The 72,089-nt window shown below is 34.6% G+C and overlaps 2 protein-coding genes, 1 long non-coding RNA gene and 1 pseudogene across 3 annotated transcripts; 2 read left to right on the forward strand and 2 right to left on the reverse strand.

Moving 5' to 3' along the window:
- Positions 1–934: 934 nt before the first annotated feature.
- On the reverse strand, positions 935–4,161 carry LOC131930964 (uncharacterized). The gene is made up of 3 exons (XR_009384207.1): positions 3,984–4,161; positions 1,678–1,750; positions 935–1,028 (listed from the first exon to the last, which is right to left on the reverse strand). It is a non-coding gene; the product is annotated as an uncharacterized LOC131930964 (long non-coding RNA).
- Positions 4,162–13,646: 9,485 nt separating this feature from the next.
- LOC131930965 (uncharacterized) lies at positions 13,647–18,164 on the forward strand. The gene is made up of 5 exons (XM_059287633.1): positions 13,647–13,680; positions 13,828–14,051; positions 14,398–14,617; positions 16,036–16,095; positions 18,049–18,164. The coding sequence occupies exons 1-5, from the start codon at positions 13,647–13,649 to the stop codon at positions 18,162–18,164; spliced, it is 654 nt and encodes a 217-aa protein (XP_059143616.1).
- A 200-nt stretch (positions 18,165–18,364) lies between these two features.
- LOC131930966 (uncharacterized) lies at positions 18,365–33,414 on the reverse strand. Its single transcript, XM_059287634.1, has 6 exons — positions 33,385–33,414; positions 33,093–33,200; positions 32,101–32,779; positions 24,778–24,850; positions 24,160–24,277; positions 18,365–18,627 (listed from the first exon to the last, which is right to left on the reverse strand). The coding sequence occupies exons 1-5, from the start codon at positions 33,412–33,414 to the stop codon at positions 24,175–24,177; spliced, it is 993 nt and encodes a 330-aa protein (XP_059143617.1). The 3' UTR covers positions 18,365–18,627; positions 24,160–24,174.
- LOC131930967 (uncharacterized) lies at positions 20,363–20,450 on the forward strand (annotated as a pseudogene).
- Positions 33,415–72,089: the final 38,675 nt, after the last annotated feature.

Raw genomic sequence — 72,089 nt, forward strand, 5'->3', positions numbered from 1 at the left:
AAACTCACCAACCATAACCCATTCCTCACGTCTAAACTCACCACCCATAACCCATACCTCACATCTAAACTCACCACCCATAACCCATACCTTACATCTAAACTCACCACCCCATAACCCATACCTCAAGTCTAAACTCACCACCCATAACCCATACCTTACATCTAAACTCACCACCCATAACCCACACCTCACATCTAAACTCACAACCCATAACCTATACCTCACATCTAAACTAACCACCCATAACCCATACCTCACATCTAAACTCACCACCCATAACACATACCTCACATCTAAACTCACCACCCATAACCCACACCTCACATCTAAACTCACCACCCATAACCCACACCTCACATCTAAACTCACAACCCATAACCTATACCTCACATCTAAACTAACCACCCATAACCCATACCTCACATCTAAACTAACCACCCATAACCCATACCTCACATCTAAACTCACCACCCATAACACATACCTCACATCTAAACTCACCACCCATAACCCACACCACACGTCTAAACTCACCACCCATAACCCATACCTTACATCTAAACTCACCACCCATAACCCACACCTCACATCTAAACTCACAACCCATAACCCATACCTTACATCTAAACTCACCACCCATAACCCATACCTCACATCTAAACTCACCACCCATAACCTATACCTCACATCTAAACTAACCACCCATAACCCATACCTCACATCTAAACTCACCACCCATAACCCACACCACACATCTAAACTCACCACCCATAACCCATACCTCACATCTAAACTCACCACCCATAACCCATACCTCACATCTAAACTCACCACCCATAACCCACACCACACATCTAAACTCACCACCCATAACCCACACCACACATCTAAACTCACCACCCATAACCCATACCTCACATCTAAACTCACCGTCCATAACTGAAGTGCAGTTGCAATTTAAGTCGTCAACATCTTCTTCTTCCCCCAAAGCTTTCTTTTCTCTCCACATCAACATTTCTTGGTGTCTGAAACATCAACATTTCTTGGTGTCTGAAATATCAACATTTCTTGGTGTCTGAAACATCAACATTTCTTGGTGTCTGAAACATCAACATTTCTTGGTGTCTGAAACATCAACATTTCTTGGTGTCTGAAACATCAACATTTCTTGGTGTCTGAAACATCAACATTTCTTAGTGTCTGAAACAACACTCGACCGAGCTAAGACAGTTCTGCATAGATGGAATTATTTCTAACATACATTTGAAATCAGTTATACTTTAGTAAGAGCGTGGCTAGGCGGTAGAGAGCTAGACTGCTAAGTCTCGAGTTCGAATCCGGGTTCAATTCAGTAGAATGTCCCTGAGTTCACCCAGCTCTGATAGGTAGCTAACTTACGCTAGCGAAAACAAAGGCGGCTACGCGTAGTGCTGACCACACTATCCCTTTCACATGCCGAGGTCTCTGAAACAGGTGAACTCTACTTCATCTGACCTACGTGTCTTGGGCACAAACGGGAAAAGATGATACTTTTGCGTATAAGAGAAAGTATAGCAATATGGAGCTAACACACAGTATCAGAGAAAGTATAACAATATGGAGCTAACACACAGTATCAGAGAAAGTATAACAATATGGAGCTAACAAGACTGGCTGTTTACTACATCTTTTTACCTCTGTCGGTCTGCATAACGTCTGTAGTTCCCGTCTTTTCTCTTCTGCCGAAAGAGTTTGTTCCCCATTATGCCTGTGGATGTGGATCAAATTGTGGATGTGGATCAAATTGTGGATGTGGATCAAGTTGTGGATGTGTATCAAATCGTGGGTGTGGATCAAATTGTGGATGTGGATCAAATTGTGGATGTGGATCAAGTTGTGGATGTGTATCAAATCGTGGGTGTGGATCAAATTGTGGATGTGGATCAAATTGTGGATGTGGATCAAATTGTGGATGTGGATCAAACTGTGGATGTGGATCAAGTTGTGGATGTGTATCAAATCGTGGGTGTGGATCAAATTGTGGATGTGGATCAAATTGTGGATGTGGATCAAATTGTGGATGTGGATCAAATTGTGGATGTGGATCAAGTTGTGGATGTGTATCAAATCGTGGGTGTGGATCAAATTGTGGATGTGGATCAAATTGTGGATGTGGATCAAATTGTGGATGTGGATCAAACTGTGGATGTGGATCAAATTGTGGGTGTGAATTAAATTGTAGATGTGGATTAAACTACACGTATCGGAAAATTGGTACAGATAAGTTGGATTTGATTAAACATAATGTAAGCATCGATACTTTTCAGCCTGAATAATAGATGGACAAAGTAAGGCTGATAACAATCCCTGTAGTTTCACATCAAACCCTAATCAAGGTTCAAACAGGATTCATCAAATATCACCAGTTGGTATATAATGTGAAGGACATTTCGTGCTTTTCTGTGAAGGTGTGATGTGGCTCTATCAGGAAGAGTGAAGACTTCTCAAAACTCACGGACACTAAAAAATATACACACAACCACACACACACACAAAAGATGGTTTCAAAATGATGCCCTTTGATGTTGAAAAAAACTATTTTATTTTGAGACCTTCTCTTTCCTGCCAAGATGTTTCATAATAGCTCCACGTTTCACAGTAACTGTTTTATCATGATCCAAAGTTCAGAAAACGCTTTTAAACAATATTTTTTTAAAGTCGTAGACGAACGTATTTGACATACTAAAATCTCTCTTCGATGTTATTCAATGAGCAGGAGTTTACAGTCGGGTTAACATGACTTTACAGTCGGTTTACATGGCTTTACAGTCGGGTTTACATGGCTTTACAGTCGGGTTTACATGGCTTTACAGTCGGGTTTACATGGCTTTACATTCGGGTTTACATGGCTTTACAGTCGGGTTTACATGGCTTTACAGTCTTGTTTACATGGCTTTACAGTCGGGTTTACATGGCTTTACAGTCTGGTTTACATGGCTTTACAGTCTGGTTTACATGGTTTTACACTTGTAATCCCTCTGCTGAGGTCTGGTTGTAAACACTGAGCTATAAAAAGACAGTAACTGAGCCCTAAGTTCTGCCGCGATCTGTGACGCCGCTAAAGTGGGCAAACAAGGTTTAACTGGGCGATAATCTCAGCCCACTTAATCGGATCTTACAGTGGGGAAATATTACACGGGTTGATCGTGGGATAAGTCTCCAGTGGGGCATAACATATCTTAGATAAGTAAATAGTAGGATAAGTCTCCATTGGGGCATAACAGATCTTAGATAAGTAGATAGTAGGATAAGTCACCAGTGAGGCATAACAGATCTTAGATAAGTAGATAGTAGGATAAGTCACCAGTGAGGCATAACAGATCTTAGATAAGTAGATAGTAGGATAAGTCTCCATTGGGGCATAACAGATCTTAGATAAGTAGATAGTAGGATAAGTCTCCAGTGGGGCACAACAGATCTTAGATAAGTCGATAGTAGGATAAGTCTCCATTGGGGCATAACAGATCTTAGATAAGTAGATAGTAGGATAAGTCACCAGTGAGGCATAACAGATCTTAGATAAGTAGATAGTAGGATAAGTCTCCATTGGGGCATAACAGATCTTAGATAAGTAGATAGTAGGATAAGTCTCCATTGGGGCATAACAGATCTTAGATAGGTGGATAGTAGGATAAGTCTTTAGTGTGGTACAACAATAGCTCTTAGATAGTGAGATAGTAGGATACGTTTCTAGTCTGGCAAAGAGAACAGATTATAGATAGGTAGATTGTAGAATATTGGGAACGTATTTAATATTGGTTAGGGCAAGGTTAAATGGTATAATCTGATGGAGAAACACAAAATTCCATCTCGTAAGAGTATCTAAATAAGAATCACCCAAATAGACTCTACTATAGATCAATCAGTACAGAGGAACCCGCTAGACTTTAAAAAAAACAATGAGCAAAGGTTGTAGAAGTGATAAATAAACCTGTACAAACCTTATAAAATGATGTACAACGTACACCAGCTTGCTTGACGAAGCCACGGATCTCTGTGTAGAAAACACACCAGCACAATGGGCCAGATAAGGATTGCACTACACAACTCAAACTCCACTGTCTTATTCACATGTCTCTTAGCCTAAAACACCACATATCTGGCGCAGTACGGCATCGAATGCAGCATATCACATACAGCCCTGTTCCCACTCGTCCGTGAAAGCTGCATGTCCCATTAGCTAGGCACTATAACGCCAGCCAACCGTGACACAAAATACACATTTTAAAACTAAAATGTTCTATAGAAATCAAAACGTTTAAAATCATTCCTTGGCAAACATAGTTTTAAAGCTAAGGCGGCTTATCAGTACCGTACACGAAGTTTTGCTGACGTTTTATTGTACTGGCACAATAAATAACCTGTGTCTGTACATTCTAGACGATTGTTGTCGTTAGATCTAGACTAGCAGACCGGGCGGCGTCGCACGGGTGTCTTGAAACTGTCTTATGGATATGGAGATTTCTTGTATTTAACTTTACGTGTTTCGACCTTTCTTTAAGCAATGAGGATAAACCGGTTGTTACGCTAGTGTAAAACCGGTTGTTACGCTAGTGTAAAATAAAGAAATAATTCATTGACGATAAAAAAATCTATTGGAAAACCAATAAAGGCCACCAAACTATTTGTTCTATCCATTTAAAATAACAACACAATAATTCATCTTGTTCAATAAACCAGCATCATTTAAAACTGATAATGAACAATACACTCAATATTTTTCAATCAAAAAGCGAAAAATAAAGTGCATTTGCAAAAGTTGAAACATTTTAATATAGGTCTCATATTTAAATTTTAAATAACGACACTACTGTACTGTTAAGCGATTAAGTCTTTAGGGGGTGGGGGGTGGGGGGGTGTAAAATAGAAATAGTTGGGCTCTTGACAAGGGAGCACCAATAAGGCTCTTGACAAGGGAGAACCAATAAGGCTCTTGACAAGGGAGCACCAATAAGGCTCTTGACAAGGGAGCACCAATAAGGCTCTTGAGAGTTTGAGGACCAGGTGGAACTATTGGGAAGGTAGGCTTAGCAGCAGAGGCGTAGCGAGGGGGGGGGGGCGGGGGGGGACGCCAAATTGACAGTTTGAGGGGGGTGCAAATGAAAAGTTCGAGGGGGGGGGTGCAAATCGAAAGTTTGAGGGGGGGGGTGCAAATGAAAAGTTCGAGGGGGGGTGCAAATCGAAAGTTTGAGGGGGGGGGGTGCAAATGAAAAGTTCGAGGGGGGGGGGTGCAAATCGAAAGTTTGAGGGGGGGGTGCAAATGAAAAGTTCGAGGGGGGGGGGTGCAAATCGAAAATTTGCTCCCGAGGGGGGCGCCAAATTGAAAGTATGTCCCCGGGCGCCGGGAAGGGTCGCTACGCCTCTGCTTAGCAGGGAGCTAAAAGACAGACGGATTAGGTGCTAGCGAGGGTTTATAAGAAAAACAGGGAGGTGGGGGGGGGGATATGGAGTAGCGTAAAGAGTTTGATACAGAGGAGTAGAGAGTATATTTTATTACAGGAGTAGAGAGTATATTTTATTACACGAGTAGAGAGTATATCCGTTTTAATAAGTTTTGCCTAGGGCGCTAAATAACCTAGTGCCGGCCCTTCACACAACAGCCGTGTTGTCTACAAAATCTTAGAGCTAAAAGTGCGAATCAATTTGCTAATGAGAATTCCCGAAATATTTTAAACTAAACAAACTTTTGATGAAATAGATTTTATGTTCAAGAAATTTGCTTTCAAGAGAGATGTGACCTGTTCATCAACACACTCTTTTGTTCATACACATGTATACAGAAATTTGTAGGTTATGTCGACATTCTTATACATAACACACTTTGATTTAAATTTCAGTGTTCTTTACTTTCAGTATTTCAACTGATAGGAAAATATGGCATTATAAAGAGTTTCAGCATTGACTTTTTGTTAAATCTTTAGTTCGTTAATGTGCAGCTCTAGAAATCTAGCTAGATCTAGAATCTAGATCAATAAGATGGTTTTTAATGTGCTGGTTTTATTTATATTTTTTCACGGCGACGAGAAATTGGAAGATATTTTATGGCCTTTTTAAGTTCTTCCAATAGAAGAAATATGTCGAGTGGGAGGAGGGTGATAATCTATGTTAGTTTTTTGTTTCTTTGGTCCGTTAGTATCTTGTACGGCTACACTCATCCGAGAATCAGATGTCATAAAGCTGAAAGTATATTAACAATATGCATTAACATCTCTATTTTAATTATTTTATCAAAACAATGTTGTTTTTATTGTTTGCATTTAATAATAAATATATTTAAAATTCAATACTGTATACCTATAATATAATAAAAGTATTAAACTTTTAATGTTTCGTAAAGTAATCATTATAGATTTACAACTAAAAAAGTATCTTGATCAATCTAAAATGTTAGTGAATTAGTAAATTACTTAGTGCTTAATTTTGAATATGATTTGTCAATAAAATAAATATGATTGCAAGTAACAAACGTATTTATTTGGGTTTATTATTTTAATAAATATGTTTTTAATGAATGTGTTTATGTTTGCAAATTTAAAAAAAAGCAATCTATCTTATATTTAAGTATGTAAATTTATATTACTATTTATTGTCTTTACACTTACTAATTTTATCATTGGTATATTTAAAAGATCTATTCATCATAACGTGTATTCTATCAATAAAACAAGATTAATTGTGAAACTACTTAAATTAGAAATTGACACATTGGCTTTGTGAACTAATGAGACTACAAGAAAAGTTAAAAGTATATTGACTCTGATTTTTTAAAATATTCACTTTCGAGTAACGACACAAGTAAAATCCGGTATGTGTGGAGAAAGTTTAGTTACATTGTTTCAAATGAAAGTTAAAACCTAGTAAAATATTCAAACAGTAACATTTATTTACATATTTAAATAAGTCTGAAGTTTTCCCTTCATGCATTTATGTTTTAAAACAATATATAATCAAAGTGTGAAGTTATGTTTAAAATGTTAAAAAAAGAATAAAACCACAAAATAACCAGATTGATAAATGAATTTTGTCAGTAAAATTATCTCAAAACCAGAGCACAGAATATCGATACACTAACCTGAGGTATACACTTTCAAAGATTAGTGCTTTTCATTCTTTGAGCACTGCTCTCTCTGGCATTAAAGGAGTTGTCAGAATGACCTGCTACACCCAGACATAGCCACTTCATACAGCAACTAGGTAGAAGGTATTTTTTATATTAGATGGTTGAAACTATGTGTAGAATAATTGAAATAATTAAATAATGAGCTATACATCTCTAGAATTTGCACATGATCTTGCCCTACCCACAGTCGATGCGTTAGTAGTCCTCTCACTGCGCATACGTTTTAAGATTAACAAGAACAACAATAGACAGGCACTTGAGTGCAACCCGCAGGGAAAGCGAAAAATATGAATGCCCAATTGAATAACTAAAGACAGCAGGAATGTCATGTGAAGTTGCAACATCAAAACCAGGCTACGGTACAGAATGGAATGTTATGATTGAGGCCCAAAAAGAGGGTTAAATCAAAGAGTTAACTAAGTCAAATAAAATAAAATATTTAGTTTTCTTTTGCAATACAAGTTCTTATTTACATGTTTGATTTAATACTCTAATTGAAATTGAATAGCTCTATAGAACTAGTCGTTGTTTATTGGTTATATTATATTAAAACAGCAATAAAAATATATAAACGACTTTTAAAAAGACAAAAACTCTATACACCTACCAATACAATGCGGCTAGCATCACAATTAGTGTAATTATGACAGCGACAACAATCAATGTGATTTCTAATGATCCTGAAAGTTGAGTCAGATGCTTAATTCTAAATGTATACCTATATACAAATCACACATATGTATCAAACTATATAAGACTATGTTTATTTATATCTCATCATATGTAACTTAAAAAACACACACACACACACTCTCTCAGACAGATATATATAAATAAATAAATAAATAAATATATATATATATATATATATATATATATATATATATATATATATATATATATATATATATATATATATATATATATATATATATATATATATATATATATATATATATATATGTATGTATGTGTGTGTGAGAGTGTGTGTGTGTGTTTAAGTTACATATGATATATATATATATATATATATATATATATATATATATATATATATATATATATTCTTGTAGGATGGGGTGAGTCTGGAAAACATTGTGACCATGGTCAAATCTTATTAAGTAAGAAGTCTGTATATTTCTTAAAATCGTCTTTGTAGTTTTTGCTACATACAATAGACCTTTTAGCATTGATTGTAAAATTGACTACTGATCTAGACGAAACTTGGAAGTTTCTATTCTACTGCAGTTACTGAGTGGCTCTAAACTTCCACTGAAATGTCTTCAGCATGGATGTCGTTAGACTAATTTACAGTGTAAAATCGGAAGCGTTTAAAGCTTAGTCAAACATCCCTTGCGGTTCTCATATACGTGTACGTGCACGCCAGTTACAAAATCAGACATTCATTCAAAACTATACAAATACGTGTAGACCGTAATAAAATTACTTTTAGAAGTAAATAAAACATACATTGAGATCAAATGTTGAAATTATTTGACATCTATGTCTAATAATATTTTAAATTTCTATATAGTTACAATAATTATAGAAAATAATTTGAACAATTGAAAGTAGAATAATTTCCACTTCTGGTAATAGGAAATCGCTGAAAAGTTGATACATAACTACAAATTTGATATAATACTTAAATTTCAACATTCATCAACCTATCTGTAACGGTCCTCTAGTTATCGTGTTCACAGACACACACACAAACACACACACACACACACACAAATACACGGACAGAATTGCTAAACCCAGTTTTCCAGTTCAATTACGTATAAAACGCCGGAATTTTGATAAATCTCTAATTATTATTTTTGCTGACTAAAATTATTCCCCTATACTAATATGTGATAAATTATTAAGGTATATAGCGATGAAAAATGTCATCTATACTCTATATACGGGAAAGTAAAATTCACGATTGCGAAAATGCACAAAAATAAAATAAAAAATAAGTTTAGTATGATGAAACCTTACTAAAGCTATATACTGACATGAATAAATAATTGCATTATTGTGATGTATAGCATATATTTTCTACTTTTTAGTTCAATCAGGAAACGTGGGTTTTTTAAACTTTTTTTTATTTTCTACTTTTTAGTCTTTGTCTGTTTGTTTGCTTTAAAATCTTGCTATCGATTTTATCTTCTCGCATTCACTTTTATTTTTGGGTAAACGAAGACAACTCGTAAAAAAAACGTGCCTTGAACCCGTGTCGAGTGGGGTTAGCAATCGTGTGCCCAACCACTCGACCATATCTTCTCCCCCATACTAGCCACCAGTTGTTACGTTCTGGTTGTTTGTACACAAACACCGCGTGACAACTACTCAGAAAGCAAAAAGAGGGAGAGTACCGAACCTTGTTTTCATCAAATTACAATTACTGGGTTATGTCCCTTTTTCCCCACTTTTTTTTTAACAATTATATAGCGGTCTAAAATGATCAATAAAATGTTTCCATGGATCAATTTAGTAATAATAACAATTGAATATTCTATTGTCATCGGAAACAAAGCTTCCCTGAAAATTCAGCGCGCTAGCTAACTGGGAAGTGCCCGAAATTTCGATCGCAAGATTTGATTGGAAAGACGCGACAGCAAGTTAAAGAAAACGTGGGAAAATACATTTTCCCTAAGAATACATTCAAGCACACGCACGCACGCACATATACACGCACGCACGCACACACACATACAAACACACACACAAATGTAGCTAAACAAAGACTTTTACAAGGAATTTTCAAAAACTAACCTAAAATATTAAAATTTGATTGACATTAAAAGGAGAAGTTAAGGAGATTGATAAAAAAGAGATTATATTTGTGTCTGTCGTTATGCCATTTGTGGGGAATGTAGATACGGTGTGTGTGGTAGGTAAGATTTGATTTTTGTCTGTTGTCACTGTTGTAAACAACGATCTTGTTTAAGAGTACGAAATTGTTTGTATTGTATCTGAGAAGCTGAATGATGTTGTGTTGTGTGTGGTGATGTAATGTGTATGAAAGGTGAATACGTGGAACGGGTCACTGCGTGTGTGTATGTAGCATGTAGTGAGACGCGAGGCCGGGTGTGTTGAGGTGTATGTTGTACGGAGTGAACGAGGGTACAAGGGAAGCGACTGATCGGGTGACAGTGGCTGTGTTGTGAGCGAGAGAAAGGTGGTGTGTAGGGATGAATGCGAACGGGAGTTGAAGGTTGAGTGTCAAAGCAAGGAGGTGGATTTTGGGACTGGAGGACGGGAGATAGAGAAATAAAGAATACTGTAATAGCCTCATTCGTGTTGTGCTTTCTTTGGGATTCAGCCACCCTCACATTGTGGTTGTGTTTGTGTTGTGTTTGTGTAGTGTTTGTGTTGTGTTGTGGTTGTGTTGTCTTGAGTTTGTGTTGTGTTTGTGAGAATCGTTTGTATCGTTTGAAACAAGAAGTTCATTTATTAATGCCATCTACATGTTAAAGACAAATTAGTCTTGAGACTTTAATTTAAAAGAAAAAAGCTGAAACGATTTGTTAATCATATAAAGAAAAAATTAATTGTTTTGGTCGATGTAAGCTTTTAAATAATATCTTTCTAAAGTCTACCTAACATTTCTATTTTGTAGAATAGGCCAATAGCTGAAACTTGTAGAACGAATACACCGTTTGGTTTGTTAAAAATAATTTTTGTTTATGCTTCATGTTACCACCTTATGCACCATCAGCAAGGCAGAAGCGACAAAACGCTAGACTGGTAACCCTTAAGTCTCGAGTTCGAATCCGGGTCCAAGTCAATAGAACGTCCCTGAGTCCACCCAGCTCTGATTGGTATTCACCTCACGTTGGGGAAAGTAAATGCTGCTGGGCAAAATGCTGACCACACTTCACTTCATTTAGCTAGGTCAATAAACATATGAACTTTGCTTATTCTATCCTATGGATATCTAGGTCTTAAGATGATTGTTTGGTGGTCTTTATCTCTACTAATGCGCCGTCTCTCAGCATCCTAGTTCACGGTCATGTATCGTGTTAATGAAGAGTTGTTAATGTGCTCGGTACTACTGTTTACAATATGTGAGACTTTATTCCATAACAGCTGAGATCTCTAAAGTATTGGACCTACTGTTTACAGTATGTGAGACTTTATCCCATAACAGCTGAGCTCTCTAATGTATTGGGACCTATTGTTTACAATATACAAAGCTAAACGTGCGCGCCAACTTGCTAATGAGAATTCCCGAAATATTTAACACCCAACAAAATTGTAGAATCTAGATTTCAGAACCTTGCGATTTCATTTCGAGAAAGGTTTGAGGCGTTCTTCAACACACTGTTTTTTCTATACACAGCTATACGGAAACAGGTAGTTTATGTTGACATTCTTATACGAACAATTTTATTTAAATTTCTGTGTCCACTACTTTCAGTATAACTAGATTTAAAACTATGGCATTAATATGAGCATCAGCATTGACTAGACATAGATCTAGAAATAGATAAACACATTTATTTCGTTCACATGTAGAAATCTAGATCTATGCTATGGACAAAGTATGTTGTGTCCGTATGAACAAAGTATGTTAAGTTGTGTCCGTATGAACAAAGTATGTTAAGTTGTGTCCATATGAACAAAGTATGTTAAGTTGTGTCCGTATGAACAAAGTATGTTAAGTTGTGTCCATATGAACAAAGTATGTTAAGTTGTGTCCGTATGAACAAAGTATGTTAAGTTGTGTCTGAATAAACAAAGTATGTTAAGTTGATCGGTGTCAGTATGAACAAAGTATGTTAAGTTGTGTCCATATGAACAAAGTATGTTAAGTTGCTCGATCTGTGTCCATAAATACATCAAATCAAAAGATGTCGCTTGAATTTCCGGCTATGTTATTCGTTCAGTGAAGCTACTAGATCTAGGTACGTTAACCCAACCTTTTTGCACTTGTTCATCAGCCTTAAACTTTCGTCCTCATCAAATGACGTCACTCTCACCTAGATAGTGACCGCTCTGTAGTCCCCACCCCCCAACTGTATATATGACGTACTGATGTCAGGCTACAGGAACTAAAAGCTTAATGAAGCATCCAAGTACCAGGAAATGAAGCTGCTGTTGTTGATTTGTTTGATCTTTCTACCTTGTGAGTCTCTTTATTACAGGAATTTTCTTAAGCCCTATTTGATCTTTCTACTTTGTGAGTCGTTTTATTACAGGAATTTTCGTAAGTCTTTTCTTGCTGAAGTATGTGCGATTTCTCCTTGATTAATTACCGTGTCTTTTACATACTAGTCTACACTCCTTTATATGATGAGTACTGTAAATTTATTTACAGATAATACAGTGGTACCTCGAGATACGAGTTTAATTCGTTACGTAACATTGCTCGTATGTCAAATTGTTCGTATATCAAAGCAGTCTTTTCCCTTGAAATTATATGAAGTATCATGAAACCGTTCCAGCATACCCCATTATTGCTATCACAGCTGTTTTTGTTACGTATTTTAAATAAGAAATATGCGTTCATAAATGTAACAGGCTGTATTGTTGTGAATTATGTATGACAGCCGAATACCTGGCCAAAGGTAGTGAATGCGTGAGCGAAATCATTGCATTTCATTCTTTTTTTTTATATCGTTCACTGACTGGAGTGAGTGAATGTAGGCTTTACAAGCTGTGTAAATTAAGGTGGTCAGTGGCCACAATATCAAAGAAGACTGCAGGACGTGATTATGTCCGAGAACCGTGTGAATTTTAATCGTGTCCTCAAATGTATTTTGAACTTTAACACTTGACCACACTTGGTCCTGATATACTTTATGTGTATGCGTATGTGATGGAGATACTCTGTTCATCTATAGATATTCTTCTCATGTAAATAAAGTTATCAAGTTACACAAACTAGAGTCCAGTGTCATGTATTCATGAACAACCGATGTGTTTAAACCAAAGATATATGGGGTGACAATCAATCACAAATTGTGGATACAAAATAAATTAAAAGATAATGCAATTTTCATGACTGGTTTTCTCTTTACTAGCCTTTGGCTTTTTCGCACGCTTTACTCATTTTCATATGTAGGAGTTTAAAAAATCTGAGGTGTGGCGAGTCGGTTAAGCTCATGGTTGCTAAACCGAAAAGTCTCGAGTTCAAACCCTCGGGCAGATGAGGCTCGTTAGTTGGGGGACAGACAACTCCAAAATAAAACAATTTCTGCCTTATAGTTTGTTCTTGGTTGGAAATAAGCTATGTTAGCAAATCCAAAAAAAAAGCAGGCTGAAATCGGAGCTAATGGCCTTAATGGCGCACAACCAGTATACCAGTGAAACTTATACTTAATTAAAATTACGAAATTAAGAAACAAAGAAGAAGAAAAAAATCTGTTACGGTAGTTTGTTTCTTCCTTCTGTTTAGAATATTGCTGAAAAGAGTTAGACTAAGTAACTAAATTGCTGCCTAGCAAGTTGCAAGCTTGTCGGGTGTTATTTGCCATGAACTGTAAAACCCATGAATCTGGTTACTCGTGTCTCTAACTTTCCTCGTAAATCAAAGCAAAAAAATTGCTCGTATGTAAAGATAACACTGTTTTATTTTTCAATATGCTTATTAAACTATCTGTAAGAAGAAACTTCTAAAACAAAAATAAACTTGTCTTGATATACCAGTAGATTATTTTTTATATCAACAGATGGTGAGTGCCAAAAAGGATCATTCGGGGCGCTAATAATTGGCTACGAACGTGACTGTGTCAACACGTACTGCGAGTACACTGGTCGGATGTACGGATACTTTTGGACACCTTTCAAACGTTCACAACCACATGTCAAAATAGAGCATTGTGTATACTTAACTGCTTTTCAGTGCTATCAAAAAGATCTTAAAGTATGTGAAGACGAAGACTTGTGGTATGATGTAAGTTGGCATTAATCTCATAGTTGTAATGACGCTAAATACGAGCTTAGTTTGAGAACGTCCATGACCTTACCCATGACCATGAGCATGACCATGACCATGACCATGACCCTGACCATGACCCTGACCATGACCGTGACTGTAACCCGTGACCCGTGACCCTAACTCTGCCCTTGACCCTGCCTCAGACCCTAACAATCATGTGTATTAATGTTGACCAAAACGTAAACAATAGAGTTTAAAATTATATTGGAATATATTGTTCCGGAAAAAAAACAGACCTTTTTTTTTGGCTGACCTACAAAATTGCGTGCGAAATTAATATTTTTAATGAATGCTATTTCAGTTCTGCAACGTGTGGACTGTATGCCCAAGAGCAGAGCATTGTTTTTCGTCTAGTACAGGCTTTTTAGAAAATCGATGCTCATGTTATAAAGGACCACCATACCGGTTTGCACTTAATCGGATGAGAAGTATGCATTCGAGATGGTTTCGATTAATATTTCTATACGGTAATAATACATTCATCGCACAGAGCAACACCTTTAACCGTCAAATTGAACCAGGTAAGTTATTTCTCAAATAAAGCGGTATTGATCTCTCTTAAAATGTCAAATATATTCTTATTTAACAGTAATGGGGAGGGCACTTTCAGTGTAATCGGGCTATAGGAATGTTTTTTATTTTTAAAAAACAATTATTTCAAAATCAAATTAAATATTATTCTTGTTACAGTGAATTTATATCGAGTCTTAACTACGTGAAAAGTTTGAAGTAAATCGATCCGTATTATTCGTCACAATTTTGCTCGCGCGTTTTATAAATAACTGACGATAGACAGTTGAATCAAGTTAAATAATATATTTTTGAGAAATCGGAAACTGCGTAAACTACTGCTTACAGTCATTGAAAATCACGTAACATTTTACAGAAACCAGTAAATAAAATCCTGTATGTATATATATAATCCCGTCCACCTAAAAAAATCTCTATTTTCTTTTTGCACGATTACAATACTTTCTCTATACTTCGTATATACGAGAAAGTAAAAAGGAGCCGGAAACAGCTCAATAGTTGATGGAAAAGTACAAGTTCGATATTATACTTGTGGTTTTCCCTCAACTTTTCAATATAATACTTATTTATGAAATCCGACAACAGAAGTAAATAAACCGGGAGTTATCTCCCCTAAACTTTCTCGAATATTCTAATATAAATCTACGAGGGATAGCAACTCAGGACATAGACAATATTTGTAATCCATTTTAAATTACTTAAACTTTTTATAATAGAATAGAATCCCGTAAAAAAAAGAATTGCACACCAAGTGAACGCCTAACAAAATGTGCATAAAAGTGCGGGATATTAGTAGTACTTTATAAATTTACATGCGTTTTTTGAGAAATCGGAAATAGCGTAAATTGGTACTTCCGGTCAACGGAAATTACTCAAAATTTGACAGAAGGTAGAGAATTACCTTTTACTTACATGTGAAATTTCATTTATCTATCTGAAATAGTACGCAAGTTATAAGCTTTTGAAAAACTCAAAGTAGTAAAAGTACCATTTCCGGTTAACGGAAATCGCTCAAAAGTTGATCAGGATATACGATTTTGATAAAATACTTATATTTGAAATTTCATCAACCTAGCTGTAATGGTACTCAAGTTATCGTGTTTACACACAGACAGACAGACAGACACACACACACAGACATACGGACAAGATTGCAAAATTATGTTTTTCCGTATCAGTGAGGTGTAAAACGTCGAGATTTGTAAAAATCTCGATTTTTTTTTCACGATTACAAGACTTTCTCTATACTTCGTATATACGAGAAACATCTATTCAATTAATTATTTCGCCCAATTCAACTCAATGTCACATATAGTAAATGCTTTTGTGTAGGTCATCACTTAATACGTTGTTTAGATATTAAATGAATAACAATCAAACAAGCCTTAAAAATTGTTTGTCTTAACAGAAAACTGGAATCCTCTAAGTCCACAGCCGTCAACTGCAGGACACCATCGAATGCAAGCAGGTATTATTTTGTTGATTCTGGAGTATTTACTAAACTTGGTTTAGCTTATGTATGATTTGGTGCGTCAAAACGTGAAGGCGAATTTGAACCGAACGAATAATTGCAAAATATACAAGAAAAGCTATGCTTGTCCCTGTTTGGTTAAAAATACAGCTTTCTATTTAGACCTACCGTATGTTTCTTGACCTCGACACAGTGGCGGAACTAGAAAAAATGGGCCACCCCGCAAAAAAAAATTTTGGGCCCCCCATACATGTATATATATATATATATATATATATATATATATATATATATACACAATATAACAATGCTTTTTTGTTCTCCTAATCGACGCCACTAAAAAAGAACGGTAGGCTACGTCTTTGAAGTTGTCTATATGTCTGGCGGTCTCTCGAGCTATAGTCTGTGCATTTTTCTCAAAGACGTTTGCCGACTATCGTGTTTGTTTGTAACTGTAGAAGAAAGATAACTCGACCTCCACCTAATTTTTTTTTTTTAATTTTTTTAAAATAATTTAGCCAGGATTTTTGGGCCCCCAATCGGTCTGGGCCCCCCCGCATTGCGGGGTCTGGCGGCACTGTAGTTCCGCCCCTGCCTCGACATATATAAAAAGAAAGTGAGATCAGCGCTATGCACAGCCGCCTTAATTTCCCAACACAAGCCATGCACCCATCAGAGCTGGGTAAAAGATCTTACTTGAATCACTTTCAAAGTAACCTCCGGCGTCCGGAAGTGGTTACTGCCTCTTCCTAATTTCTAAAATACCGATAACTTGGGTACAGTTTCAGTTAGCCGTAAGAAACTTTATAAAATTACATAGGTATATGATCGTTTTAATTGTTTGCTGTCAAATTTTGAGTGATTTTCGTTGAACGGAAGTAGTACTTTATGTTATTTGTGATTTCTCAAACAGTCATATTCAACGATTCCTTTATAAAGTACTAATTTAGCGATCTAGTAGACGCATTGCTGTTGTTAATTTGGTGCACAATTAATTAATTCGTCTCGGTTCTATTCCGTTAAAAAGAAAACGTTAGTATAAAAATAATTAATACAAAACAAATTTATATAGTACGATAGAACTGTACGTGCCATCACCTTATAGTGATATAAGAATTGACGAGAGAGTTGAGGGGAGATCACTCCCGCTTTATTCTGCCTAGCTGTAGGTTCTTTCTGGTTCTCAGAAAGATGCGCTACGGAAAAAAGCACACACAGAAAAAAGCGCAAACAGAAATTTGCGTACACAGAAAAATGCCCAAAGAGAAAATGCGCAACCAGAAAAATGCACACACAGAAAAATGCGCAGATTGAAAAATGCGCACAAAAAAAACAACACCCAAATAAAAAATTGAGCACGCAGACAACTAAACAAAGATCACTCACCAATGAGGATTATGGCTATTTGCGTGTGTTGTGTTCGCGCATGTTTGAGTTTGCACGTGCCAAAGTGCATACATATTTTTTATTTAATAAAATGCTGCATCATATTAAAAAAAGAATACCTTTGAGGCTTTTCTCATTGGCGTCCATTCTCTGCCAAACCTAAAATTAAGAACGAAAAAAAAGAAGAAAAGGCATCTATAATAGGTAAATCTTAGGAATTTATTATTCCACTTCCGGTTATCGGAAATCGCTCAAACGTTAGTAGGTATCTACGATATTAATATAATACTTATATATGAAATTTCATCAACCTAGCTAAAACGGTACTCAAGTTATCGTGTTTACACACACACACACATACACACACACAGACATACGAACAAGATTGCAAAATTATGTTTTTTCTGACTCAGTGAGGTGTAAAACTTCGAGATTTTCAAAAATCTCCATTTTTTTTTCTTGCATGATTACAATACTTTCTCTATACTATGTATATATATATCGAAAGTTAAAAGCAACAATCCAATTATATTATCGTCATGTTTGTTGCTCTATTGTTTACAGAATCAACCCTTGTTCAGATGAGCGCTGTGTTTGCTGTCCTACTTTCTATAACCATTTGTTTGCAAAGCTCCGAGGGAAACAGCGGACTTGCAATGTTTGAAAACAATCCAAATTAAAATCATTTTAGCTTGACACAATCTATTATCAAGGTTTTTAAATCAGACTTTCCATCCATTGATGCCGATGATTTGATTTATGATACAACAATAACAATGTCATTTTTATTATAATCATTTTTATTGCAAGCCAATACTAGAAGTTGTACTAATTCAAAAATATGCTTAATTTTTTTCTTTAATGATAGTATCCCCTGAATAATTTTTTTTTAAAAATGAGGTGATGATTTATAATTTTCCTGAAGATTTTGCAATGTTTGTATTAATTGTTTAAAATTTTTTCTTAAGTAGAGCGTTAGAAGTGGATAACTCTCTTGGCTCTTTTTTCTCACATTCTTCAGTATTTCCCAATTGAAGAAATAATGTCTCGCGGGGGGGATAATCGCTGTTAGTTTTTTTTATTAACTTTGGTCCGTTAGTTTCTCCTACGGCTACTCTCATCCAAGAAGTAGATGCAATAAAGCTGTAAATATATTAACAATATGCTTTAACATCGATATTTTAATTATTTTATAAAAAAATTGTTGTTTTCATTGTTTGCATTTAATATCAAATATATTTAAAATCCAATACAGTATAATAACAGTATTTAACTTTTAATGCTTCGTGAAGCAATCATTTTAGATTTAACTAAAAAAGTATAGTGAATAGTTAATATTTTTTCTTCCGCCTCAGACATGTAATTTACAGCGTCAGTTTCCCGTACATGTTCGCTTTAATATTACAGTTTTCATTACGGCTTGTGAGGACTGATACAAATTTACAATAGTAATATTTCTTTCTTACTTGTAGCCTACTTTCATTCATTTAAGATGGTTTACTTATACATAGATCTAATACAAAACGTCTAAATAAAAATAAAAAAAAACTGAAAATGCAAATATGTAATTAAATGATGATTCAAGGGATTTTTTTCCATCGGCGTGGTGGGCTAAGGGGGGAAGGAAATTTGGGGTTTTAACTAGAGCTGAAATAAATTTGGGATTACAGATAATGAAAATGATATAAATTTTAAGCAATCAGGAAAGTTATGTTAATACAATGAGACACATCAAATAAAACATTCTTACCTTTCAAAACCACAGCTAAAAAAGACAGTAACATCAATTGCATATACAGTAACTAGCCGTCCCTATCTGTAGAGGACCACGACTATAGTACCCCAACTTATTCATATTATTTTGCACTCAATTTAACGAACGTAGGCGCCAAAATGAACACGGGAAAGCCCGGGGCGCGAAATAGTACCCTGTCTGGGCGCCGAAGGACGCCCGGATTTGATTCACTTAAAGACTATAGTAACCTTTCTTATCCTATTGTTTTTCGGTAGTAAACCTTTATACAATGTACTGTTAAAAACGTCTGCTTAAAAAAAAGGTACGCACCATGGTGACGTAAAAAAAGGCAAAGTTCAGCATGTTTGGTGGGACCGACAAAAAAGAATTCCTCTTCGTGGGCAAAAAGGGTCAGACATAACGAATGCGCAAAAAAAGACACAAATAATAACCTGCGGGAATTCCCGTTCCCAAATAAAGATGTCTTTTGTTACTTCAACTGTGTTTGATTAAAAATAATAATAAGAAAACAGTACGTTCAGTGTATGGAATAAATAAAAGGCAGTATTTAAAATACCAACAACATTGCACTTGATCAATCTACGCTAATTATATATTTTTTTCCCCGACACCGAAACAAAGTAATAAAAGGTACATTTTTTCCTCCAGATGTATTGTTTTAAATAAAACATCTTTTAAAACATCTTCAATATTATTTTTTTTAAAATATAATTTTAGACGATAAACACTTTAAACGCTTAACATATAAGAATGGGGTCTAATAATTCTAATAAATTCTAATCTAAGTAATCCTCGATTTACAAACATTTTACAAACAAACATACAGAATTGAAATTTTGTTTTTTAACACTGATATGATGTGTCTAGAGCCCGCGCCACCCGCATGGAAGCCTATTACAATTTAGCTATCTAGACTCGTTTAAAACTTCGCTAATGCTGTACTTAATACTAGACAAGTGTCTAGATATGTGTCTGTTCTAGATATAGTATTTGCATCTAGTATCATTTATGTTTAGCAGTATAATGCTTATATCGTGTCCAAGACATATGGGACAGATGAAGCAGAGCAAAGCTGCTTCGGGTTAGCAGTCTAGCTCTCTACCGCTAGACCACACCGTCCCCATCGCTTCTCAGCCTTTTGGCTAAGATAAAAGTGTAGTATCTGTTCTGTATTCTACATAAATCTTAGTCATTTGGTTTGTCAGCCCTTTTTAGGGCTAGCTGCCGGGGTCGGGAGGCGGTCAGATCTACTACTCAACTCATCAAGCAATCAGTTGCAAATCACGCCATCGATCGCAGTGGGGATGCGCCCCACATCCCTCGAAGTGCACCATGCCCTCGACATGGACACCCAGTACTTGTATTGGCTGGCTTCCAAATGTAAGATTGGCTAATTTTCAATTTTCTATTTTTTTCAGCTTGACGACACCCACCTAGGAGAAATCTTAGGTAGGAGGTTCCGTCATAAATACCAGCAAATTAACTCAACATCATGCGTTTACTATGTAGGTTTCTAAATGTATCTTGAATGTCTATGTTATAGTGTTCCCTGGCCCAACTAATTCTGGTGTATAAGGGTGTCGCTTGTTGTATGATTAGGATACCGTATATTTTTTGTGTCTTCCCCAATAATGCTTTTGTTTCCTTGGAATGTTGCTAGCGTTTCTTTATAAAAGCTGCCTATGTCATTTTTGTTTTAGTATGAATTTCGTGCAGCCGTATACCGCAATTTAATTTGTTTTCTATTAAGGTTTTGTGGCTAATGTTTCTAATCGTGTTTTTGAAAATGAACTCTCTCGTGTGCTTGTTTGTTAATAAATGAGTTGGGTATTGTAGAGTTCTTCGCTACGATAATTTTTGGAATGATATATCTGTTTACCAATGTAGCTCTGGCAAGATACGTATAGTGAATTCTTAACCCATATTATCCCAAGGTCTCAAATTTTTATAATTTTTTATATGGTTTAGCTTTTGGGCACTGAATGAAGGAATGACTATAGATTTTTTTTTAAATCAATACTTTTTGGAATATCGATTTTTTAAAAAACGTCCCATAAATGGGACGCTAGCAACGAATGGCCCCATGTACATTTATTGGGAAAAAAATCGTGTATCACGAACTATGGCTAATCTCGCGACAATTAAGCTATATACTGATTTTGTACTGTTAGGTCAATTATTTCATTGTTTAAGACAGCTGCTAAAAATACTGATTATGTTCAATTGGGTTAACCACCATACCATGGTCTAAAATGCAGAAATTATGTTGAAATGTCTAGTTTTCTTTCAATCTAGCATCCATCAAAGTGAATAACACTTGGAAATACGTAAAGCTGTGACTGGTACATATAAATATGTACACATGATTCATCGAAAATGTAATATAATTAAATATAAATAATTGAGTTTTTGGGGGGCGTACTTGTAATTTTCAAGAGGGCTGGGGGGGGGGGGGGGGGGGGCGTCTTAAATTTCCGGGCGAAGGTGGTCACTCATAAAAGTATGTTTTCTATAAAAATTTCATTTTGTTCTGTGGGCAGAGCCCCCCCCCCCCCCCCAGTCCTCCGAAATGATGCCTGAATGAAACTCCGCCCTCAGTGAATTTGCAAACGACGATCAGGTCCGGTCCCAGATGTCATCAAGCCAACTTCCTTTTTGTTACCTTCTCTATTCCCCCCCTCCCCTCACAGGCGTACATTAGAACATCAGACATCGTATTTCTAAGGAACGGATCCGTCACTGGGGGCCTGTATTGAGTGTTCATGGCTCTCATCCATGTATGCACCTCACTATGCGAACAGCTTCCAATCTAGCACCAGTAATCCCCTCACCTTACAAAGCTTCGTTAAAGTTATCAAAGTAAAATTGGTATCGGGAACCTTTGGAGGGGACAACAGTACACAGCTAATTCACATTTCTGCTATATGTAGCTTGAGCTCTCTTATATGAAGAGTGTTAACCAACCCCCATGACTGAATCGTTTCACCTAAATGTTGACCATTGTTATTATTCTGGTTTGTTATAATTTTAATATCACGCACTAGTAAATTTACCTCAATACTAAATTAGTTTATATTCAATGGTATTAAATACTTCAGTTAGTGCAATTCTGAAAACTTAAAAAAGTAAGTTTTTCAATATTTTCAATTTTTTATACAATAATATATAAGTAAATATAGGTCAAGGTCATAATTAAATATCTATAAATACTACTTAACATCCCAAAATCAACATTTAACAAAGTCAACAATTGTTTCATCATAAATAACCATTTAACATAAACATTTGCATCTGTGTTTCTCGCTAGAGTCCAATAAATGTGACGTTTGTGTAACAATCTACATGGGGGCCTTTCGTTGCTAGCGTCCCACTTATGGGACGCTTGTTGTACACTTGATATAACGAATTGTTTAAAAAATTGCTACTCTTAAATTTTCATCAGATAGAAATATGGTACTGCTACAAGTTTTAAATGTATTTTGCACTTAAAATGTTAATACTTTAGAAGATATGCATTTTCCTATGCGCATGTTTTCTTTTTTTCCACCATTTTGACAAGTCCTGCGAAGCCGGCCCTATAACATTTTTCTAAATTATTTTTTTCCCACAAAAATACATACAAATTCAATAGTCTAACCATTTTCAAATACAATAAAACATAATTTGTGTAAAACTAGTTTTTAAAAAAATTTAGCAATTTTTTTTTACAACCTCCCATAAGCGGAACACTAGCAGAATATGGGTTAATGCAATGATATTGAATATGATTTGTCAATAAAAATTAATATGACTGCAGGTAACAAACTTATATTTTTGGGTTTATTATTTTAATAAATGTGTTTTTGATAAAAGTGTTTGTGTTTGCAAGTTTAAAAAAAAAGAATTCATCGTTTTATAAAGTATCCAAATTTGTATTATTATTTATTGTCTTCATAGCAAAAAAATTATTTCATTAATATATTTAAAAGATTTATGCACCACATGTTTTCTACCAATTAAATAAGTTTAATTGTAAAATTATCTAAATAGACAGGGAGTGATCTCCCCTAAATTTTCTCGAATATATTATATAACACTACGGGAGATGGCAACTCGGGATATAGACAATATTTTAAATCCATTTTTAATTACTTAAACTTTTAAAAATGGAATAGAATCTCGTAGAAAAAAAGAATTGCACACCAAGTGAACGCCAAATAAAATGTGTATAATATAATAATATTATTAGTACTTTATAAATTCACATGCGTTTTCTGATAAATCGGAAATAGTCTAAATAACTACTTCAACGGAAATTACTCAAAATTTAAAAAATGCAGAGAATTAGATCTTTGACTTACATGTTATAGGCTTTTGGAAAATTGAAAGTAGAAAAACGTTTAGTCGGAAATCGCTCAAAAGTTAATACGGATCTATAAATTTGATATATTAAATATATATAACGATACTCAAGTTATCATGTATACAGACACACACACACACACACATACACACACACACACACACATACACAAAGACATACGGACAAGATTGCAAAACTATGTTTGTCCAACTCAGCGAGGTGTAAAAAGTCGTATATACGAGAAAATAAAAAGGACACAATGGTTTTATGAACAAATGAATCTCGTCAGTGTTTGTAAAATTTTACATGAAAAGTTAAAAGTATATCAGCTCTGATTTTTGAAAGTATTCACTTTCGAGTATGTGTGGAGAAAACCTTAGTTAAACAGTTTTATCAAATGAAAGTTAAAACCTAGTAAAATATTCAATAAAATATTTTTTTTCCTTAATGCATAAAGATTTAAATTATGTTTAAATTCTTATTTATAAAAAAGTAAAAGCAAAAAATAATCAGGATAATAAATGCATTTTGTCAGTAAAATATCTCAAAACACCACACCAAACATGAATAGACTAACCTGTATTCTGCTGGTTCAAACAGTAGCGTTTCCCATTCTTTGAACACTTCTCTCCGTTGCATTGGAAGGGCTGTCTGAAGGATCTGCTCGTCCCAAACGTAGGCCTTTCTTGCAACAACTAGATAGACGATATTCTTATAGACTATGGTCAAAACGTACACTATGACGTAAACCAGCGAACGATATAGAAAACTATACTACATCCAGCTGTATTTATAACCGACTAGGCTATAGATGAACATCGTTAGAATTATGTGTACACAGTTTAAATGTATCACCGGGTGGAGGCGAGGGGGGGGGGGGGGTGAAACAAACCAAACAATGCAAATTTTGCCTGAAAAATGGTTTTCTTGAGAATTGTAATAGCTGACAAGTCAATCAACGTTTGGGGTGGGGGTGTATAGTAATATATATATATATATATATATATATATATATATATATATATATATATATATATATATATATATATATATATATATATATATATATATATATATATATATAGGCCTATACAGATATTTTTGGTGGGATGAAATTTTTATGAAATTATCTTCAAGTAGCTAACAAAAGACATTTTTAAAACCAGCTTTGCAAATAAATAAACTCTAAACGTACCAATAAAACCCGGCTAGCATCACGAGTATTGTTACTGTGACAGCTACAGCAATCACGGTTACTTTAAAAGTTCCTGTAAAATGGATTGTAGGAAAAAAAAGTCAAAGGAAAAAAGTAACAAGTACAAAAAGTCACAGGAAAAAAGTCACAGGAAAAAATCTTGAGTGTTTTTTGGCATGACAATTGTGTATGTATTATGCTAATCAACTTACGATTAATTAAATGTTGTGTAATCATTTTAGATATATATGCGTGGTTTGTATACATATAGTAATATTTATAATACACGTAAAAGATTTTATTAATTTTTATTAATTGTCATTCTGTTTTACACATAAAATTTAATTGAATCCTAATATATAATAGCCCATGTGCGCACTTCTCTCTCTCTATCCGCAAAATATTTTCGCCGGATATCACACCAGAATCGGCAGCGATATATCGAGAACTTGATACAGACTTTTGTTTAAAATAATATGTTAGATGTTTTAAATGTATAACCACAATTTTATTTAAAGAAGAAAAATAAAATATAAAGGCGTATTCGAATGTAGAAGAACAATTTTAATTATGCAACCGGAAAAGCGTTTATAGTTGTGAAAAAGAATGCACAAAACAGTTACGTGAATAATGTTTATACATTTACTAATGACGTCATCTGCCGTGTTTAGAATAAAAAGAAATGAACTATTTCATTCAAATATTATTTAGATCTACGTACGCTATGAAATTTACACAATACAATTTTGCTCGGGCTAAACTTTTTAAAAAAATTCTATTAGGATTCTAAATCTAGATATTCTTGATCTAGATATACTAGATCATCTAGATCTAGAGATTCTAGATCATCTAGATCTAGAGCTTCTAGATCTAGATCTAGATGATCTAGATCTACTGAAAAACTAGACTTACACAGATGTAGACCATACCTAGATCTAGAATCTATTCAAATAATACATTTATATACTAAAGTATTTCAGGCCTTAATAACTTTATTGAAATCTTTGTTTATCTATGCAATTTGCTAATCTCTATAATATATAAAGCAAAGTTGTCTGGGGCCCGATAGGGCACTTCCCGGTGCCGCAGGCGCTTCAAATTTGGCAGGATCTTGCCTTGGGGCGACAGAACACGGGGGCCGGTTGGCCGAAAAGTCTATGATGAGGGGGTCAAAACTGACCTCGACTGACCGGCGCCTTATATGAGCTATAAATCGAACAAAAATGTCCACGTAGGAACCTCTTCATAACTCCTGAGGTCGTAGACCGACCCTCGGGCGAATTAATGAAGCATTCAAAATCTCAATGTTTTCGAAAGCCTAAGCGAAGCTGGGCAGCATGCCTAGTTTAATATAATGTTCAATCCTTCTCGGTTTCAATCGTGTTTGTTAAATCCTAACTTTAAATTAGCATGAAATGGCATAAAGACGTAGTTAATATGTGACTTGCTGCCCTCAACTCACGCAAAAAATAGTAGTATATTAAGTCCCTTTTGGGTATCATGGGTGAGACGGATGCGGATTTGGATGCGGATGCGCAGCAAAGGGTATATAGGAAAATACTCACCCGCCTGGGTGAGCCGCAGGGACAATGACATATAGTAAAATACTCACATACCTGGGTGAGCAGGTGGGTGAGGGTGGGTGAGCCGCAGGGACAACGAGATATAGTAAAATACTCCCCCACCTGGTGGGGGTGTTGGTGGTGGCGCACCTGCTCACCCTCAACACCCATGTTACTACAATCGAGTATGTATTGAACGCTTGTTAAGTTTACAGCATGATATTTTAAAAGCATTTGATGACTTGGAAAAACGTTAATAAATAAATAAAATATAAGAAGACTTTTTTCCAATTTTAGTGTGCGTGTGAATGTGAATACGTGTATCTCAAAAATGTGTAGACTAGTAGTACCAGAAAACCTAAAAACAAGGTAATGAAAAAAGCCCTAGAGCATCCGTTAAGTGTGGCGCCAGCCTGTCTCATGCTGGCCAGCTGGTACTCAAGTAAACGCAAATGCTTCGCGGAGAAGCCCTTGGTTTACCCCACAAAGTCATTCTACGGCTATAAAAAAGTGATTGCTTTTTTTTATGATCCATAAAAAAACTCCAAGCCGAAATTCCAGAGACGCGCTCACGTTCCAATGCACCGTGTGAACTCACCTGTCGGCTATAAACAAAGTCAAACCGAACGAGAAAAGCCATTAATCTCCGGGCGGTACCTATCTACTAGGGAACCACGGAATACTTCGCTGGTGGGGGAACATTTTTTGAAGTTTGAGTTAATGACTAGCAGATGTCGTTAATGGTTGTTGGAAGTCGATAGAAAGAACTTTCAATTTTCGAACACATTCGTTGTTGTGGAGAATTTCAAAATTAAAAATTAAAAAACATACAATCAAATAAACAACAAATAAAGAACAAATAAACAAATAAACAAATTTCTTCTTCTTCTTCTTTGTTCTTAATTATTAGTGTTGAAAGGGATCGAGATTTATCTGCCAGTGGGTTTGAACTAAGCGTTACGTGTCAACTGGTTTTGCGCCACTGAGGCCATTGACTCCGATTTCAGCCTGCTTTTCTTTTTGGATTTGCTCCCATAGCCTTTGTCCAACCAAGAACAAACTACAAGGCAGCAGTTTTTTAATTTTGGAGTTTTCTCTCCTAGAAGAGATGCTGTCCCCAGCTAACTAGCCTTATCTGCCCGAGGGTTCGAACTCGAGACTTTTCGGCTTAGCAACAAATTAAAATTAAAAATTTTTAAAAATTAAAAAAATTAAAAAAATAATAATTAAAAAATTCAAACTAATTAAAAATTAACTAATTTAAAAAATTAAAATTAAAAAATAATAATTAAACTAATTAAAAAATAAACAAACAAAATATAAACAAAGTAATTAAATTAAAATTAAAAATTAAAAACTAATTCAAAAATTTAAAAATTAAAATTTAAAAAACAAAATAATTAAAATCAAACAAATAATTAAATTACGTAACTAGTCTATACAAATTACAAAATTAAAAATCAAATTTAAATTAAAAATTCAAACTAATTTAAATCAAATTAATTAAAAACAAAATAAATAAAAAATTCAAACTAATTAAAAATTAATTAAAAACTCATTACAAACTAATTAAAAACAAATTACGTAACTAGGTCACCGGTAGTGATTACGTCACAAGGTCACACCCTCAGCTGACCAACTGACCTACTGATCTACTCCGCATCCGCATCCCCCTGCGCCTGCGCCACCACCACCACCACCACCAGGTGGGTGAGTATTTTACTATATGTCGTTGACCCTGCTGTTCCTCCGCCTCACCCACCTTCACCCAGGTGGGGGAGTATTTTACTATATGTCATTGTCCCTGCGGCTCACTCTTTCACCCAGGTGGGTGAGTATTTTACTATATGTCATTGTCCCTGTGGCGCACCCAGGCGGGTGAGTATTTTCCTATATATCCTTTGCTCCTCATCCGCATCCGCATCCACCTCACCCATGATACCCAAAAGGGACTTAATATACTACTAACAATGGTTCAACCACCTTTATCACGCTCATTACCTAACAAAGCATAGGATCAAAACAGAAAGCCGACACGGTACAAAGGCTGTCATTTACGCAAAACATCAACAACACACAATATGAACGGACAAAGCCGACGGAGGAGAAGCCGGCCAATTCTTCACCATGTATTTCACTAAATACCTAACAGATGGTGGCGTTGTGTGTACATTATCTTACATTATTTTACCAAGCACATTAATAAACACCCACAATTTTACAATCATGAACAATTAAATTAAAATATTTCTTAGAATATTTTTGTGACTTTTTTCTGTGGCTTTATTTCTGTGACTTTTTTTTCGAATAAAATTGTTCTTTTCCGACTTTTTTTCCGTTCACCGTAATATGTGCCAAGTATTAAAATAAAATATGTGCATATATATATATATATATATATATATATATATATATATATATATATATATATATATATATATATATATATATATATATATATATATATATATATTGTAAAAGGAGCGTATAAAACATTATTAGGCGAAATCAATCAAATATATTACTTTATTACGCAAGAAATGTTTTCATTTCTATTGCAGCAGGTGTATATTTTGTGGTATAACAGTAAATCTGTGCGTGCATTGTAAAATGTACTATTGATCTGGAGAAAAATGGTTAGATAAATTAGATATGATGGACTGTAGGCTACACCACTAGTGGTTTAGATATGGCATTTCAGTCCTACTTTAGACACCGTGCGGTGATAAAATTTTATGTTATGAGGAATCAATCTCGTCAGGAATTTTAACTTGGAAGAATGAAAGCATTTGATATTGAATCGAACATTTCTGGTAAATGCACTCGTGTGCCTTGATAAAACATAGGTTTAGAATGAAATAAACATACGTTTAGAACGAAATAAATAAACCGGGAGTGATCTCCCCTAATCTTTCTCAAATCTATAATATAAGCGGCTAGGTAGTGTGTCAGTCCGTCATCACTATAGATTTTGGAGCCATAAAAGTAAACATAGCACCATGCAATTATTTTCAGTGCACCGCAGTCTTATTATAAGTGCTAGAGTAGGGTTTGTTTATATAACGACATATAGCTATTTTATAATTGCCACTGTTTTTACTGTTTTCCATAACGTAAAGAAAATATTAAATACACGCACATTGCTAAAAAGTATTAAATGGATCAATGTCAAATATCATTTTCGTTTATATTCGAAGAAAAAAGTGGATACATTTTAATAACATAATAACAGTAGGGTAGAAAAATCAAATTAATTTAACTCTATTTTCTAATTTTGACAAGGGAGCTAATTTAAAAATAAAACAACTCACGATAATAAAAAACAAGTGTGAATGCAAATCTTCGGACGTTGTAGAAGGAATTAGTGTTGCAATAATATAATTAGAAAAATGAGAATGCAAATTGTGCGGATGTGGAAGAGGAAATTATTGTTAGAAAATTATAATTAGCTTGGATTGATAAAAGGCAATCTTTCATTTATTTTATTCACTGAATGTACAGTTTACTACTAATAATTTTTAATCAACTTATTCCGCACTATTATAGACGCGTTATCACGTTCATTGGGTGCGCAATGGTTTTAGTTATGAAACTCTATTGTAAATTTTAAAGATTTAAAGTACTGGAAAAAAGCGTGAATTGATAAAGTGATATATGGTAGATAAAACACGGATATTTTAAATACTGCCTATTATTTTTTTTATATTATTTATTATTATTCTATCTTTCGGTTTGCGGACAAGCTGGGGGTTTTATAGGAGAAGCGTAGCGAGGGGGGGGGGGGGCATATGTCCCCGGGTGCCGTTGTTAGGAGGCGCCAAAGTGGGTTGGAAATAAATTTCGGGGGGTGTGGGGGGGGGGGGGGTTCGAAATTGAAAGTTTTAGGGCGGGGAGGGGGTGCGAATCAAAAGTTTGGGCGTGGGGAATTTCAAATCAAAAGTGGTGCAAATCGAAAGTCTGAGGGGGTGGGGTGGAAATTGAAATTTTGAGGGGAGGGGTTGCAAATCGTAAGTTTTAGATGGGGGGGGGGGGTCAAATCGAAAGTTAATCCCCGGGCGCCGGAAATGGTCGCTACGCCTCTGTTTTATAGTCATTCACTGTGTCAGACGCGTCCGCCGGCGCTCGGAAAGGGCGCTTTTTAGCGCTATGGGCTAAACTGTGAGCAATATGCCTTTAAGATTGCATTTAAGATGTGTTTATGTTATGAGTGTTGTGTTTGTTTTTAACACGTTTTTCTTAACTCAGCTTCGCGTTTGTTTGTTTGTGGGTTTGTTGTTAAAATTGGCAACGAAAATTAGCCCACTTCTGATTGCTCTAGACATCTGAAATTCGGCATGCAGGCTATTTTCGCCTAACAATTTCAGATGCAATCATAAAAACTAGCAATTAGAGACCTAAATTAGCTTAATTAAATTACGCCCCAAGGACCCTAAAATTGAGGACATGATTTCTCAAAAACGCATGTAAATTTATAAAGTACTAATAATATCCCGCACTTTTATACACATTTTATTAGGCGACGGAGTGGTCTAGCGGTAGAGAGCTGGACTGCTAACCCGTTAGTCTCGGGTTCGAATCCGAGTTCAAGTCAGTAGACCGTTCTGTTCGAGGAGGGATGGACGGTGGGCCAACTACCTAAAAGCATTCAAAAACCTTTTGATCCTTTTTATTTTGATAAAAAATCCTCTAAATTTTTATGTATTTAAAAACACTTAGTCAAGTCATACTTAATCAAGTCATTAGATAAAGTAGAAAATAAACTATATAAAAAACTTTTTAAAAACCACGTTTTTATTTATGTGTAGCAACGGACTAAAAAGGAGAAAATAAAATACTTAAAAAAACTTTTTAAAAAAAACACGTTTTTCTTGTGGACTAAAAAGTAGAAAATAAATTTTTCTTCCGACTCTAGAATAAAATCTCGTACAAAAAAGAATTGCACACCAAGTGAACGCCAAATAAAATGTGCACAATAGTGTGGAATATTATTAGTACCCTATAAATTCACATGCGTTTTTTTTTTTGAGAAATCGGAAATAGCGAGCATAACTACTTCCGTTCAACAGAAATTATTCAAAATTGGATGGAAGGTAGAAAATTAGATCTTTTACTTTCATGTGAAATTCCTTTTATCTATCGGAAATAGTACTCATGTTATAGGCTTTTAAAAATTGAAAATAGAAAAAATGACGCTTTCGGTTATCGGAAACCGCTCAAAAACTGATACGGATCTACGATTCTGATATAATACTTACATATGGAATTTCATCAACCTCCCTGTAACGGTACTCAAGTTATCGTGTTTACACACACATACACACAGACATACGGACAAGATAGCAAAACTATGTTTTTCGACTCATGTAGGTGTAAAACGTCGAGATTTCAAAAATCTCGATTTTTTGTGTGCACGATTACAAGACTTTCTCTATACTTCGTATATACGAGAAAGCAAATAAACGTTTAGAACGATATAAAAATTACTTGGAAACTTAATATTATTGGTTCGCCTTTATTTAATCCCAGGAAAAATTTTGTTTAGTAATAATTCAAATCTTAGCAATTTGTATCAATGTTTCACGTTTTATTCCTTCCGTATTAAACTTATGAATTACCCCTATTAAAATGTACAGAAATCTACACTACAATTAACATTTACATTTGTTGTATTGAAGTTGATCCGATAATACTATTTTTGGCAAAAGAGACACTTACGGAATTTCATAAGACAAATATTAAAAGAAAACATTTCAAAACTTACCTAATATATCCCATGTGGGAAGGAAGGCATCAGTAGTGATGTGTGAGTATGTTGTGGGTGTTACAACATGTGTTTCTGTGCAGATACTATTGGTAGAGAGTGTAGATGAAGTTGGAGTTGAGGATGAAATTAAATCTGTTTCTGTGGTGTTATTGTTGGTGGAGAGTGTGGATGAAGTTGGAGTAGAGGATGAAATGAGATCTGTTTCTGTGCTGTTATTGTTGGTGGAGAGTGTGGATGAAGTTGGAGTAGAGGATGAAATGAGATCTGTTTCTGTGCTGTTATTGTTGGTGGAGAGTGTGGATGAAGTTGGAGTAGAGGATGAAATGAGATCTGTTTCTGTGGTGTTATTGTTGGTGGAGAGTGTGGATGAAGTTGGAGTAGAGGATGAAATTAAATCTGTTTCTGTGGTGTTACCGTGGGTGGAGAGTGTGGTTGAAGTTGGAGTGGAGGATGAAATGAGATCTGTATTTGTAATCAGTGAAGAAGAGTGTGTTTGTATGCTGTACAATGAAGTTGCTGGTGTAGTTGAGCCATTATCTGTGTAGCTGGTTAAAGTCGTTGGGATATCCCATTTACTGTTTGAAGGAATCTCAATTTGAACTTCTGAGGAAAATTCACCAACACGTAGCACTCGGTAGTATACTTGTAAGTTTATTTGGTGTTTGCCAGAACCCAACTGTTCAATAGTTTTTTTTATTTCAATGATCCCGTCTTTTTTTATTTTTACAAAATCTGAAATAGATCATTCTTAATATATGTTGCGCAATGCTGTAATTAGACTAGCAGCTTTATTTCTAGATTTTTAAGTAGATTTCATAATAATTGAACATATGTATATGTGTCTTTCTGCAACATAGTTAAATTAATAAGCGTGTGCTTTGCTAGACTCAATATACATATTCTTATAACAAACTGTAAAAGAAAGAATCCAACAACTCGACGTGGTTGATGTAATTAGAGTGGTTTGGATAGCCACATGAAACAGTTGCCGTAATGACGTCTGCTACGTCTGCTTCATTTTTTGTCACTTTACACAATGACACGTTGGCGTCCTTGAAACTCACCACAGCTGAATGTGAATATTCATCACTGGTCACCTGGTGAACAATTAAATGGGTGTCATCCGTAATAAATGGCATCAATGTTTGTCATGGGTGTCATTCGTAATAAATGGCATCAATGTTTGTCACTGTAGTGCCGGCGAAATAATTTTTGGTCTGAAATAATTTTTCAAGCGACATAGGTAGATCTATATCTTATTCTTTAAGGTCATCTACTTACAGTTATGATGAACTTGATGAACTTGTACATTTTAAATTCGATATTTGAATCGTAACTTTTGCCAAAATATCCGTAAATGTGGAATTCTGATCTAGACGACTGAAAGAACTCAATTCCTGACGAAGGTGTCACTGCGAATATTTTCAGTAACAAAACGTGTTTGTTATTTCTAGATGTAGTATAAAAGGCTGATACTAAACATTTTATTTGAAGAATAATAAAATCATTAAAATTAAAACTGTATGAAGAGTTTCACAGTTAGAAATTGGTCTACAACAAGAAAATTTAAATTTACACTGACGTAAGAAACGAATGAAAAATAAACCAGGAGTGATCTCCCCTAAATTTTCTCGAATATTCTAACATAAAACTACGTGGGATGGCAACTCGCAATATAGACATGATTTTTGTTTACTTAAACTTTTTAAAATAGAATAAAATCTAGTAGAAATAAACCGGGAGTGATCTCCCCAAAACTATCTCGAATATTCTTATATAAAATAACAGGGGATGGGAACTCGGGCTATAGACATGATTTTTAATCCATTTTAAATACTTTAAGTTTTGAAAATAGAATAAAATCTCGTAGACAAAAGAATTGCACACCAAGTGAACGCCAAATAAAAAAGTGCATAATAGTGCGCAATATTATTAGTACTTTAAAAATTTATATTAGTTTTTTGAGAAATCGGAAATAGCGTAAAATAGTACTTCCGGTCAACGAAAATTACTCAAAATTTGACAGAAGGTAGAAAATTAGATCTTTTACTTACATGTAAAATTTCATTTATCTATCTGAAATACTACTCAAGTTATAGGCTGTTGGAAGTACCTCTTCCGGTTATCGGAAATCGCTCAAAAGTTGTTCAGGATCTACGATTTTGATAAAATACCTATATATGAAATTTCATCAATCTAGCTATAACGCTACTCAAGTTATCGTAATTACACACACACACAGACACACACACAGACACACAGATATACGGACAAGATTGCAAAATTATGTTTTTCCGTATCAGTGAGGTGTAAAACGTCGAGATTTGTAAAAATATCGATTTTTTTTTTGCACGATTACAAGATTCTCTATACTTTGTATATACGAGAAAGTAAAAACAGAAGCAGAGACTCAGCATTTAAAATTACTGTTTATGGAAAACTAGTGATTGCTTTTTATTAAAACCTTTAACCCCCCCCCCCCTCTTTTCTTCTTCACTGTTATTTAATTTACTATTGTGTTTTTGTTTTTAACGCTTTTTTATTCGAACCTGCACTTATACCTCATATATGATATGTTTCTATGCTTCCAAAAAAATGCAAGATTAAGATGAAACCCTGTACATCACACTCACACACGATTTAGTTTCTAGTTTGCTGATAGCTGGTCGGATGTTATTCTTAATAAGCTATCCTCTCTACTACTTCAGTATGTAGTATACGTAATTTGAGAAAACACACATAATAGTATGAATTATCTATATTTTACTACTGAATAAGCAGTTAAATAATTACATTAAGTTAAAAATTATGAAGACATCTAATATCAAAATACTTCTGTCGTCAGTCTATGTAGATCGAAACGCCGGAGCGAAAATTCGGACACTTCTACTTGACAGATACGATTCACAGTTGGTACGTGGGTCAAGACATAAAGACAATGCAATCTGAAATTAAATTTGATTTAATTGGATGCTTATTAATTTTTTATGAATTAATTTAAAATGTGACCAAATTAATAGGCATTTCTATCCAAACGCGTCTAGACGCACTTCAAAAGCGCGTCATCACGTGCAATAGCTGCGCCTTCACGATCAATAGGCGCGCAATGGTTTTTAGTCATGTATCTCTATTGTAAATAAAACATGTAAAGTACTGAATTTTTTTTATATAAAAAACGTTTTAATAACAAGTATCTATGTACTAATGCACTAAAAAGTAGAAAATAAATTATAGACTACTATTTAAATAACTAGAAAGAAAAGCGTGGATCTCTTCCTAAATATTAGTAAATGTATCCAATAGATACTAAAGTGGCCCACGCTTTTCTTATAATTTATTTTCTACTTTTTAGTGCATTAGTTCATAAAAGCTTGTTATTAAAACGTTTTTTTATGAAATTTTTGTTACAAGCTTTTATTTACCTCACTTCCTCTGTCGTCAGTCTGTCGTCAGTCTGTCTAGATCAAAACGGCCGAGCAAAATCGCAGGCACTTCTAAAAGACAGATACGGTTCGTAATTGGTACGTGGATCAAGACATGAAGACAATGCATCGTGACATTAACTTTGACTTAATTTGATACATAATTAATTTTTTTATGAATAAATTAAAATTTTGACCAAATTAGTAGGCATTTCTATCCAACTACTCCACACGCGTCATCACGTTCAATAGCGCGCCATCACGTTCAATAGGCGAGCATTGGTTTTTAGTCATGAAACTCTATTGTAAATAAAAACATGTAAAGTACTAAACAAAATTCATAAAAAAGTTTTAATAACAAGGTTTTATGTAATAATGCACTAAAAGGTAGAAAATAAATTATAGACTACTATTTAAATAACTATAAAGAAAAGCGTGGGTCACTTCCTAAATATTAGTAAAGGTATCCAATAGATACTAAAGTTACCCACGCTTTTCTTTATAGTTATTTAAATTGTAATAGATTGAAATAATTGTGAGGTCAAGGGAACTCACTCTTCTGTATTAGTTATATTTATAATATTGTTATCTTGAGTGATGTCCCTTGTGCATTGTACTTCCGTCCTTGCCGGTTAACAATTAAAGCTGTTTACATACTCATGGCTTCTGTCTCCGTTGTATTCATAATCTACCTCATTTGGCGACGAAGGATAAACATCTAGTAGAAAGAGCACCTACTTACGCAAAAAAGAGGTTTGCTAGAGCTTATTAGCTAATTATTTCTAGAATAATGGCGTTGTATGGCCAAATAAAAGAATTTGATGCGAATGATGAAATCATTCAAGATTACCTAGATAGGTTAAGCTTTTACCTTGAAGCTAACGACGTGACGATAGAAGCCAAAAAGAGAGCTGTTTTGTTAACAGTCATAGGGCCTCAACAATTTAGGCTACTAAAAGACTTATGCGCACCAGCTAGTCTAACTACCAAGAGCTTTAACGAGCTGAGCAAATTGCTAACAGACCACCATGCGCCTGTACCATCAAGGTTTCTATGTAGAGCTAGATTTGACAGTAGGACTCGTCAACCAAACGAGTCAATATCAGAATATGTTGCTGCTTTATGTCATCTAAGTAGATTTTGTGAATTCGGCGACACGCTGTCTGATAGACTATGTGAAAAGTTTGTGACAGGTGTAAACAGCCCTGATATTCAAAGAAAGTTGCTGCTCGAGTCAGATCTAAAATTGGAAAAAGCAATACAACTTGCAATGTCATTCCAGCAGTCATCAGATGCGGCGAGATCTTTAGCACCTTCAGAGATCCATGCAGTAAACAGCAGGTTAGTCAATAAACATCAACCCCATCAGAGCATTCCAACTTATGCTAAACAGCCTGCTCGTTCAAATCCTAGATCTAAATCTAGTAATAATTATCAAAAATGTCATCGATGCAAGGGTCCCCATGCATCTCATCGGTGCAAGTTCAAGTCTGCAACTTGTTATAAGTGCAGTAAGCAAGGTCACATTGCCAAGGCCTGCTTTGCAAAGTCTTCGTCTGTTGCTAAATCTAGCCAGTCAAGACAGTACCGCAACCAAAGGCAGCACTATGTTAACTCTCACCAAGACTACCTAACCCAACCAATGAACCACTCTACCTGTGAAAATTCTCAAACTGATTCGCAGCCGGATTTCAGCCTGTTCTCTGTGAAATCAATAAGTCATGCTCCCATCAATGTACCAGTTAATATCAACGGTAAGAGCATCAGCTTCCAACTTGACACTGGAGCATCTCTAACAGTCATAACAAAGAAAGATTTTGACGCTGTCACAGGAGGATCAGTGCCTCTACAGCCATGTCACAAGTGCCTAACAACATACACTGGTGACAACGTTCCGGTAATAGGAGAGTGTATGGTTCATGTAAGTTATAATGGTCAAAGTGTTAAACTTCCTCTTCTTGTGGTTGAAGGAAATGGACCGCCATTACTAGGTAGGAACTGGTTAAGTGATCTTAAGTTAAATTGGGAGAGTATTTGTTCATTGAAGAATGTAAAAGAATCTAGTCTTACTTCACTAGATAAAGTTATATCTGAAAATAAATGTGTTTTTGGTAACTCAGGTTTACTAAATGATAGAACAGTGAAGTTAAGCATTAAAGATACAAATCCAAGATACTGCAAAGCTAGAGTTCCACCTTATGCAATGAGGAATAAAATTGAAAATGAGCTAAGTAGATTGGAATCTAATGGCATTATAAAGAAGGTAGACTATTCCGATTGGGCGACACCCATTGTGCCAGTGTTAAAGAAGGATGGTTCTATAAGAATTTGTGGAGATTATAAAACTACACTGAATAAGCAAATAGAGCTAAATAGGTACCCTATACCTAACATTGAGGAAATCTCTTTGAATTTGGCAGGAGGAGACAAATTCACTGAATTAGACTTTAGTCATGCTTACACTCAACTAGAACTGCATCCAGATTCAAAAGTCTATACGACAATAAACACACATAAAGGACTCTACCAATATGAAAGACTATGTTTTGGCATATCATCTAGCCCTGGAATTTTCCAAGCTGTCATGGACAGTATTTTTAAGGATATTCCAAATGTTTGTGTGTACTTTGACAATGTGTACATAACTGGTAAGAATGACACTGAACATCTTAAAACACTAGATAAAGTCTTGAAAATTGTTGGTGAAAAAGGTTTAAAGATAAACAAAGATAAATGTCAATTCATGTTGACAGAAATTAGTTTTCTTGGTTATATATTGAGCAAACAAGGCATCAGACCTCAACCTGAGAAAACAAAAGCCATTAAAGAAGCACCCAAACCTGAAAATACCCAACAACTAAGAGCTTTTTTGGGCTTAATAAATTACTATGCAAAGTTCATAGGAAATCTGTCTGGTAAACTATCACCACTGTACAAGCTGCTACAGAAAAATGCAACTTGGCACTGGGTAAACAACAAGAAGCTGCTTTTAATACAGCAAAAGAGGCTTTGTCTTCTGACACCTTACTAACTCACTATGACCCAGGGAAAAGACTTATATTAACATGTGATGCTTCACCAGATGGTGTAGGAGCAGTCTTGTCCCACATGGATGAGAAGGGTGACAGACCCATTGCTTTTGCCAGTAGATCTTTGAACCAGGCTGAGAAAAATTATTCTCAGTTAGATAGGGAAGGCTTAGGCATCATTTTTGGTGTTAAGAAATTTCATAAGTTTCTGTTTGGTAGGAAGTTCACCATCTTTACAGATCATAAACCATTGCTAGGTTTATTTGGAGAAAACAAAACCCTACCTGAGCATGCCTCACCAAGAATTCAAAGATGGGCTATCACACTAACTGCATACAATTATGAATTGAAATACAAACCTGGATCTGAGAATAGTGCAGATAGTCTTAGTAGATTACCTTTAAAAAACCAAAGCCTGAGCTATGTACCAGAAGATGTATTTGTTCTCTTCACTATCATGGATAACTCCAATATAAATGTGAATGATATTAAAAGAGAAACACAAAAAGATGAGTGCTTAATAAAAGTATATGAGTACTGTAAAAGTGGTTGGCCTGAAGAGTCTGTGAATGATGACTTAAGGCCATATTAAATAAGAAATAAAAACCTTTGTGAAGATAATATAAAAGATGGAGAAGATGCAGTCCATCATCAGTCAGAGTTGCCTAAACAAAGTATTTGTAACTTAATAAATGATTATGGTGATATGGCAATTTCAAATGCTTTAAATAAGAAGGAATGTGATCATCAAACAACTTTGCTAACATCATTAGCACTTACAGAAACTAAAAGGGTAACATCAAAAGAAGAAAAAGATTTTTGCCATTTAATACACCCACTTCAAATACTGGATCACAGTTGCAAAGTGATATTGTCCAGGATATTACTTTTAAACAGTATTTTTGGTTACCAAAAAGCACTATCAGATTACCTGAGGAAATTGATCAATCAAAGAAATCTATGTCAGTCAAGGATCTGAATAATAGCATAATACTTTCAGATGCCAATTCAAAAAGTAAATCATGACAAATCATCCATTGAAAGAGAATTTGGTGTTAATGAGAATGTGTATCTAAGAAATTATGGGAAAAAGGAAAAATGGATACCAGGTCAAATTGTTCAATGTACAGGACCTGTGTCTTATAAAGTAAAAACAAATGATGGACTTATTGTCCGTAGACATGCAGACCAGTTAAAAATAACTTGTGCAGATAATAAGTGTGAATCTGTCAATCCCACCAAATCTGAACAGTTCACACCAACTCAGTTTGTTCCACAACCAAGTTCTGTTGATATGAGTGAACCAAGTTGTCTGGAGTCAGAAAATGTAAATTCTGGAGTTAATGATTTAAATCCTAGACCTCCTGAGATAGAGAATCCAGATGGTCAGAATATTGAGTCACCAAATCAAAAGCCACTGAGAAGGTCAAGCAGGACAATCAAGGTCCCAAATAAGTTAGACCTATGATTCTAAAGGTCAAAAGGACTTTGACATTATTGTTTTGTATTTTGATTATGTTGTAGCATATTGTGCATTGTTTGTAAGGATGTAATCTACCATAGTGTTCATGTTACAATATAATTGGTGATTTTAGGATACTATCAATTGTTCTATTGAGAGATGTGTTATTGTGTTCTAAGGGTAAAGGGATGTAATAGATTGAAATAATTGTGAGGTCAAGGGAACTCACTCTTCTGTATTAGTTATATTTATAATATTGTTATCTTGAGTGATGTCCCTTGTGCATTGTACTTCCGTCCTTGCCGGTTAACAATTAAAGCTGTTTACATACTCATGGCTTCTGTCTCCGTTGTATTCATAATCTACCTCATAAATAGTAGTCTATAATTTATTTTCTACGTTTTAGTGCATTAGTACATGAAAGCTTGTTATTAAAACTTTATTATGAATTTTTTTACAAGCTTTAATTTAACTCACTTCCTCTGTCTGTCTGTCTGTCTGTCTGTCTGTCTGTCTGTCTGTCTGTCTGTCTGTCTGTCTGTCTGTCTGTCTGTCTGTCTGTCTGTCTGTCTGTCTGTCTGTCTGTCTGTCTGTCTGTCTGTCTGTCTGTCTGTCTGTCTGTCTGTCTGTCTGTCTGTCTGTCTGTCTGTCTGTCTGTCTGTCTGTCTGTCTGTCTGTCTGTCTGTCTGTCTGTCTGTCTGTCTGTCTGTCTGTCTGTCTGTCTGTCTGTCTGTCTGTCTGTCTGTCTGTCTGTCTGTCTGTCTGTCTGTCTGTCTGTCTGTCTGTCTGTCTGTCTGTCTGTCTGTCTGTCTGTCTGTCTGTCTGTCTGTCTGTCTGTCTGTCTGTCTGTCTGTCTGTCTGTCTGTCTGTCTGTCTGTCTGTCTGTCTGTCTGTCTGTCTGTCTGTCTGTCTGTCTGTCTGTCTGTCTGTCTGTCTGTCTGTCTGTCTGTCTGTCTGTCTGTCTGTCTGTCTGTCTGTCTGTCTGTCTGTCTGTCTGTCTGTCTGTCTGTCTGTCTGTCTGTCTGTCTGTCTGTCTGTCTATCTAGATCGAAACGGCCCAGAAATTCCAGGCACTTCTAAAAGATAAATACGGTTCGTAATTGGTACGTGGATCAAGACATGAAGACAATGCATCGTGACATTAAATTTGACTTAATTGGTCGCCTGATTTTTTAAATGAATTAATTAAAATTTTGACCAAATTATAGGAAGTTCTATCCACACGCTTCATCACGGCAAGAGCGCGCCATAACGTTAAATAGCTGCGCAATGATTTTTAATCATGTAACTCTATTGTAAATAAAAACTTGTAAAGTGCAAAAACTAATTTAATAAAAAACGTTTTAATAACAAGCTGTTATTAGACATGTGACTCTATTGTAAATAAAAACATGTAGCCTAAAGTACAAAAAAAATAATTTCATAAAAAACGTTTTAATATTTATGTAATAATGCACTAAAAAGTAGAAAATAAATTATACACTACTATTTAAATTACTAATAAAGAAAAGCGTGGGCCTCTTCCTAAATATTAATAAAGGTATCCAATAGATACTAAAGTGGCCCGCGCTTTTCTTTATAGTAATTTAAATAATAGTGTATAATTTATTTTCTACTTTCTCGTGCATTAAGCTTGTTATTAAAACGTTTTTTCCCACGTTTTCTTTAACTTGCTTTCTCTGTTTGTTTGTTTGTTTTTCCAATCAAATCTTGCGATCGAAATTTCTGGCACTTCCCAGTTAGCTAGCGCGCTGAAATTTTCAGGGAAGCTTTCTTTTGGATGACCATAGAATATTCAATTGTTATTATTACTAAATTGATCAATGGAAACATTTTATTGGGCATTTTTGACCGCTATATAATCTATATATATATAATTCTCCTCTGCGAGCCATTAGAAAAAAAAAGAGCGACGCGTAGCTCGCCTCTCTCTTGCCGCGCGCAGTGAAGCGAACGATCCCACGTCGCGACAGGCTTAGGGGCAGATAATTTAGTTTGAACCGACTTTAAACTTACAGGAGGTAACTATTACCACTGGTGGCCATGTAATGGATTGACGATAGAAGCAGGTGGTTGTATATAACGTTTATTGGGTCTAACTACATGTTGACAACCAGAGAGGAAGGAAGTACGATGCACAAGGGACATCACTCAAGATAACAATATAAATATAATACTAATACAGAAGAGTGAGTTCCCTTGACCTCACAATTATCTCAATCTATTACATCCCTTTACCCTTAAAACACAATAACACATCTCTCAATAGAACAATTGATAGTATCCTAAAATCACCAATTATATTGTAACATGAACACTGTGGTAGATTACATCCTTACAAACAATGCACAATATGCTACAACATAATCAAGATACAAAACAATGATGTCAAAGTCCTTTTGACCTTTAAAATCATAGGTCTAACTTATTTGGGACTTTGATTGTCCTGTTTGACCTTCTCAGTGGCCTTTGATTTGGTGACTCAATATTCTGACCATTTGGATTCTCTATCTCAGGAGGTCTAGGATTTAAATCATTAACTCCAGAATTTACATTTTCTGACTCCAGACAACTTGGTTCACTCATATCAACAGAACTTGGTTGTGGAACAAACTGAGTTGGTGTGAACTGTTCAGATTTGGTGGGATTGACAGATTCACACTTATTATCTGCACAAGTTATTTTTAACTTTATAAGACACAGGTCCTGTACATTGAACCATTTGACCTGGTATCTATTTTTCCCTTCTCCCATAGTTTCTTAGATACACATTCTCATTAACACCAAATTCTCTTTCTATGGATGATTTGTCATGATTTAATGGAACTATTTTTGAATTGGCATCTGAAAGTATTATGCTGTTATTCAGATCCTTGACTGACATAGATTTCTTTGATTGATCAATTTTCTCAGGTAATCTGATAGTGCTTTCCTGGTAACCAAAAATACTGTTTAAAAGTAATATCCTGGACAATATCACTTTGCAACTGTGATCCAGTATTTGAAGTGGGTGTATTAAATGGCAAAAATCTTTTTTCTTTTCTTTTGATGTTACCGTTTTAGTTTCTGTAAGTGCTAATGATGTTAGCAAGGTTGTTTGATGATCACATTCCTTCTTACTTAAAGCATTTGAAATTGCCATATCACCATAATCATTTATTAAGTTACAAATACTTTGTTTAGGTAACTCTGACTGATAATGGACTGTATCTTCTCCATCTTTTAGATTATCTTCACAAAGGTTTTTATTTCTTATTTTATATGGCCTTAAGTCATCATTCACAGACTCTTCAGGCCAACCATTCTTACAGTACTCATATACTTTTATTAAGCACTCATCTTTTTGTGTTTCTCTTTTTATATCATTCACATTTATATTGGAGTTATCCATGATAGTGAAGAGAACAAATACATCTTCTGGTACATAGCTCAGGCTTTGGTTTTTTAAAGGTAATCTACTAAGACTATCTGCACTATTCTCAGATCCAGGTTTGTATTTCAATTCATAATTGTATGCAGTTAGTGTGATAGCCCATCTTTGAATTCTTGGTGAGGCATGCTCAGGTAGGGTTTTGTTTTCTCCAAATAAACCTAGCAATGATTTATGATCTGTAAAGATGGTGAACTTCCTACCAAACAGAAACTTATGAAATTTCTTAACACCAAAAATGATGCCTAAGCCTTCCCTATCTAACTGAGAATAATTTTTCTCAGCCTGGTTCAAAGATCTACTGGCAAAAGCAATGGGTCTGTCACCCTTCTCATCCATGTGGGACAAGACTGCTCCTACACCATCTGGTGAAGCATCACATGTTAATATAAGTATTTTCCCTGGGTCATAGTGAGTTAGTAAGGTGTCAGAAGACAAAGCCTCTTTTGCTGTATTAAAAGCAGTATCTTGTTGTTTACCCCAGTGCCAAGTTGCATTTTTCTGTAGCAGCTTGTACAGTGGTGATAGTTTACCAGACAGATTTCCTATGAACTTTGCATAGTAATTTATCAAGCCCAAAAAAGCTCTTAGTTGTTGGGTATTTTCAGGTTTGGGTGCTTCTTTAATGGCTTTTGTTTTCTCAGGTTGAGGTCTGATACCTTGCTTGCTTAATATATAACCAAGAAAACTAATTTCTGTCAGCATGAATTGACATTTATCTTTGTTTATCTTTAAACCTTTTTCACCAATTATTTTCAAGACTTTATCAAGTGTTTTAAGATGTTCAGTGTCATTCTTACCAGTTATGTACACATTGTCAAAGTAAACACAAACATTTGGAATATCCTTAAAAATACTGTCCATGACAGCTTGGAAAATTCCAGGGCTAGATGATATGCCAAAACATAGTCTTTCATATTGGTAGAGTCCTTTATGTGTGTTTATTGTCGTATAGACTTTTGAATCTGGATGCAGTTCTAGTTGAGTGTAAGCGTGACTAAAGTCTAATTCAGTGAATTTGTCTCCTCCTGCCAAATTCAAAGAAATTTCCTCAATGTTAGGAATAGGGTACCTATTTAGCTCTATTTGCTTATTCAGTGTAGTTTTATAATCTCCACAAATTCTTATAGAACCATCCTTCTTTAACACTGGCACAATGGGCGTTGCCCAATCGGAATAGTCTACCTTCTTTATGATGCCATTAGATTCCAATCTACTTAGCTCATTTTCAATTTTATTCCTCATTGCATAAGGTGGAACTCTAGCTTTGCAGTATCTTGGATTTGTGTTTTTAATGCTTATCTTCACTGTTCTATCATTTAGTAAACCTGAATTGCCAAAAACACTTTTATTTTCAGATATAACTTTATCTAGTGAAGTAAGACTAGATTCTTTTGTATTGTTCAATGAACAAATACTCTCCCAATTTAACTTAAGATCACTTAACCAGTTCCTACCTAGTAATGGTGGTCCATTTCCTTCAACCACAAGAAGAGGAAGTTTAACACTTTGACCATTATAACTTACATGAACCATACACTCTCCTATTACCGGAACATTGTCACCAGTGTATGTTGTTAGACGCTTGTGACATGGTTGTAGAGGCACTGATCCTCCTGTGACAGCGTCAAAATCTTTCTTTGTGATGACTGTTAGAGATGCTCCAGTGTCAAGTTGGAAGCTGATGCTCTTACCGTTGATATAAACTGGTACATTGATGGGAGCATGACTTATTGATTTCACAGAGAATAGGTTGAAATCCGGCTGCGAATCAGTTTGAGCATTTTCACAGGTAGAGTGGTTCATTGGTTGGGTTAGGTAGTCTTGGTGAGAGTTAACATAGTGCTGCCTTTGGTTGCGGTACTGTCTTGACTGGCTAGATTTAGCAACAGACGAAGACTTTGCAAAGCAGGCCTTAGCAATGTGACCTTGCTCACTGCACTTATAACAAGTTGCAGACTTGAACTTGCACCGATGAGATGCATGGGGACCTTTGCATCGATGACATTTTTGATAATTATTACTAGATTTAGATCTAGGATTTGAACGAGCAGGCTGTTTAGCATAAGTTGGAATGCTCTGATGGGGTTGATGTTTATTGACTAACCTGCTGTTTACTGCATGGATCTCTGAAGGTGCTAAAGATCTCGCCGCATCGGATGACTGCTGGAATGAAGTTGCAAGTTGTATTGCTTTTTCTAATGTTAGATCTGACTCGAGCAGCAACTTTCTTTGAATATCAGGGCTGTTTACACCTGTCACAAACTTTTCACATAGTCTGTCAGACAGCGTATCGCCGAATTCACAAAATTCACTTAAATGACGTAAAGCAGCAACATATTCTGATATCGACTCGTTTGGTTGACGAGTCCTACTGTCAAATCTAGCTCGACATAGAAACTTTGATGGGGTAGGCGCATGGTGGTCTGTTAGCAATTTGCTCAGCTCGTTAAAGCTCTTGGTAGTTAGACTAGCTGGTGCGCATAAGTCTTTTAGTAGCCTAAATTGTTGAGGCCCTATGACTGTTAACAAAACAGCTCTCTTTTTGGCTTCTATCGTCACGTCGTTTGCTTCAAGGTAAAAGCTTAACCTATCTAGGTAATCTTGAATGATTTCATCATTCGCATCAAATTCTTTTATTTGGCCATACAGCGCCATTATTCTAGAAATACTTAGCTAATAAGCTCTAGCAAACCTCTTTTTTGCGTAAGTAGGTGCTCTTTCTAGTAGATGTTTATCCTCGTCGCCAAAATGTAATGGATTGACGATAGAAGCAGGTGGTTGTATATAACGTTTATTGGGTCTAACTACATGTTGACAACCAGAGAGGAAGGAAGTACGATGCACAAGGGACATCACTCAAGATAACAATATAAATATAATACTAATACAGAAGAGTGAGTTCCCTTGACCTCACAATTATCTCAATCTATTACAGGCCAGTTTGGGGGAGACGATATGGTCGAGTGGTTGGGCACACGATTGCTATCCCACTCGACACGGGTTCAAATCTATGTGTTCTAACAATCATTCACTTGCGATTGAGACCGAAGAAGAAAGGGTCTCTCGTTTTTTACGAGTTGTCTTTTTACGAGTTGTCTTCGTTTACCCAAAAAAAAAGTGAAAAGATAAAATCGATAGCAAGATTTCAATGCAAACAAACAGACAAAGACTAAAAAGTAGAAAATAATAATCATTAAAAAAGTTTTAAAAAACCCACGTTTTCTGATTGAACTAAAAAGTAGAAAATAAATACTATACATCACAATAATGCAAGCGATCACTCTACTATAAGCGATCAAAAACGTGGGGCGCCGTGATTTTCTTACAGTTTCTAATACTGTTGACTCTCTACAAGCTCCCTAATAAAAGTCAATAGTATCATCTAATCAATAGTAATATAACTTTTACTTCGGCGCCCCACGTTTTTGATCGCTTATCGTAGAGTGATCGCTTGCATTATTGTGATGTATAGTATTTATTTTCTACTTTTTAGTTCAATCAGAAAACGTGGGTTTTTTAAAACTTTTTTAATGATTATTATTTATGAAATTTTTATTGCTCTTCAATGAGCGATGTTCACCGTGTTACCATGTCATGTGACCTCTGGGACCCTATGTAGTTGTACCTGTGTCCACAGCATTTAAACCCCAGGCTGCTAATGACAACGACGGTGCCATGTATTCAGTTTGTTTACGTTTGTTTTAGGGCTATATGTCGTGTATGGATTTACTGTACATGGATTTGACGTTAATGAATAAGGTGTAAATGAATTTGCCGTATACGGATTTGCCGAATATGCAATAAGGCCAAGGCTATTCCCAGCCGGTTGAGAATAGCCGTATTGGGGCTATTCCCACTCCACTGTGGATAGCCCTAATACGGCTATTCCCAGTCGGCTGTCATTTCATGCTAAATACCACTGGGGATTATAACTTACAATAATAAAATCACTAATTGTGACTGGGGAGTGCGGTATAGATTGAGAGAGAAGTGCTATTTTTATTTTGGTTTAAGTTTGGTTAAGCTTTTAGGTTCATGTCTTCTACGAATGTCGTTGATGATCAATTATCATTATGCACTCTAATTAAATTTATACTAGTCTAATAGATCTAGTAATTTAAAAAAAAATTATATTAATTATGCATTAATTTAGTTAGTAGTTCACATTGCTATTCAACTGTCAATTACCATTTAAAATTCGCATAGAACAAATTATTTGTCAAATATCTGGTGAAATAGAATGTCCTTTTTAATCAGCTATAATTCACAGTTTCCATCACACTTTTCCCAAGTTGTTTTTACTTTAAGGAAAAATGTAAGGGACATGTCTTTTTTACTTTCTCGTAAATACGAAGTATAGAGAAAGTCTTGTAATCGTGCAAAAAAAAAAACCGAGATTGATCCCCCCTAAACTTTCTCGAATATTCTAATATAACACTACGGGGGATGGCAACTCGGGACATAGACAATATTTTAAATCCATTTTTAATTACTTAAACTTTTTATAATAGAATAGAATCTCGTAAAAAAAGAATTGCACACCAAGTGAACGCCAAATAAAATGTGTATAAAAGTGCGGGATATTATTAGTACTTTATAAAAAACAAAGTGTCGAGAACATATTCGCATTTTATTTGCCGCTGTTTTACTCACACCGCTTCGATAAATATTACATAAAATTTGACAGCGTCTACGTTCTGTTGGTTGCCGATTTTATTCACCTTGGTTTAACATAACGCTTGGCAGTCGAAATAAAGGAATCCCTTTAGATCTCCCACTTCGAGTATTACTGCCTCTCACAGCACAGATCGCCATTTTAATTGCGGACCTGTACACCACGATGGCGGATGTTTACATGCTGAACGTTCCGTGACGTCATATGCAAGGACTCTATAAAGCCATGATCGATCAGCAAAAGCGTCATCGATCGTTGGTGTGTCATCTCTCATGATCAGCACATAAAAACACTACACCTCGATGCGGTGACATCACACCACATCCTTGAGGCAGTGTTACTGGTATGCTAATTTATTTGGAAGTTATGTTTTGTTTATAATTAAACGTTTTAACTCCAGACTACAACAATACATTTAAAAGCTTCTGCACGAGTCAGTTTCCATTTTGTTACAGGAAGTTTAATTTATGGTAAAGCGTATCCATTATTTCCGAATGTTAGTGTGTTAAGTTTAGCTTTAGTGGGTTTAGTTCGACTTTAGTGGGTTTAGTTCGACCGTTTACCTTCATATGTGGACTTCAGAAAATTACCCCCCCCCCCCCACTCCACCGACTCTATTCCCGTCATCACCGTCTATCAAAGTTTGGCTACTGTATGCTATAACACGAACACTCACTCACCGTCTATCAAAGTTTGGCTACTGTATGCTATAACACGAACACTCACTCACTGCCTCTCAAAGTTTGGCTACGGTATGCTATAACACGAACACTCACTGGGCGTCACTGTCAGGTTAGGCCATCTCATCAGGTTGACGTTTATTATTTGCACGCTGCCATCGCACACCTCGTCAGGATAAGCTGACACATCTACCTGTAGATTGATGATGTCGTGGAGGTCGAACACATAATGATCTTTGCTAAAGTGCGGACCTTGCTGAAGTATGGACGATGAACCCCCGAGCTGAAACAATAGAAACATCGAGAACACTATCTCTTCAACTGTTATCTCTACATTGCAATGTCATCTTCGAATCTAAAATTTTATAAAATATGTTTATGTAATTGTTTTAAAACAAAAGCGCTTGAGTCAGTCAGTAATTATTGAAGCGTTTTCAAATATAACGATTGTGTTAAATTGAAAAAAAGGCAGATGAATTTACCTCGCATTTTGATTGAGGCAAAGTAGTCTCACCTAAGCAAATAAAGTATGATATACTTTAGACGTAAATAAAATGTGGGTAATTTATAGAGTAACTAGCCGTCCCGGCCAGGACCTGCACTGGTCTCTGTGAAAAACCTATCAGTAAAGGACCATGACATGTGTATAGTAATCAGCATATAACCGCCATTGCCCACCCTAACAACAACCAACCAAAACCAAAACACACAAAACAAACGCAAACATAACACAAACGCAAACACAAACCCAACCACAAACACAACACAAACACAAAGAAAACGCAAACGAAAAAGCAAACAAAAACAAACCAAATTCAAACACAAACCCAACCACAAACGCAAACGCAAACCCAACCCAAACTCAAAGAAAACATAAACACAAACATAAACGCAAAGCGCTCACAGTCTAGCACAGGGCGTCAAATCATACCATGCTGGGGCGCCGGCGGTACTGCCTGTTTCAGCTTAGTAAACTACTATAGTTACCCCATTTATTCATAATCTTTTACACCCACTTAAACAAACGTAGGCGTCATAGCGAACACGGGAATGACCGGGGCGGCAAATAGCACCCTGTCGGGGCACCGGAGGACGCGCGGATTTGATTCACTTAGACTGTAATAACATTTCCTATCCATAGTCTATCGCAATGTTTAAAACAAAATTATGCACCATAACGCTCAAATGATAGCCCAGGGCGCCAATCGAATCCTTCCGGGGCGCCGGCGGACGCGCCTATTTTAATTTAGTGAACAATTACAACACCCCCAATGGAAAAAAGAAAACATAGAGGACATTTTGGAGCTGGCTTCTTATCTGTTATTGATTTTTAAAAATATTTGCTGTGCAAAGCAACGTCATATGATGGAAACTTTGAAGCTATTAAACATAAACATAGCTCTTAAAAGAAATATTTTCTTTGATGGTGTCTTTACAATCGAGAACGTAGTTAAAAAACACTGCTAAATGTACTGTTAAAACGTGTGCTTAACAAAAAGGCAGGCACTATGGTAAGGTTTAAAAAATAAACCGGGAGTGATCTCCCCTAAACTTTCTCGAATATTTTTATATAAAATAACAGGGGATGGGAACTCGGGCAATAGAAATGATTTTTAATCCATTTTAAATACTTAAAGTTTTAAAAATAGAATAAAATCTCGTAGACAAATTAATTGCACACCAAGTGAACGCTTAATAAAAAACGCATAATAGTGCGCAATATTATTAGTACTTTAAAAATTTACATTAGTTTTTTGAGCGTAAATTACTACTTCCGGTCAACGGAAATTACTCAAAATTTAACAGAAGGTAGAGAATTAGATCTTTTACTTACATGTGAAATTTCATTTATCTATCTGAAATAGTACTCAAGTTATAGGCTTTTGAAAAATTCAAAGTAGAAAAAGTACCACTTCCGGTTGTCGGAAATCGCTCAAAAGTTAATTCGGATCTACGATTTTGATATAATACTTATATATGAAATTTCATCAACCTAGCTGTAACGGTACTCAAGTTATCGTGTTTACACACAGACACACACACACACACACAGACATACGGACAAGATTGCAAAATTATGTTTTTCCGTATCAGTGAGGTGTAAAACGTCGAGATTTGTAAAAATCTCGATTTTTTTTTTGCACGATTACAATACTTTCTCTATACTACGTATATACGAGAAAGTAAAAAGACTATTGACGTTTATCCTGTTTAGTGAGAAAGACAACAACGAATTCCCCCCTCGTGCGCAAAAGAAAAAAAAACTCACAAAAACGAATTCCTCTTCGTGCGCAAAAAAAGACAGATAATAACCTGCGAGAATTCCCGTTCCCGAATAAAGATGTATTTTGTTACTTCAACTGTCTTTGATTAAAAATAAATATTCAGGAAACAGTACGTTCAGTGTATGAAATAAATAAATGGAAGTATTTACAATACCTACCACATTTCACTTCATCAATCCACGTTAATTATGTAAATTTTTCCCCAGCACCAAAACAAAGTAATAAAAGGTACATTTTTTCCTCCCGATGTAATGTTTATATAAAGGGAAGTAATTGTGTTTTCCTAATTTATCAAGGGACGTAATGGGTGCTTAAGAACTAAATGAGTTTTTGTGAAAGATGATACATTTAAAAAAAAAAAAACTTTGTTTAATAGACATGCCAACAATTATTACCGTCAGTTAGAAAAATGAAAAATTGTTTTACAACACCTTCAATATTAATTTTTTTTAAATCATGAATTTTGACGATAAGAACTTTAGACATTGGAATTCTCGGTTTGCCCGTCCGCTGTCGGCACAAACATACAGAATAAACTTTATAAATTAGATATAAAATATATTTTAATGTTTATAATTTTACCACTAATAAATCCTGCAAGCAATAATTTTTTTATATTTAACTCGGCGATATCTTTGAGTTTGATTCATTTTTACCCATGATAAATAAAGTTAGAACCTGTTTCTGTAGATCCGATATCGGTCACAAGCCCGAATTAACATATTGTAAAAAGAAATCTAGTTTAAAACTAGTTTTTTAAAAGTTAATTCCGTGTTCTATTAGTTAGCAATGTCTCATTTATTTTCAATATCAGCACTTCTTGGGCATTTTATTTTAGATTACTTTTTGCGGCACCCTTTCAAATAGATTTTTACGGCACCCCTTTTCAAACAAAAGGTGTTTCTCTTCGCTTCACATCAAAAGGAAATAGTCTCAGTATGGACGAGCTTATCTTGACAAATTCTATACCATGTTACTATTACATTTTATCTTGACGTAAAAAACAACAACAGACAAGTAATTCAAAAAACAACGCTACATATCACAACTACTACGAAGTTTAGCATGAAGAGATATCAAGCAATAGAAACAGAAACAATTTAGCCTATAAGACTCATAATACACACACTACTGTCACTGCTCAGTTCCAAAAATAGATCTAGCATGACGTCGACTACTCACGTGAGGCGGCCAACATCCCTGTGGCGACGGAAATGAACAGCACAACCTTGCTACATGGCGACAAGAGGATGAAGGCCCTTCGTTTTACCTTGCTGTAAATACGTGTTAATATTTTTGAAATATAAACAAGCATAGGATAGTTCAGTTGGACAATAACATTCGGCAATAGAATAGGAAAATACAATACGATAATAAAGTTTGACAATAAAATTCGGCAATAGAATAGGAAAATACAATACGATAATAAAGTTGGACAATAAAATAGGGCAATAGAATAGGAAAATACTATACGATAATAAAGTTGGACAATAAAATAGGGCAATAGAATAGGAAAATACAATACGATAATAAAGTTGGACAATAAAATAGGGCAATAGAATAGGAAAATACAATACGATAATAAAGTTGGACAATAAAATAGGGCAATAGAATAGGAAAATACAATACGATAATAAAGTTGGACAATAAAATAGGACAATAGAATAGGAAAATACAATACGATAATAAAGTTGGACAATAAAATAAGACAATATAAAAGGTCAATACTATGGGCATGTGCAGTATTACAATACCATAGTACGATACCACAGAAAAATACAGGACATATGTAGTATGACTATACAATAGGACATATGTAGTATAACATTACAGTGGGAAATATACAGTAGGACAACCCCTTAGGTGTATAACATATTTAGGACTCCCTTACGCCTTTCATTTAAACCATGACGTGATAGTAACATAAATTGTAAGAAACCCAGATTGTGTTGAGTTAATTTAGAAACAAGTGTCGATCGTTAGATTCTGTTAATTAATAGCCTACTGTACCGCGTCACACTGTCAGCTCATTAACCTAGTTATCCATAAATTTACAAAACCTTACAAAAATAAAACTTTAAAAGTTAAAAGCAATGCTTTATACCAACCACCAAAGTTATAGATTAAAATTTAACCAAATGATACCTATCCCTAATTAAGTAATTTACCTATTTCATTGCACAAGTATATCGCTCGTGATGTAACAAACCACACATAATATAGGCCCAAACGCATATCGGGGCTGAAATAATCGAGTTTACACACGTCATTTATTATGCCCACCAAGGACTACCATAAATCAAACAAAATGCCTGAAAGCTAAAATGCTATTTTTAGCGCAATTTCCATTCTGGAGAATTGCGTTTATTAACTCGTCTTTTCTGGGAATGGATGAATGAATGGATGGATGTGTGTCCGCAGCTTTAAGTCGTATCTCCTCCTCAACGAAGCAATATCGAGGACTAGTTCCAAAGCAAATATGTTAAGCAAGTTACCAGGATGAACATAGGCCAAAAGAATTCCGGGTTTCTTTCATGGATTTCCCGGAAAAGCCAAAAAACCTCGAAAAAATGCAGTTTTCGGCCCATATCTCGGCAACCAGACCACTTAGTGACTTGAAACATGTACCAATCGATTCTTGCCATAAGTTAGAACAATATTGCCGAAGAACGTTTTTAAAAATATCCATTCGTTCGGTCACAAACAATGTTTTGAATTAATTAAAATTTGGTCCGAATTAGTAGGCATTTTATCCAACCGCACCACACGCGTCATCACGTTCAATAGCTGCGCCATCACGTTCAATGGCTGCAACATCACGTTCGGTAGCTAGGCGCGCAATGGTTTTTAGTCATGTTACTCTATTGTAAATAAAACATGTAAAATACTGAAATTTTTTTTTACTAAAAAACGTTTTAATAACTAACCAATGGTTTTACTAACCCTGCTCTTGATTTACGCTACGACAGAGCTATTTTTAGATAACATAAGGAAATTGCGCTAAAATTGTCACTAGACTTTTTTTAATTACTTGTTTAATGCTTCAACACAAAATCGTGCAGTATTTTAAAATTACAATAATAAGATTAAAATTTTTTAAAAAATTTCTCGACCTGGTGGAATTTCTGACATACTGCATTTGTCCTCTATACAGTCGATATTTGACAAGTCGGTCAAAAGTATATGAATGGTTTCACGAGTTAGTTTTAATCATGTTGTTTTGTATATATATCATTGATTTCGAATACATTCCTTTTTAAAGTTATACTATTCTTTAGTATGCCTTATTTAAATAATAACTAAGAAAAGCATTTGTTTTTTTAATTAACTTGCTACAAAACTATTTAAATGAGCTTCATGTGCACCTCCATTTGACTAATTTACAGTTGAGTAATACGTCTTGGAAGTGCTTGAACGTTTGCCTATCTTTCCAACTACATCTCATTTAGATTTTTACCTTTTTCGCTACGCAACAGTGTGTTAGTTACAGTACTGTAGTAGATCTGTTTATTTTATTGTTTACATATAAACTTTTACCAGTGTCCAACACCATGAAATATTTAGTCGGATAAAATGTCTGAAAGAAACACTGGCCCCTGAGGTGGATGAAAATTATTGAAGTTTCGTCTCGCGCAAAAAAAGAGTTTTGATTATAAGGAAAGAAAATTGTGTTTTAAAAAACAGAATTGTACTATAGAGATCTGAACGCACGTACCTTTCTTTTATCTGCATTGTTAAATTCCTTCCTAAAAATTTACGTTGAGTTTTATTTTACTATGTTGAATAACAATTAGGTTAGGTTCTTCGACCTTTTAAATATGTGCGTGTCTAATGTAAATTTAAAATGCCTATCCTGACACTTTAGTATTGATCTGGATAACACATTGCACAACAGAGAGAGAGAGTAGGCCTACACTTCACAATAGAGGGATTACACTACACAACGGAGAGAGTAGGCCTACACTTCACAATAGAGGGATTACACTACACAACAGAGAGAGTAGGCCTACACTTCACAATAGAGGGATTACACTACACAACAGAGAGAGTAGGCCTACACTTCACAATAGAGGGATTACACTACACAACAGAGAGAGTAGGCCTACACTTCACAATAGAGGGATTACACTACACAACAGAGAGAGTAGGCCTACACTTCACAGAAGAGGGATTACACTACACAATACTGAGAGTAGGCCTACACTTCACAATATAGGGATTACACTACACAATACAGAGAGTAGACAAAAGAGGGAGTAGACTAAACAATAAAGGGAGTAGACTCCACAATAGAGGGAGTAGAGTACACAATAGAGAGAGTAAACTACACGATAGAGAGATTAGTCAAATGTGGGAGTAGACTACACAATAGAGAGAATAGACAAAAGAGGGAGTAGACTACATAATATAGAGGTAAACAACACAATAAAGAAAGACAAATCTATATAGAGCTTAGACAACACTAAATAGGGATTAGACTACACAATATATAGAGTAGACTACACAATAGAGAGAATAGACAAAAGAGGGAGTAGACCACACAATATAGAGGTAAACTACACAATAAAGATACACATCTCTAGAGAGAGCGTAGACTACACTAAATACGGATTAGACTACATAATAGAGGAAGTAGGCCTACGATACACAATTTAAGATTAGATACTACAGTAAAGTGAGTAGACTACATAATGGAGGGAGTACATTACACAGTTAATGGAGCACACTACACAATAAAGGGAGTAGACAATAATTGGGGTACACTGCACAATAGAGGGAGTAGCTTACACAGGAGGGAGTAGACTATTGAGAGAGTAGACTACACTACACAATAGTTGGGTCAGAAACATTACTCAAGTAATCGGCTTTAAAAAATTGATAGTAGAATAAGTTCCACTTCCGTTTACGGGAAATTGCAGAAAGGTTGATACAGAACTACACATTTGATATAATACTTATATGTAATTTTCATCAACCTAGCTGTAACGGTACTGAAGTTGTCGTGTTGACAGACACTCAAACACACACATACAGAATCAGACATACGGACGAAAACTGCAAAACTATGGGGTTTGTTTTCGATTCAGGTAAATGTGAAACGTCGATACATATAAAAATCTCAAATTTAATTTTTTGCACGATTACAATACTTCCTCTATACTTGTGTCGACTGGTTATTCGCCATTGAGGCCATTGACTCCGATTTCAGCCTGCTTTTCTTTTTAGATTTGCTTCCATAGCCTTTTTTCAAACCAAGAACAAACTACAAGGCAGCAGTTGTTTGATTTTAAAGTTGTCTCTTCTAGAAGAGTGGCAATCCCCAGCTAACGAGCCTCATCTGCCCGAGACTTTTCTGTTTTGCAACAATGAGCTTTACCGACTCAACCACGCCGACCCCTACAATTCATAGCAACCTGCAAAATAAATTACACATATAGTTTGCTAAACATAGTGATTTCATTACAATGCTCAACGCGACGACTAAAGGAGTTTTGTGGTTGATTCTGTCCAGACTCTATCACCATTTGATTAAATATGTTTGCCATATCTTTTTAGTCTAATCATGATTAAAGTAATTTGTTCAACTCTCCACTTACGCAATATAATGATTTAGATTAATTTTATATCAGTCCAAATAATTTGATCTAATCAATTTTGGTTAGTCACATATACGTAGACACAACAGGTACAGTCACATACACGTGGAAAGAACAGATACATTCACTTACAAGTGGACCTAACAGGAAAAATATCCCGTGTACGAGTGGACCTTACATTAATTACGTAACAGACAGATAAAGGCATAACAGTGTTAAAAATACAATCAAGAGAATATATATTAATTTAAAATGATCATAGTGCAACTCGAGCTAAACATTCAGTTCAAGAATGTAATCAAAATGTCATACAAACGTGTAACATGTATTCTATTTATTTATGCATGTGAGTATATATATATATATATATATATATATATATATATATATATATATATATATATTGTTGTCGTTAGATCTAGACTAGTAAACTGGGCGGTGTCGAACGAGTGTATTGAAACTGTCTGATGGATATGGAGATTTCTTATATTCGGCCTTTCTTTAAGCAATAAAGATAAACCGGTTGTCACGCTAGTGTAGAATAAAGAAATATTCCATTGACCTTAAAAAATCTATTCAAAAGAAATGTTGGCTACAGAACCTAAGTGTTCCATCCATTTAAAATAACAACACAATAATTTTTAATTATGTTTAATAAACTAGCATTAATTAAAACTGATAATCAACAATACACTAAAAAAATTTCAATCAAAAAGCGAAAAAAAAGTTGAAAAATTTAATATAGATCTATATTCAAATTTTAAATAAGTACAATACTGTAGTGTTAAGCGATTAAGTCTTTAGATAGCGCTACAATTTGTCTATAAAAGTTAATAAAGCAATACAGGCGGTGGGGGTGTAAAATAGAAAAAGTTGGGCTCCGGGCAAGGGAGCGCCAGTAAAGTTATTGAGAGTTTGAGGACCAGGTCGAACTATTGGGAAGGTAGGCTTAGCAGGGAGCTAAAAGATAGACGGATTAGGTGCTAGTGAAGATTTATAAGAGGAAAATGGGGTTAGGAGGGTATCAGGAGTAGCGTAAAGACTTTGATACAGAGGAATAGAGAGTACATTTTATTACAGGAGTAGAAAGTATATTTTATTACATGCTTAGAGAATATATTTTATAACAGGAGTAGAGAGTATATTTTATTACAGGAATAGAGAGTATATTTTGTTACATGCTAGAGACTATATTTTATTACATGAGTAGAGAGTATATTTTATTACAGGAGTTGAAAGTATATTTTAATACATGCTTAGAGAGTATATTTTATAACAGAATTATAGAGTATATTTTATTACAGGAGTAGAGAGTATATTTTATTACATGCTTAGAGAGTATATTTTATAACAGGAGTAGAGACTATATTTTATTACATGAGTAGAGAGTATATTTTATTACAGGAGTAGAGAATATATTTTATTAAAGAAAAGTAGAGAGTATATTTTGTTACAGGAGTAGAGAAAATATTTTAGGTTATTGTATTTAATAATTAAACAACTCATAACCAAGAATAATTTTATCAGACATCCGTATATAAGTATCTCGTACATATATATATATATATATATATATATATATATATATATATATATATATATATATATATACATACATACATATATATATATATATATATATATATATATATATATATATATATATATATATATATATATATATATATATATATCAAACGTTGATAAGGATCTACGATTTTGATAAAATATATATGAAATTTCATCAAACTAGCTGTAACGGTACTGAAGTTAGCGTGTTTACAGACACACAGACACACACACACATATATACACACAAACATACGGACAAGATTGCAAAAAATTGTTTTGCCGACGAATGACTTAGCTATAAATATGAGAGCGGATTGGGCTGCCTCGGCGGAGGTAGGAATAACTACATTCTAAATTAAATCAGGGGGTTAATTAGCAAAGTATCACACGACACAACAACAACGTGCGTTGGCTGGGGAGGAAGAAGAGACTGTATGAAGGCGCGCGAGGGATAGTTCGCGGCTAGAAGTTCGAGATACAGACCATCTCTATTTAGTAAACAGGCTTCTAAGTAAATATATTTAAAAAATTTGCGGGTGGTTGGGGGGGGTGGGGGCGTTTTGATTAAGTTTTTGCATAGTGGCGCTAAATAACCTAGCGCTCGCCCTGCATCGCTACAGCCGTGTGTGTCTACAAGAAAGCTTCAAAGCTCAAAGTGCGCATCAATTTGCTCTAACAAGAATTCCTGCAATATTTTACACTTAACAAATCTTTTGATGAAATAGATTTTATGTTCAAGAGAATTGCTTTCAAGAAAGATGTGACCTTTTTATCAACAAAGTCTTTTGGTTCATACACATTTATACAGAAATTGGTAGGTTATGTCGACATTCTTATACAACAACACACTTTGATTTAATTTCAGTGTTCTTTGCTTTCAGTATTTCAACTGATACGAAAATATGGCATTATAAAGAGTTTCAGCATTGACTTTTTTGTTAAATCTTTTAGTTCGTTAATGTGCAGCTCTAGAAATGCTAGCTAGATCGTAGAATCTAGATCAATAAGATGTTTTTTAATGTGCTGGTTTTATTTTTATTTTTTCACGGCGACGAGATAATTGGAAGATATTTTATGGCCTTTTTAACATTATTGCTTAAAATACCTAAAATAGTGTAATACTGATAGCAGATATGCATTAACTTAAATCAAAGACAACGAATAATTTATCAGAGGCATACATCGGAATTTTCCTTACTTTTTTTTTCTCAAATTTTATAATTCATCGAGATTTAAATATCATAGAATGTCGTAGAATTATTAAAAAGTTTATTGCCTGACTAATGTTTTATTAAAAAAATACAAAATAGTTCTTAAAACTTAAAACCGAACCGAAAAAGCTTTTCTTTAACACGCTCTGATTTACGTTGGTTGACCTAAGCCCATATGGGGAAGAATGGTAGGTTTCTAGATCTGCTACACTAAATACGACAAGTTACAATAAGGCCGTCATTGTCTAGGGGTATTTTGTTATACTCAAATCACCCAGGGTACAAAAAATACAAACAACACGAGACACTTACTTAGGTGTTTTCCTATATTAGTCAATTGATTAGCCTATTTGCTAAGCGAGGCTACACCGCAACCGCTGGTGAGTCGAGAAAGTTCGAGAATATCTGACCAGCTAGTTTTTATACCTATGTCTTTTCCCGTTAGCATTTCCCACGGGACAAAAAGCTCAAATCTTGTGCAAATTATCACCCACAATGTTACTCGTTGAGTGAAGCTACAAGATCTATCTATGTTAACCCAACTCCTTTTCTTCCCTCATGCATATACGTCATTTTTATGTTTTTATCACATGACATAACTCTTACAGAAAGTGATAGCCATGTACTGCCCACCCCCAACTGTATTTATGACGTACTGATGTCAGGCTACAGGTGATAAAAGCTTGGTGAAGCATCCAAGTACGGGGAAATGAAGCTGCTGTTGTTGATTTGTTTGATCTTTCTACCTTGTAAGTCTCTTTATTATATGAATTATCTTAAGCCCTATTTGATCTTTCTACCTTGTGAGTCTCTTTATTACAGGAATTTTCTTAAGCCCTATTTGATCTTTCTACCTTGTAAGTCTCTTTATTATATGAGTTTTCTTAAGCCCTATTTGATCTTTCTACCTTGTAAGTCTCTTTATTATATGAATTATCTTAAGCCCTATTTGATCTTTCTACCTTGTGAGTCTCTTTATTATATGAATTTTCTTAAGCCCTATTTGATCTTTCTACCTTGTAAGTCTCTTTATTATATGAATTTTCTTAAACCTTCTCTTGCTGATGCTGATGCGATTTGTTTTTGTTTAATTGACCTGTTCATTAAGACTATAAATTAAATATACAGCCAACCAATGAAAAGTTTTTTTTAATCGGTTTCATCAGATACTTGTGTACACTTGTTTATATGTTGCGTACTCTACATTTATTTACAGATAATACTACTTTCAAGGATTAATTTATTTACCCAGATAAACTACTAATTTACTATTTTGTTCAACAGATGGCGAGTGCCAAAATAAATCATTCGGGGCGCTAATAATTGGCTACGAACGTGACTGTGTCTATACTTACTGCGAGTACACTGGTCGGATGTACGGATATTTTTGGACACCTTTCAAACGTGTACCACTAGATGTCAAACTAGATGATTGTGTCGATTTAAGAGTTAGGTATTGCTTTGATGACGATATTAATATATGCAACAATAACCATAGGTGGTACAAGGTAAGTTGGCAAAAAATCTCTTGCATTGGTGCTAAATACGAGTAGTGTTGGCAAATGACCATTAATACGAGTTTTGTTGGCACATACCATGACCATGACCATGATTGTGACCGTGGTTGTGACACTGACCTTGACCACCTTTAAGTAGATTCGTGTGGAAGAAAACGTAATCAATATAGAAAGCTTAACTTAAAACTATATTTAATGATAGTGTTGTCTTTTTCTTTAAACCGAAACCTAAATTAAAATAACCATATCAACTTAAATGTTTAACCTAAAAGAAAAAATGTCATGGATAGCGGATTGTTATCCGGATTTGGACATTTAACTTAACTTATCCTAATAACTATAATCTTAATCATGATACTAACGCTTACTATGAATGTTACTTTTCCGGTATTTTTTGTATATCTACAATCACTACTTAAATTAAACAATTTGATTATGCTTTATTTTGTTCTCTCTATTATAAATGACGTCATTATTATTGTAGATCGTTTTCTACCCGATTCTAATTCTATTTTTAAAAATTCAACCGTCAATGACGCCATTCTATTTTGTGTATAGACGCTAAATGTAGACATTACCACAATACTTTATCTGGTAACCTTGATCTACACTAGGTCGCTGCACATTCATACAAAATATAATCGTAGATCATGCCCCTAAACCTTGTACCCAAGCTCAAACTTGACAAAAGTCGCATTTGGAGTTTCAGGCATCTCTACAGAATGAAAGGGGATGGGGGGGGGGGCATTTGCAATATTCTCGGTGGGGGGGGGGGCGGAATAAATTCTCAAAAATATTTCGTTCGGCGAGGGTGTTTGTGTGTGTGTGGGGGGGGGGGGGGAGATGTTTTTTGGTCAGCATGCACACTTATAAGTTAAAAATAAATAAATTAGGCGGTAATGTTAATGTCTTTATTATCAAGTATCGATGACGTCATTATTATTGTGCATTTTTTTCGGCATTGGTTTTTCAGTTCAATGTTTACTATAGAATCAATGACGTCATTTTATTGTGCTTATTTTGTTTTCTTTTTAAAACGTCCTATGTTCCATAAGACGTCACGGTCGTTCATTGTGCCACAGACAGACATACATAACAGTGAAACTTTTATAGTGATAGATCTTTATTTTCCCGTGAAAGAATACTTTACGTTTCGTTTGACTGCCCTAAAATGTTTTGCGAGAAATTTATCTTTTAAAACATCGCTATTTCAGTTCTGTGATCTGTGGTCGGTGTGCTTATCTGAAGAATGGTGTATTTCAGCAGGACGTGCATACAACGGTATGTGCTCATGCGATAAAGGAACACCAAACTACTTCGCAATTAATCGGGAAAAACGTTTGGGGGCGAAATGGTTTCGGTTGGAATTTACATACCTTAATGGAACAGTATTAGCACGAAGTAACATCTTTAACCGTGAAATTGAACCAGGTAAGCTATTTGCTTATTGTTAGGAAGCATTAATTGGCTTTCCAATAAAATAAACTGCACACATGTTGAAATGTGTAGGCCATACGGTAAAGAAACGTACAACCAGTATTACCATACAAGGAATATCACACAATAAATAAACCGGGAGTGATCTCCCCTAAACTTTCTCGAATATTCTTATATAACTTGGAATGTAGACATGATTTTTAATTACTTAAACTTTTAAAAATAGAATAGAATCTCATAGAAAAAAGAATTGCGCACCAAGTGAACGCCAAAAAAAGATGTGCATAACAGTGCGCAATATTATTAGTACTTTATAAATTTACATGCGTTTTTTGAGAAATCGGAAATAGCGTAAATTAGTACTTCCGATCAACGGAAATTACTCAAAAATTGACAGAAAGTAGATAATTAAATCTTTTTCTTACGTGTGAAATTTCATTTATCTATCTGAAATAGTACTCAAGTTGTGCAGTTATAGGCTTTTGAAAAATTCAAAGCAGAGAAAGTACCATTTCCGGTTATCGGAAATTGCTCAAAAGTTAATATGGATCTAAGATTTTGATAAAATACTTATATATGAAATTTCATCAACCTAGCTGTAACAGTACTCAAGTTATCGTGTTTACACACAGACAGACAGACACACACACACACAGACACACAGACAAGATTGCAAAATTATGTTTTTTATATCAGTGAGATGTAAAACGTCGAGATTTGTAAAAATCTCGATTTTTTTGCACGATTACAAGACTTTCTCTATACTTCGTATATACGAGAAAGTAAAAAGTACTTTATAAGTACTTTATAAATTTACATGTGTTTTTTTGAGAAATCGGAAATAGCGTAAATTAGTACTTCCGGTCAACGGAAATTACTCAAAATTTGACAGAAGATAGAGAATTAGATCTTTTACTTACATGTGAAATTTCATTAATCTATCTGAAATAGTACTCAAGTTATAGGCTTTTGAAAAATTCAAAGTAGAAAAAGTACCACTTCCGGTTATCGGAAATCGCTAAAAGGTTGATCGGGATCTACGATCTTGATAAAATACTTATATATGAAATTTCATCAACTTAGCTGTAACGGTACTCAAGTTATCGTGTTTACACACACACACAGACACACACACAGACACACACACAGACACACACACAGACACACACACAGACATACGGACAAGATTGCAAAGCTATGTTTTTCCGTATCAGTGAGGTGTAAAACGTCGAGATTTGTAAAAATCTCGATTTTTTTTTGCACGATTACAAGACTTTCTCTATACTTCGTATATACGAGAAAGTAAAAAAGGGTGCTCAAACTAACGTGTTTACCCATCCCAGCCCAACAAAACCACATTAACCCAAATCAAAGCTCACCACACAAAATCAAACCAAAGCAGACATAACCTAACCTAGCCTAACATAACATTTTCAAAATTTTTTTTTTGTTTAAACTGTTATTTGCAGCGTTTAAAATATTTAATAAATTATTAGATTTTCCCCGATTAAACTTATGTCACATATTGGTTGTGCTTCTGTGTAGGTCATCAATTATCTTTTTAGATATTAAATGAATAGCAATCAAATTAGCCAGGAAAATTTTTGTTTTAACAGTAGGCTGGAATCCTATAAGTCCACAACATTATTACTATTGGGCGTCAACTGCCGGCCACTGTCGACCACAAGCAGGTATTTTTTGTGTTGGTTCTAGGGTTTTGCTTAATTTGGTTTACCATATTTATTGTTATGAAGTATCTTCAAAACGGGAAGGCGAATTCGAACCGAACCGGGGGACAATATAACGAATAATTGCGAAATATAACAAGAGCTAAGCTTGTCTCAGTTCAGTTATGAATAGTTATCTCCGCCTGTATATTTAATCACTGTCTTTCTAATCACAGTCTATGTAATCATAATCAGAGTTTCTTCCAGGCATCTCTTCGCCCCCCCCCCCCCCCCGAAAAAATTAACCACCCCCCCCCCCGCCCCGAACAATATGAAATATATATAGAAAATAAATACTTTTTACAGTGTCCGCCCCCCCCCCCCCGAAGAAAGTCTACCTCCCCCCCCCGAAAATTACAAGTGCCCCCCCCCCCCCCGGAGAAAAAAAGTCTGGAAGAAACACTGATCATAATCTGTATAACCACTGGCAATCTAATCACAGTCTATGTAATAAATGACAATAAAATCAGAGTTAATTTGACAGTGATTTTGATAAATGTGCTAACTGGCATTGGTCGACTCTGGGGTTGTTATAGAAAAGTTGAAGTATGTAACAAACCGCTAATTTTCGTAAATACACATGGAAGATGAAAATTCTTAGATTATGCTTTAGAAAAATAAATTTGATATAAAATTAGCTAATGTTTCTGAGACATCCACTATAGAATAACATAGTCTACCATTTTCGTCAAAATTATCGAAAATTGTTAGTTTTCGCGTTTTTGATCATATTTAAAGTGTGTCCCTTTAAAAAAAGCAACTTTAGAAAGTAAAGACAACGTTTGGTACTACTTACTAAACACACAAATTAATAAGTATAGAAAAACACCAAACCTATGACGGCACTTAGGACACAAAAATATATGCTTCTTGTTTGATGATCTTTCTAGCTATATTATACTAAAACTCGAGTTGTTTACAAGTAGGCCCTATGTAGATTTATTTTTTTATTTTTTTGTTTTTGTTTGTTTGTCTGTTCCGTTAGATGAGAGCATCTGTATTATATGTAGAACTGTAAAATACGTATTTATGTAGAGAATAATATTCTTATTTCCCCAAATGTTATACACAAATTTTTAAGGAGACGATAATATATATATATATATATATATATATATATATATATATATATATATATATATATATATATATATATATATATATATATATATATATATATACATATATATACACACACATTTGTAGAAACACCCCTTTGATTATTATTAAGGTTCAGATCAAATACTTTATTTACAAAAACATTAAAATCTTTCACCGGGATTTATAGCACTAAATAGGATTTTGTCCAAGTAAAACAAAACATATATCGATATCCTAGATTTTAGGCCAAACCAAAATTTATAAGATAAATAGAAAAACAAGGATAACAATACGATAGATGAATGAGTTTATTTATTGAACCATTTAAGTCCTTAAATATTTGATTTAAATCTTCGCATTTAGCTTCACAAATTATCTAATTCAAGAATACCGATAGACGTACGCCATTTTCGGTGGAAAATATCTAGAGAAATCTAGAGATTCTAGATCTAGAATCAAGGCTAATCTAAAGTAAACACACAATGAATAATTGAATTTCTGTACTAAACTATTTTAGTCCTAAAATATTTTTTAAACTAAATTCGGCTAAATTAGGATATAATTTAATTAAAGTTATATTCGCGTAATTTTAATTTCTTTTACGCAGGCTAAAGAACAAATAATTCAATATATTTTCTGTTAACGATATGTGCCTAGCTAGCCGAGATGATAGTGTAATAGTTACGGATGTTACGGGTTCGAAACACATCATGTTAATTTTTGTTTTTCTTATTGTTTTTAATTTTCCCACATAGAAAATGCACAGTGCTAAACCACAACACACGCGTTTGGTTCTAATTCATCATTAATAATATATTCATTTATTATTCAAACGGCTCGTGCTCATTTCTTTCTTATAGAAAGAAATCGATGTATTTAAAAGACAAAACCATGTAAGCTGAGGTGTGACTTCTTTGTAGATGTGAAGAATAAATTTGCCTTTCGGGACTTGGCGGAACATGGGGCAGGTGAAGTCTAGTTTGCCTGTTTCTGAGCATTTGAAAGGATAGTTTTGTCAGACCCATGCTCAGCCGAAATCGGTTTTTAGAAAGACAAAATCATGTTTTGTGAGATGTGAGGCCTTTTAAAAATGTGAAGTCTGGGTTTTCGTGACGATGTTTGACAGTGGGAATGAGAGGTGAAAGTTAAAAATCATTAAACAAACGTGAAGTCATTTATGGGTGACCTCACAAACCCATAGTCAACCAAGGAAAACGAGTAGTCTACTTGAAAATTGCAACATGTTAGAAAAGAAATAAAACTTTGTTTAGATCTGTAAAGTTACGATAGTTAGAAACAAGGTAATTAAAAAGTCTAGTGACAATTTTAGCGCAATTTCCTTATGTTATCTAAAAATAGATCTGTCGTAGCGTAAATCAAGAGAAGGGTTAGTAAAACCATTGGTTAGTTATTAAAACGTTTTTTATTAATTTTTTTTTCAGTATTTTACATGTTTTATTTACAATAGAGTTACACGACTAAAAACCATTGCGCGCCTAGCTACTGAACGTGATGACGCAGCCATTGAATGTGATGGCGCAGCTATTGAACGTGATGACGCGTGTGGTGTGGTTGGATAAAAATGCCTACTAATTACATTTTTGTGACCGAACGAAAGGATATTTTTAAAAACTTTCTTCGGCAATATTGTTCTAAATTATAGCATAAATCGATTGGTAAATGTTTCAAGTCGCTAAGTTGTCTGGTTGCCGAGATATGGGCCAAAAACTGCATTTTTCGTGTTTTTTTTTTGGCTTTTCCGGGAAATCCATGAAAGAAACCCGTAATTTTTATGGCCTATGTTCATCCTCGTAACTTGCTTAACATAATTGCTTTTGGAACTAGTCCTCGATATTGCTTCGTTGAGGAGGAGATACGACTTAAAGCTGCGGACACACATCCATTCATACATCCATGCATCCAGAAATGACGGGTTAATAAACGGAATTCTCCAGAATAGAAATTGCGCTAAAAAATACTACAATCCAATTATATTATCGTCATGTTTGTTGCTCTATTGTTACAGAATCAACCCTTGTTCAGATGGGCGTTGTGTTTGCTGTCCTACTTTCTACAACCATGATCTAGCAAAGCTCTGAGTGAAACAGCTAACTTGCAAGGTTTAAAAACAATCCAAATTAAAATCATTTTAGCTTGACATAATCTGTGATCAACCACATTTATATCAGACTTTTTATTCATTGATGCTAATGGTTAGTTTTAAGTGATAAAAAATTAACAATGACAATGTTAGTATACTTATTTTTATTGCAAGCCAACACTCACATTTGTATAACTTTTTGAAGTAGCCTTCAAGTAATTTTTTATGATTCTATTCCTTCAATAACTTATCAAAATGGGGTGATAATTTGAATTTCCTTAAGATTTTACACATACTATTTTTGTATTAAACTGTTTGAAAGGGTTATTATGTTTTCCTGCAGGGTGATTAAGTGATAATAATTAGTTAGGGGTCATCCAAAAATGTCGTCACAACTCAGCCTAACGTCTCCCCCCACCCTCAAAATTGCAGTTGAATTTTTCTTAAAACATCGATATTTTCCCAAAATCTAGTCTGAACTCTGTGAACATAGAGTATTTAAATCAATTCATATTACAATTTATCAAAAACGTTTTCTAAAATGCGAAATAACGGCTGAGACTCGTTTTCTAATATTGCTTTTTTATAGTGCAAAAATGTGACGTCACACCATCTGACCCACCCCCTTCCCCTCATCCTACACCGTCAAAAATTATGTCCCCCCCCTCCCCTTACGAATGTAACGTCATTTATCCTGGACGACCCCTTACCTCCGGAGTTTTTAATGCAATGATGTATGACTGCAATGATGTATGACTGCAATGATGTATGACTGCAATGATGTATGACTGCAATGATGTATGACTGCAATGATGTATGACTGCAATGATGTATGACTGCAATGATGTATGACTGCAATGATGTATGACTGCAATGATGTATGACTGCAATGATGTATGACTGCAATGATGTATGACTGCAATGATGTATGACTGCAATGATGTATGACTGCAATGATGTATGACTGCAATGATGTATGACTGCAATGATGTATGACTGCAATGATGTATAATTGCAATGATGTATGACTGCAATGATGTATGACTGCAATGATGTATGACTGCAATGATGTATGACTGCAATGATGTATGATTGCAATGATGTATGACTGCAATGATGTATGACTGCAATGATGTATGACTGCAATGATGTATGACTGCAATGATGTATGACTGTAATGATGTATGACTGCAATGATGTATGACTGCAATGATGTATGACTGCAATGATGTATGACTGCAATGATGTATGACTGCAATGATGTATGACTGCAATGATGTATGACTGCAATGATGTATGACTGCAAAGATGTATGACTGTAATGATGTATGACTGCAATGATGTATGACTATAATGATGTATGATTGCAATGATGTATGACTGCAATGATGTATGACTGCAATGATGTATGACTGCTATGATGTATGAATGCAATGATGTATGACTGCAATGATGTATGAATGCAATGATGTATGACTGCAATGATGTATGACTGCAATGATGTATGACTGCAATGATGTATGACTGCAATGATGTATGACTGCAATGATGTATGACTGCAATGATGTATGACTGCAATGATGTATGACTGCAATGATGTATGACTGCAATGATGTATGACTGCAATGATGTATGACTGCAATGATGTATGACTGCAATGATGTATGACTGCAATGATGTATGACTGCAATGATGTATGACTGCAATGATGTATGACTGCAATGATGTATGACAGCAATGATGTATGACTGCAATGATGTATGACTGCAATGATGTATGACTGCAATGAGGTATGACTGCAATGATGTATGACTGCAATGATGTATGACTGCAATGATGTATGACTGCAATGATGTATGACTGCAATGATGTATGACTGCAATGATGTATGACTGCAATGATGTATGACTGCAATGATGTATGACTGCAATGATGTATGACTGCAATGATGTATGACTGCAATGATGTATGACTGCAATGATGTATGACTGCAATGATGTTTAACTGCAATGATGTATGACTGCAATGATGTATGACTGCAATGAAAGAAGAACTAGAAATTATTTAAGCTTATTATAGTGGCTCTTTTTACACAGTTGAAAGCTCCATGTTAAATAACAATAACCTGTTTACATGAATTCAACCTAAAATACAAGATTTGTTATTGATTCTTCTCACAGCTTATAATAAATTTGATAAACAGATTATCGCTTATTATATCTAAAGTCCCACTAATAATAGTAAATATCTGATGTAAATAATAATCATATTTCATTTCCGAGGCTTTTAAAGAGAAGAAACATTGTTAATTTCTTTGTTTTTTTTTTAAATTTCCGTGAAGGTAAAATATCTTAGAGTTTTCTAACTAGGTAAGCACAGGATCTTTAGTAGCTTCCAATAGAAGAAATAATGTCGAGTGGGGGGGGGATAATCTCTGTTAGTTTTTTGTTTCTTTGGTCCGTTAGTATCTGGTACGGCTACACTCATCCGAGAAGTAGATGTCTTAAAGCTGTAAGTATATTAACAATATGCATTAACATCTCTATTTTAATTATTTTATCAAAACAATGTTGTTGTTTTTATTGTTTGCATTTAATAATAAATATATTTAAAATTCAATACTGTATACCTATAATATAATAAAAGTATTAAACTTTTAATGTTTCGTAAAGTAATCATTTTAGATTTACAACTAAAAAAAAAGTATCTTGATTCATGTAAAATCCTAGTAAATTAGTAAATTACTTAGTGCCTAATGTTGAATATGATTTGTCAAAAAAAAATTAATATGATTGCAAGTAACAAACGTATTTATTTGGGTTTATTATTTTAATAAATATGTTTTTAATGAATGTGCTTATGTTTGCAAATTTTAAAAAATGCAATCTATCTTTTATTAAAGTATGTAAATTTATATTACTTTTTATTGTCTTCACAGTTACTAATTATATCATTGGTATATTTAAAAGATCTATACATCATAACGTGTATTCTATCAATAAAACAAGATTAATTGTGAAACTACTTAAATTAGAAATGGACACATTGGCTTTGTGAACTAATAAAACTACAAGAAAAGTTAAAAGTATATTGACTCTGATTTTTTAAAATATTCACTTTCGAGTGACGACACAAGTAAAATCCGGTATGTGTGGAGAAAGTTTAGTTACATTGTTTCAAATGAAAGTTAAAACCTAGTAAAATATTCAAAGAGTAACATTTATCTACATATTTAAATAAGTCTGAAGTTTTCCCTTCATGCATTTATGTTTTAAAACAATATATAATCAAAGTGTGAAGTTATGTTTAAAATGTTAAAAAAAGAATAAAACCACAAAATAACCAGATTGATAAATGAATTTTGTCAGTAAAATTATCTCAAAACCAGAGCACAGAATATCAATACACCAACCTGAAGTGTATACAATTTCAAAGATTAGTGCTTTTCATTCTTTGAGCCCTGCTCTCTCTGGCATTAAAGGAGTTGTCAGAATGACCTGCTACACCCAGACATAGCCACTTCATACAGCAACTAGGTAGAAGGTATTTTTATATTAGATGGTTGAAACTATGTGTAGAATAATTGAAATAAATAAATAATGAGCTATACCTCTCTAGAATTTTCACATGATCTTGCCCTACCCACACTCCGGCTACAAGACATGCCAGAAAAAGTTGATGCGTTAGTAGTCCTCTCACTGCGCATACGTTTTAAGATTAACAAGAACAACAATAGACAGGCACTTGAGTGCAACCCGCAGGGAAAGCGAAAAATATGAATGCCCAATTGAATAACTAAACACAGCATGAATGTCAATGGGAAGCGAAAAATAGGGATGCTCAATTGAAGAATTAAACACAGCATGAATGTCAATGGGAAGCGAAAAATAGGGATGCCCAATTGAAGAACTAAAGACAGCAGGAATGTCATGTGAAGTTGCAACATCAAAACCAGGCTACGGTACAGAATGGAATGTTATGATTGAGGCCCAAAAAGAGGGTTAAATCAAAGAGTTAACTAAGTCAAATAAAATAAAATATTTAGTTTTCTTTTGCAATACAAGTTCTTATTTAAATGTTTGATTTAATACTCTAATTGAAATTGAATAGCTCTATAGAACTAGTCGTTGTTTATTGGTTATATTATATTAAAACAGCAATAAAATATAAACGACTTTTAAAAAGACAAAAACTCTATACACCTACCAATACAATCCGGCTAGCATCACAATTAGTGTAATTATGACAGCGACAACAATCAATGTGATTTCTAATGATCCTGAAAGTTGGGTCAAATGCTTAATTCTAAATGTATACCTATATACAAATCACACATATGTATCAAACTATATAAGACTATGTTTATTTATATCTCATCATATGTAACTCTAAAAAACACACACACACACTCTCTCACACACACACACACACATATATATATATATATATATATATATATATATATATATATATATATATATATATATGTATGTATATGTATGTATGTGTGTGTGAGAGTGTGTGTGTGTGTTTAAGTTACATATGATGATATATATATATATATATATATATATATATATATATATATATATATATATATATAATCTTGTAGGATGGGGTGAGTCTGGAAAACATTTTGTGACAATTGTCAAATCTTATTAAGTAAGAAGTCTGTATATTTCTTAAAATCGTCTTTGTAGTTTTTGCTACATACAATAGACCTTTTAGCTTTGATTG

This window comes from Physella acuta, unplaced genomic scaffold (genome assembly GCF_028476545.2).
Source record: "Physella acuta isolate Inbredline_101_S28 unplaced genomic scaffold, ASM2847654v3 ptg001870l, whole genome shotgun sequence".
Classification (NCBI taxonomy): Eukaryota; Metazoa; Mollusca; class Gastropoda; family Physidae; genus Physella; species Physella acuta.

Bases quoted from the DNA above. Each gene is read 5' to 3' on its own strand.
- LOC131930965 (XM_059287633.1), top strand. From the start codon at position 13,647: ATGAATCTGGTTACTCGTGTCTCTAACTTTCCTC. The intron at 13,681-13,827 runs GTAAATCAAAGC...TTATATCAACAG, and splicing joins TCGTGTCTCTAACTTTCCTC to ATGGTGAGTGCCAAAAAGGA. The intron at 14,618-16,035 runs GTAAGTTATTTC...TTGTCTTAACAG, and splicing joins TAACCGTCAAATTGAACCAG to AAAACTGGAATCCTCTAAGT.
- LOC131930966 (XM_059287634.1), bottom strand. From the start codon at position 33,414: ATGTACAAGTTCATCAAGTTCATCATAACT. The intron at 33,201-33,384 runs GTAAGTAGATGA...ATTGTTCACCAG, and splicing joins TCATCAAGTTCATCATAACT to GTGACCAGTGATGAATATTC. The intron at 24,851-32,100 runs GTAAGTTTTGAA...TCCATTTTACAG, and splicing joins TCCCACATGGGATATATTAG to GAACTTTTAAAGTAACCGTG.